Source organism: Amborella trichopoda, chromosome 5 (assembly GCF_054954075.1).
Source record: "Amborella trichopoda isolate Santa Cruz 75 chromosome 5, AtrichopodaSantaCruz75HAP2 v2.0, whole genome shotgun sequence".
NCBI classification, from domain to species: domain Eukaryota; kingdom Viridiplantae; phylum Streptophyta; class Magnoliopsida; order Amborellales; family Amborellaceae; genus Amborella; species Amborella trichopoda.
Window position 1 is genome coordinate 42,066,570 of NC_142340.1, and position 65,378 is coordinate 42,131,947.

The following is a 65,378-nucleotide window of genomic DNA, read 5'->3' on the forward strand; positions in this document are numbered from 1 at the left end:
AAATCTTCCCAACACCTATAGGTAAAAATGAACAGTGATTTCACCTACCCTCGTTACCGTTCAAATTCATCACACAGTCACGATTGTCCGGTAGTGATTTATTTTTTATTTTTTTCTATAAATAGGAATGATCTGAAATTTGGAGCATGTGTACATCTTTGTGAGGCGCACCTAATAAAAATATAAAAAAAATAATTCACAAAAATGACCAAAATACCCCTAAAATGTTTTGGGGGTATTTTTGTCAATTTATTATATATATATATATATATATATATATATATATATATATATATATATATATATATATATATATATATATATATATATATATATATCAAGAGACCACTTACCTTTGGTAGTGGTCACAATTAATCTTGATCATTGGATGTGAAATTGGATGGCTGCATTTATTTCATTGACTAAGCTCAAAGTTAAAAAAACCTTTTTTATATAAATCCAAATCACTTGATATTTTGAACATATATTTTATACGATAGTAGAATCCAATAAAAATATAAAAAAAATATTTCATAAAAAATAAATTGGCCAAAATACCCCCTAAATGTTTTAGGGGTATTTTGGTCATTTTATATTTTTTGAATTGTTTTTCTAATATTTTTATTAGGTGCGTCTTGATGAGAGGAATAGACACCTAAAATTTCACAAGATTTGGATTTGTAGAAAAAATTAAAAGTTAAAATACAAAATAAATTGTATCCGTCAGATCGGCCCAGATTGAACTTGGGTCGTTGGGCTCGTATATTAGTGATTTCATGCAACGGTCATATTATAGTATAATGCAACTACACTTCTAATAACCCATGTTTGTGGTATTTATATGACCCAAAATTTTACATACACATTCCCTTCATCTCAATAAATAAATAAAATAAAATGAAAAAAAAAAAACTAATTTGTACCCTAAATATGGTCAAAATGAGTCTCCTCTAACAATGAATCTAGACTGTCCATTTAATGAATTTCAAGATCTAGGCCTTTATGAATTCAAAATCATTTTTTTTCTTTTTTAATATTATTAATCTAATGACAATAAAATTATCTAATGAAATTAGAAAGAAAAAAAATCATTCTAAGGCCTAAATCTAAGCATCTCACCAAAATGGATGGCCTATATTAATTGGGCTAAAAAATTCCTTTCTAGGCTGCAGTTTCAAATTTTTCTTTTTTATGATTGTTCATTAGAATGAAAAAAATGTATATTTAAAATTTGAATCGAACAAATGGCCCTAACATGGTTTTTGAAGGTGGTTGCAGTATATTACCATACAACCGTTGCATGAAATCATAGCCCATTTAAGGTTGCATCCTTATATGATAAGGAGGTATGGAGGCGAGGGTGAGCTATGGAGGCGAGTTGTGGAGGTGAGTTAGTGGAGAGTGCAAAGGAGTCAATGCCTCATGTTATTTTTGAGAGCTCCTTTGAGATACCAGCTTTAGGACTAATTTGGTGGTTGTGGGCTCTTTCTCCCCTCCATCAAATGATGTTTTTGGTCTGGTTGATTGGGCTAGAAGGTGTTGGGGCCTAGCTTATCTACCGGAAGTTCGTGTGCTAGAATCTAATAACGTTTTTTTTCTTTCTTAGATCAGTGGAGGATGTGCATTTTGCGCTTTCTCTTTCTTGTCATTAGATCCATGGAGTTCTGTTGTTCATGGTTCGTTGACGAAAAGGCAAAAGGTAAGGGTTTTTTCAGAGGCATTCCCTTACATGTTTGGAAGCTGATAGTTTTCCAAAAGCTAGCAAATGTTTGTGGCTCTTTTTGCAAGATTGATTGGAAGCACCTGAAAGAGGACCCTATTGATGAGGTTCGAATCCTGTTGTGGAGTCTGCCAACTGAACCTATTCCATCCAAGATTCATCTACTTGTAGGCCAATAAAGTTTTTTAATTGATGCTTTGTTGGAGCAAAATGGTGCCCCTGGTGCAGGGGTCCAAATTGGGCTAGGTAAGGTTCATCACAATACTCGTACTGAGTATTGGGAAGTCCCTCAGGGGCCACGTCTTATAGATCGGGAAGTAGAGGATGCGCGGACGATCGTTTGATGAAAGCACAAAAGTAGTTCTGTCCATGGTGGAGTGGGGCCCAAGCTCCAGTCAGAGAATTTCATCCAATCCCACGTCCCTGGGTTGAAGAAGATACGTGGAAGACACCTGGGCCCCCAGCATTTTAAATTCAAATCTTGATGGATTGAGGTAGGCCGTTTTCCCACTAACTCTTTTGACTATCTTCTTCCTTCATCTCATTTAAATGGTCAGGATTTGCGGTCTTCTATTATTGTTGATAGTCCGTTTGGACCATCGAATTTCAAATCTTCTCAATTTGCTAGAGAGGCGGTGGAAGTCATTAGAAAGGTGTCCATGACCTCTCTACGTGCCATTGAAAAGGATATGGGGAAGGTCGCTTTGCCTTCCCCGAGAAGTGATAGGCACGTTGGCTGGGTTCATATTAATTTGGCAATTTTTCCCCCTTTGAAAACTACCTCTTCTTATTCTTACTTTCTCTTACCTCCCCTTCAAAAATATTCTCCCAACCAGAATTACCAGCTTCTGCTTGGTAACTGGCTCCTTTTGGTCCTTTTGTTGTGGTGGAGTGCGATGGCTAAATTGTTGTCTCTTCTGTTACGAAAGGAGGCCAAGTAGAAGACAACAGCGGTGGTTGTTGAAAGGGGTCCTGTTGATCCCCTAGCCATAGTGTTATCGACAATGTGGAAGATGAGGTTCTAGGTGATTCTGTGGGGAATGAGGAAGTGGGTGGTGTGCTTGACGAAGAGGAACCACATTCTAGGTATGACCTAGCCTTGGTGCCAGTTGAGTCGGGCGGAGAGCAGCCTTTGAATGTACTTCCAGCACAATCATCCCTGATTCAGGCTAGTGGTGTTGATTGTCTCGAGGGAGAGGATTCTCAGTCTGGAGGTGGAGACAAGGGCTTTGGTCAGGATGATGGTACCACTTTTCCCTTTCTTGGAGATAGGGGTGACGTCTCGGGCCTAGCAAGAGTGCTCAGTGCTGATGAAGATGATGGTGCAGATAACCTGTTTACAGGGACTCAATATTTTGGAGAGGAGATCATGGCTGGTCAGTTCTTGGTTCAAGACGTTGGTGGCGATGGTGGAAGTTCGTTGGTAGCATCAGATACAGTTGATGGAGCTTTGGTGGATGATGCGGCTATTGCCGCTATAGTGGACGATATTGTTTTTTCTTATAACGTCCCCCTTTACCTTGTGGTCAAAGTCATTAAGGAGCTGCTAAAGGCTTTAAAAGTGGGAGTTTCTGAGCCTGTCCAATTGGACCGTAAGAAGAGTCTGAATAAGGCTAAGAAGGTGGCGTCCCCTTATGAAACTCCCTCTATTAGAAGGTTCGAAAGAATTGATGCTTTGGGTCCTAGGCCGCAGGCAGGGCGAGGAATATGTAGTCAAGGAGTAGGGGTGGTGAATGCTAGTAGTGATTCTTCCTGTTCCAGTGATGAAGGCAATTAGGATGAAGTTTTTGAAGATGGTGGCGATGTGGGGCTCTTCAAGGAGGAGCCTGATTCTTCTTCTCATCCTCAACGATAGTTTTTTTGTGGAATGTCCGTGGTCTGAGTAACACCAGATGTAAGAATGATCTCAAGTTTCTAATTCAGAAGTTCAGGCCATATGTTGTTATATTGCAAGAAACTAAGATGGCTGCCTCAGGTTTGGCATTAGTTAGGGAAATTTGGGATCATAGGGCATTGGCCTTTGAGGGTATTGATTCTAATGATTCTTCTGGGGGCCTATGGGTATTATTGGATCCATTGCTTCTCTCTTGTGTGGAAGTGGTGAAAGGTGATAGGTCCATAGCTGTTTCTTTCCAGAATGGTGTTTCTAGGTTGGGTGTAGTGAATGTCTGCTGTCCAGTTGTAATGATTCTCAAACAAGCTTTTTTGGCGGAGTTAGAAAATGTTTTAACTGCACATAGTGTGCCTTTATGTTTTGGTGGTGATTTTAATTTCGTTTGCTGGCTTGATGAGACTTCTTCTACCTGTTCCATTAACTCTATGATGTGGTTATTTAATTCTTTTATCGAAGAGTTTCAATTGTTTGATCTGCAAATTGCAGGTGCTAAATTCACATGGTCCAACAATAGTTTATCGAATCTGTGTATGTTTAAAAACAGTCTTCTGTAATTCCTCCATAGTGATATCCACTTCCAATCTATCCGCCATGTCTTTTCTTTCAATTCTTTTGGTCCCTGGTGAATAAGGACTTGTTAGAGACGGTTAGGGAGTTCATGGTCACAGGGGAGCTCTTTAAGGCGGTTAACACAAGCTTTATTACGTTGATTCCTAAGAGATCGGTGATCACCTCCCTTTCAAACATTAGACCTATTAGTCTCCTTACTTGTCTCTACAAGATTATTGCTAAAATCCTGACTGAGAGATTGAAAACAATCCTGCCCCTTCTTGTCTCTAAAACTCAATCGGCTTTCATCCAAGACCGTATGATACAGGATAGTGTGCTCACAACATATGAGTGTATTCATTCTAGATCTCTTAGTAGGGAGCCAGAATTAGTTATTAAATTGACATGAAAAAGCCTATGATATAGTGAAATGGAGTGTTCTTATGGAGATCTTAAAGCATATGAGTTTTGGTCTTAAGTGGAGAAGATGGATATTTGGGTGTCTTTCCCTTCTCATTTTTCTGTACTTCATTTTTCTGTACTTATAAATGGGAGTCCAAAAGGTTTCTTTAGGGCTTCCAAGGGTTTTGTCCCTTTCTTTTCACCTTATATGCGGAGTGTTTCAACAAGATGATTGGAAATATTGTTAAAAAATATTATTTCTCAGGATTTGCGATGGCTCAAGATGGCTTGTGGATTTCGCACCTTCAATATGCTGACGACACCTTGTTTTTTTGTGATGCAAATGTTGCACAAGTGAATCACATTAAGCTGTTTCTGGTATGTTGTGAGGTGATCATGGGATTGAAAGTTAATTTTGGCAAAACTGCTATGATAGAATTTAACTACGATAATGATGTTATTGAGGGGCTTGCCGCCAATTTTAGGTGTAGGGTTGAGCCATTTGCTTTTAAATATTTAGGGATGCCAGTTTCAAGTGGGAATATGCCTATAGTTGTTTGGGATAACGTCATCCATAGGGTACAATTTAAGCTCGATCTTTGGAAGCCGAAGTATTGTCTCTTGAGGGTAGGGTTACGTTATTATTGTCGAGTTTAGCTAACCTTCCAACTTATATGATGTCCCTGATGTGTATGCCAAGGAGTGTAGCAAGCATAATAGAATTCCTGATGCAGAGCTTCCTGTGGGGTTCCTTTGGGGATGAGAAGAAATATCATCTCATTAGATGGGATAAAGTATGCACTCCTAAGTGCGAAGGGGGTCTTGGGGTGAGATGGCTACCTTTAATTAATGATGCTCTGATGTTCAAATGGTGGTGGCGAAGTGTTGGTTCCAAAACTCATATGTGGTGCAAGGTGTTGATGTCTAAATATGGTCTGGATTCTTTTGGGATGTGGATTAATAAAGGTAATGGGCAGAGTAGTACTTCATTTCTTTGGAGAGATATCTATGCTCTGAAGCAAGTTGCGGATAGAAATGTGAGGTGGTTGCTTGGTTCAGGAATGTCGATTTCCTTTTGGAATTATAAGTGGTTAGATTCTATTCCTCTTAAGTATGTTCACCCATTGCATTTTGAAAAGGTATGTTTGCCTCAAGCTTTTGTTGCTGATTTGGTGGGAGTAAGGGGTGATAAGGTGGCTTGGAATATTACTTTACCTTATGATCACATTCATAGCTATCTTTTACATTCCTTACTCACGTTATTGAAGGATCTCAGCAATGTGATTATCTGGCCAAATCTTCAAAAGAAGTTAATCTGGGAATTAGATAATGATGGTTTATTTTCAGTCAAATCTGTTTATAACCTACTTTTCTTTGATATAGTTCGTTGGAGATCTCCAGCGTTACGACAGATTTGGAAGTAGCCAGTTCCTCATAAAGTGCAGGTCTTTTTGTGGTTAGCTGCACATAATAAGATACTCACAGTGGATAATTTGATCAAACGGGGAAAAAATATCACTACTATTTGTTTGATATGCAAGGAGGATGGTGAAACGGGGCCTCATCTCTTTATACGCACAGAATTTGGAAGTGGAGTTTCCAGATGTTGGGATTACATTTGATTTTGCAGGAAAATGTTTTGGATCTCATCGTTCAATGGGATGTGTCTCTTCCTAAAGTGGAGGGTAAGTTGTGGAAGATTTTATGGGGTGCGATAATTTGGGAAATTAGGCTTGAGAGGAATAGAAAACCTTTTGATGGGGTGGTTAGTTCTTTTGGTAAGATTATCAATAATATCAAACTCACTGTGTGGTTGTGGATGTCTACCACGAGAGAAGGGAGCAGCATAACCCAGACGGATGTTATGCTCAATTTGGCTAATCTTTTTAAATTGGATGTGCCTAGAGTTCGTCCTTGCGGTAGGTTAAAGCTGCCGGAATCGAGGAGTTGTAAGTTGAATTTTGATGGGAGTTCTTTGGGGAATCCAGGTCTGGTAGGTTTCGGTGGAGTTATCCGCGACTCGCAAGGGTTTGTGCTACTTCTCTATGCTGGTCCTTGTGGTTCTACCTCGGTGAATCATGCGGAATTAGCAGGGGTCTTGGAAGGTTTGAAAATGATTTTGATAAAATTTCCCTCTATTCCTTTTGTGATAGAGGGGGATTCGCTTAATGTAATCAAGTGGTGCAGTAAAGATCAACGTATCCCTTGGCAGTTGAAACTGTTGGGCCTTCAAATCTTGGATATTCTGTCGTGGTTAACTCTTTCTTTCCAACATGTCTACAGAGAGGCAAATATGATGGCGGACTCATTAGCTAAAAAAAAGAGTTTCTCTCTCTGAATTGGTTGCTGATGATATTTCGGCTCTGTTGTAATCTTCGTTGATTATTAATAAAGTCATATCTTTTTTTTAAAAAAAAAAGAAGTCATAGCCCATATATATATATATATATATATATATATATATATATATATATATATATATATATATATATATATATATATGTGTGTGTGTGTGTGTGTGTGTGTGTGTGTGTGTGTGTGTATGTGTATGTGTGTGTGTGTGTGTGTGTGTGTGTGTATGTGTATGTGTGTGTGTGTGTGTGTGTGTGTGTGTGTGGAAAAAGTTTATAGAAGTATGCTACCTTATAATGTAGAACTACAGATGCCCCTCAAATATCCATCAAAAAAGGTAGTTTTAAAGTTGAAAAACTCTTTGATTGATCATCTCGACATCAAGATGTATGACTACGAAAAATAAAAAGTTTTTAAGCCTCAGAAATAGTGCATTTTACAACATATTATCTTCACCGTCCATTTTCAAAATTTTCATATGTTTATAGATCTACTTGATTTTAACCATTTTTAAAATTTAAAATTTTATAATTAGATATAAAAATAGAATTTTAGATAATCTTAAGAACATTTTACATCAAAATTATATACCATGATAAAATTTGAAGGTGCACCTTACTTCTATAGCTACTGGTGCATCGTATGCAAACTTTTATATATATATATATATATATATATATATATATATATATAACAAAACAACATTGATAATCATGCTAAGAATTTCAATATCATTGATAATCGTAGGCAATAACACTATAATCTTATCAGCATTACGATCATAGGCCCATAAAAACAAATTGAAAATGGCCCTAACACTATATTACTATGCCTATATTCAAATTTCAAACCACTCTTATCCCATATACCTATGCAAAAAGACAAAATTTTAACTATTGTCTATGTGCATGATAAATAACAAAATGCAAGGTAAATATATCAGCCAAATCTAGAAATATGATCAAGAAAAATCTACAAATTGAAACTAATGGTCCAATGTTTTCTTAATAGAATTATTATTTTAAATTTTTTAATTTTAATTTTTTATGTAAATATTCATGATCTCCATCTTAGAGATTACATGTCCTTAAAAATTAGGTCAAAAAATCCATTTCAAAAACATATTTTTCAGAGGTTACAAACCGTGTCCATATTATATTCTTCTTTTTTTTTTAGTATGGTAAGATGGGCAAGAAAGACATAAAGATTGTCAGATGGTAACTGGGTAGCTTATACGATATGAATGACAAGATTAGGAAATATGAAATTGTTGAAGGAAGGATATGCTTATTCTAATAACTAACACTTTAGCAGTGAAATCCCCATTTCTATCAGCCCGACCTCAAAAAAGAAGTGGGTGAAAGATGAAAATGTAAGGCCTAACAAATCCACACCTCTTGAATGGGTTTCACACAGAAATATGTGTTACAATACGCAAATTTATCTTATATTATGGTCACAAATCTTCACATAGATTCACAAAAACACCAAGCAAAACTCTAATGCCATCATGAACCATGTAAGAAAATTAACAGGCATGCTTGACCAAAGAGGCAAATAAATGACAGGTAAAGCTTAATGAAACCCATAAATTGAATTAATCAGATCCATCCCAGTGTTCATAAAATCGAACAGGAATGGTTAACCGGACATGAGCCTAGAAGCGATTTAATCGGCCTAACCAGTAAATCGGCTGATTCAACCACTCTAATCGGGCAAGTCCCGAACAGTAAAAAAATTATTAAAAAAATAAAAAAAGATACAAATTTTTTTACTAAAATATGAAAAGCATATAAATAATGATTAAAACAAAACACACTCAAATGAAGTTACAAATTAAGGAAAAAAAAGACTTTTACGTATCGATTTGTACCTAGGGGTATTTTTAAACTTTTTGAAAAAGATGGAAAACTATAAAAGTGAGTCTTAATGACCAAAACAATTTTTAATCTTTACCATAATGTAAAGAATATTAAATCAGTGTTAAAAAAATCAACTTGACTAACTCTTTTTTCTAAAAAGTAAATGAAGAAAAAATTAAGTTATAAATAATATAGGTTTTTCTTTTTGTCAACCAAGTAGTAAATGGTATATTGGTTAGTGCGTCTAATATTAAAGGACCTCTTTATAAGAGGTTTCTTGTTCTGCAGGATTCGAACCGTGATTGAGGTAAAACTTAATCATCAAAGCTAATTAGTAAACCACGAGATTTGAGCCGTGATCGAGGTAAAACTTAATCATCAAAGCTAACCAATAAACCATTCGAATATATCTAATATAAATTTGAAGTAGTATTGTTCTTAAAGTTTAAAATACCGGTTGATCAACAAAACTGCCCATAATCGAAACTAGTGGCCGGTTCCAATCGGCCGGTTTTGTGAACACTGATCCCTCCACAAAATTCAAAGTATCAGCATAAGCTAAATCCTCTTGCTTATAACACCTATCCAATAGAATGGTCCACTAATCCACAAGAAGCAATTGACTCTGAGAATTTAGTCACTCATAAATAATTATTTTTGCTGTCAAAAAGGAAAAAAAAAAAAGTAAAAAATTCATAAAAAATAACTTATTGTTTTTGTTGCATTGGAGTAAAAAAATTATGCTTTTTGTAATCTAGTCTCATTTATGTTAAAGAAAAAGGGAAAGAAAGCAATTACAAATGAATGTAACCAACTGGTTCATTTAACATGTATTAACCATGAGAAATCAATAACCTATAAGAGGAAAATTATCCAATTAGGCCATGAATATAGTAGAAATCTACAACAAAAATAGTGATGCAATTAATGAAAAACGCAATAAAAAACAAACTGAAGAGACCCATGAGGGAGAGAGTGAGAGAGAGAACCAATCTCTATAAAATAATTTCACTAACCCTAAAATTTCAGTAATGCTTAAAAGAAATAAGACCAAACCCTAGTGTTAGTAAGCCCTAAACACCCTAGTTCACTAACAATATGTCCTGATAGATATGAGCATGCAAGGGAGGGGAAGAGAGAGGTCGCACTGGTGGTGGTTGTGCATTGCCATGAAAGAGCAAAGAGTTGTGGAGGCGAGAGAGGTAGCAGCCAGTGAAGGCGGAGAGAGAGGGGAGAGGAGAGAGGTAGAGAGAATGCTGCCAAATCACAGCCATTCATTTTCCCTCTTAAAGGTGCATGTATAAGGGTATGCAAATAGAGCCGAGGCTCAAAACAATCAAAGTAGAGCCGACCCTCGAACAGTGTTGAGAAATGTGGTTTAAATATTTGTGATAGTTTTAAAACATATTTTCATCTCTAATTATAAATTTTAAAGTTTAAAAAATAGCTTAGATCGAGTAGATCTATGAAAACTTGAAAATCTTAAAAATTGACAGTCCAAAAATGCGTTACAAGATGCACAATTTCCAAAACTTGAAATCCATTTTTTTCTCATGTCCATATATTTTACTGTCAAGATGACCAATTTAAGGATAGTTGGGCATCAAAACAACTTCTTTTAGTGAATTTTTTGAGGTGGGCTTTAATTTGATTGTTTAGAGCCTCGGCTCTATATAAACTTTCTCCATAATGAATAGTAATATAGGTGAAATCTCAGCCATCAAATTTTCATCTAGTGGTTCAAAATAATATCATTATTTTAATTTTAATTTTTTTCTATAAATCAGATAAAAATGGAATTTAGGACATTATTGCACACCATATAAAAACATTATTTTCAAGAATTTAAAATAACCAAATTTCCCCCGTCAGTTTTCAAGAGTATTTCAATCATTTTATATCTTAAAAAATATGCGTTTTATATTTTTTATTGTGCGTCATATTTTTTAGTACACGTCTAAAATTTCATTGCAATCCGATTTCTAGAAAAAAGGAATTCAAATATAATATATATTTTAAACCACCCGATGAAGATCTTACTATTGGGATTCCACCTATATTATTATTCATCATAGCTGTCAAGTATTTGTTGGCTTTTTTTATATGGATAATCTACTGTTAATTTTATATGGAAATTCATCAAGTGGTAGTAAACCACTAAAAAATTTGTTTGTTCTTGTGATATGTATTTTAATTCATTATATCTCACCCTTCTATCATGTTTTGTACTTGTCTATTGCTTCTAGCCGGTTAAATGCATGATTTTAGTGGGATTTTGATATTAGCTCTCAATCTCTCTCTCTCTCTTTCTCTCGTATATGCCAGCCCATTTGTCTATCAGTCTATGTAACACAAACTAAAGGCAATGATTACAAAAATGAAAAGCAAATATGCCAAAAACGGTATAACATAAAACTTTAGCCAACTTGCAAAAAAGTAAATAACATACAATCTCATCACACATTACATAATAAACACAAGTATATATAAAGTGTATATTGCAAATGAGAAACAAATTTCACTATGAGAGAGAGAGAGTATTGTTTATCACCGAGTTTAGGTTTTGTTTACAATTAATAAAACTTAAGGGGTGTGGTTTCTATAAGGTTACAACCTTAAACAATTCAATTAAGGTGTACCTCCAAATTTTATCATAACATGTAATTTTGATGTAAAATATTATTAGGATTATCTAAAAATATATTTTTATATCTAATTATAAAATTTTAAACTCCAAAAATGGTTAAAATCAAGTAGATCTATAAACATATGAAAATCTTGAAAATTGACAGTCTAGATAATGTGTTGCAAGATGTACTATTTTCGGGACTCGAAATCTTTTTTTTTGTCATACTCATACATCTCTATGTCGAAATGATCAACTAGATGAATTTTCAACATTAAAACAACATTCTCCGAGAAGTGCATCCGTATTTCTACATTTTAAAGTTGCAACCTTATGTGAACTTTTTCCAAACCTTAAGTGCTAGTTTAGTTTTATTGGTTTTAGTTCTGGTTATAGTTTTCTTTTGGATAGCGAGTATTGTGAAGTGGTTATTGGGATATTGTTCTTTATACTTTTTATCAATTTTCTTCTTTGGGGTGTTCCTTTCGCAATAATGTGCAGATTCTGAGCATAATGTGTTGGGAAAAAGGGAGGAAATGAATTAACATATTGTGTTGGGAAAAAGATAGGAGAAGCACCCTCCAAGAATCCCAAGTATTGATAGGGAGCATCTTTGGACCGTAAATTGTAAAGAGCCAGGGCTTTTTCTAAACGATTGAGAATAACTATTGTTTATCTGTATTTTTCCATTGCCATGAAACGCTAATCTATAAAAGAATAGGAAGAGGTCATTCTACAATATTAGATTTTCTTTACTGGGATCTCTGAGAAGTGGTCTTCGAAACTTGGGATATAGGGAGTTATTCACTGTGTGTTGGACAAATGATTTTTTCTCTCTAAAAAACCTTTTAAAGATAGATGCTAATTAATTTCATAATATTTTTAAGAAAAATATTAATTAGACTAAAAATATATATGCGTCACATATGAGGCCCTATGGCTACACACATGTACGAACATAATGTGGGGAAACCCAACCCTTTGAACAAGTGATATAAAGAAGTTTTATGCTTGTGGGTTGTGTTTTTCTTTTTCTTCTTTTTTTCACTAATGATTATCTAGTGCAGGTTATAGGCATTAGGTCTAGATCCAAATAATGCATTGTATATTCTAAAAGTTCTTGGGAAAGGGGTTTGGGTCGTGATGGTAGCACACCACCCTCATTACTAATACCACCCCATTAATACCTTTAAAAAAGGTAACTCCTAATCTACTTGAAAAAACTTGGAGGGACCTGTCTTTTCCACTAAATTACCCAAAAAAAAATATATTCTAAAAGTTCTTTTTTTAATAGTGAAAGGGCGCAGTATTTGATGTTCACAGATGCCTGAAAATTTATTATTATGAAATTTAATAGCAAATTTGATACTTTATTTATCATCCAACAATTAAAGAGTCATAAAAATTTGTTATTTAAATAATATAAGATGGCAAGAAACTCCATGGTGTGCGATGATGCATACCATGACCGTTGAATAAAAAGTTTGGGAAGATTATATTAAGGTTTTATATGTATAGTTTTTCTTTGATCTTAGTTGTCTTTTTCTTAATCGTCTAAGAAATTTTAGAAGAACAACTAATGCTGTCATGATAAAATTTATCACGTCCCAATGCAATGTACTCCATTATAAGATGGACTAGCTGTGACATTCAAATGCATATTGTAATATATATTTCTTTTCAACTTATTGTAACTTCTATATCATTTTCAGTGCTTATACTTTGACCCTAACTTTTAATAGATACTGCACCAGAAGAAATAGTCGAGATGTTCACAAACGTTTGTATGACCATAAAAAATAAAAAGATTTTAAGTCTTAGAAATAGTGTATTTTACAACATATTATCTACACCATTCATTTTCATGATTTTCATATGTTTATAGATCTACTTGATTTTAACCATTTTTAAAATTTAAAATTTTATAATTAGATATAAAAATAGATTTTGAGATAATCCTAAAAGCATTTTACATCAAAATTATATGCCATGAAAAAATTTGAAAGTGCACCTTACCTCTACAGCTACAGATGTATCTGTTTGCCAACTGCACCCTATATATTTATTTTATTGTTACTTCTATATTATTTTTAGTGCTTATACTTTGACCCTAACTTTTAATAGATACTGCACCAGAAGGAATCTAAAGCCTCGAATTTTATTGTTACTTCTACATTATTTTCACAAATGTTCTCTTTGTGGCAATTGTCCCAGTATAGGGGTGGTAATGTGTTCAACCGGGATCTAGACCCGAATTCACTGGACCTGGACCTAGACTCGAAAATATAATGTGGAACTCAGACTCAGACTCAGACCTGACCGGGTCTGATCGGACCCGACCCAAAAATTAAAACATCTATGTATTTAACTATGTTTAAATATGTTTCATTTATTGGAACTCGAAAAATATTATCGGACCCCGACCCAAATAGTATTCGAGTCCAAATTTGAACCAGGACCCGACCCGTAGGGTCTAATTTTTGTACCCATAGCCAGATCTAGATCGGATCTACCCCTCAGGGTTCCAGATAGGGTTCGGGTCAAATGCCACCCCTATCCCAGTGTAGATATACAATAACAAGAGTGGCCTTGAAGTTTTGCAATAGGGTTAAATGTCTCATCGCAATAGAGTACATGTGCTTGGTTAAAGCATCTAACAAGAAGGCAAACTTTGTGATCATCACAAAGTCATTCAGTTTGGACTTGATTCTATCCATGTAGGACAAGCCAACAGAACTCTCACTATTTTGTCATGGAGAATTAGTGGAGGCAAAGCTACCTGGGGGAGCCACCAAAAAGTGTGATGGAACATTAAATTTTGCAATTATATATTGATTAACCTTTTCATCAAATTTAGAAAAACAAAACTTCTTGGGGCTCTTAAATTAGTAGATCTTGTTATTTGTTGGATGGATGGTCTAGATTCGTTGTTAGAACAAGAACCAACATTCAATAATTGGATTATCACGGCCGCTGCAGAAATTGGTGGACCCATCTATAGAAAAGATATAAACCCTCTATTATTTTCTAGATTTTCCATGTGATATATCAGTTGATGCCATTATATATGGGATCAGCCCCTCTCTACATGGCTTCTTACACTGTTTCTACGAACCTTGGTGCCCATATAAATATGGGTGCGTTTTGTATAGAGCGTCGGCTTTAAACAATCAAAATAAAGCGCACTTTCAAATAGTGTCGAGAAATATAGTTTCATTACTGTAAATCTTTGTGATAGCCTAAGATGAAAATGATAAAATTTAAAGCTTCAAAAATAGTGTAGCTCTATGAAAACTTTTGAAAATTTTGAAAATTGACGGTCTAAAAATATGTTACAAGATGCACTATTTTTCAAATTTGAAATCCATTTTTTTCTCATGTCCATGCATCTTGACGTTGAGATGATCAATTTGATAATATTTGTGCATCAAAACATCCTCTTCTAATGAAATTTTTGAGGTGGATTCTAATTTGATTGTTTAGAACCTCGGCTCTATATAAACTTTTTCTAATAAATATTTACCGAACCCCCAAATAGTTGGGAAAAAGCTATAATAATTATGATGACAATATGATCCATATAATCATAGGAACTCAGAATTCATCATTATTGTTGGAGAACGGAAGCCTTACCACACAATTTGGATTAGCACAATATAGGATGGGGTTTCTATGTGTCGACGACTGATATGTATAAATGCGGCCCAAAGGATTTTTTATTTAAAATTTTAAAGATTCATCATCTAAGCCAAACAAATTATAAAAATAAATAAATAAACTTTGAAATGTTTTTTTTTGGAGATGTTTTTTGACACCATCGATATTTGATTTGACCCCAAACATCTTACACAACATCCATCTTACACATCATCCATCTTACACATCATCCATGTATAAGATGGATGTTGAAGAATCAGCAAGGTCTTGCACCCGTTGCTCATGGAACAATTTCCTAAAATGTATGGCCCTACTTTCTTTTCATCCCGTCCAACCAATAATTTGGATTTTGACAAGGCCTTAGATAAGGATTGCAACTAGGAACGCAAGCACCTGTTAGAAAAGATATATATTCTCCTACAATTGCAAAATGTACATTTACCCCCCTTGAGCAATACGAAAGTATTTTTGAGACCCCAAAACCTAGCATTGTAACATATTCAACCTACCGACCTATCCAAAAAGAGAAATATTTTTAATACACACAATGGAACTACGAGAAAAAATCACATCCGGAAAGCCCATGAACTAGGAAATTTTGGGCAGTCATATCTAGGCGTTTATAATCAAATTCCTCTTTTGTAATGAGTTGAACATTTAGCAGTTGGAATTGAACTTGAGATGTAGTGTTGTTAAATGTCGGTTATTAACCACTCAAGTCCGAGCCTTATTTCTAAAGCAAATAATGTATTCACTAAAACAAAAGAGGATGCATATTAAAGTCATAGAGAAAATGTAATGATCTATGTGAGTTTAAGGCGCATTTCTAAATTAAGTCAAGGGCAATATATCAAAGGGTGAGTTTAAGGCGCATTTCTAAATATCATATAAACCTTACGATGGCTTGAAAATTTGTATTCAACGCTAGTTATAAAATCAAAAATTCCAAAAATGATATAGATCGAGCAGATATGAAAATACTTGAAAATCTTGAAAAGAGATGGTCTAAATAACTTGATACAAGATGTACTATTTTTTGAACTTGAAATTATTATTTTTATTTGTATCTATATATCTCGAGGTCAACATGATCAACTAGAAAGTTTTTCAATTTTTTAACACTCTTTTTTACTGAATTTTGGACGTACACATTACTTCTACAATACAACGTTGCAACCTTATAGAAACTTTTTTCTTTATCAATATATACCTCACTTTTTAACTATTTAACATCTTACCTTTTTTTTACTAATCAAACTCAAAGTCATATTTTGATGGAAATCTTGAATCTAAAACAAAAGATATGAATAAAATGTTAAATAGTTAATATCATGCTTGTATCTTGACAAATTTGCCTTAATTCAATTATAAATCTCACTCTCCCCATCACATTCCAACCCATTGATCTGATATCCTTATAACCATGTTGAAATTATGGCCATATGGATCACCCTTAATTTAATAACAATGTCTTATAACCTCGCATGGGGTATGATAGTGTACCACACCAGGCAGATATGAGCTTAATCCATGAAGAATGTCCCTACCCATATTTCTCGTCATCAAATGCATGGGTGGGTCATGGAATGAACGGTCTAGATGTTGCCAAAGTGCATGGAAAGCCTCATGCACCTAGTCATCCTCCTCTAAGATGCACATAGTGATTCTCCCCTTAGATGCATCCAAATCTATCTCCCTCTCTCCCAAGATGATTAGGACCTTCTTGAGTGGGGAGGTATTGGTATCTTCAAATGCCATTACCTTATTCTAACACCCTATAATATGTTGGTACATGAAATATCAATATATTTCAGGAAACTTAGTGGGATATTGGTAATAAAAAAACACTAATATATCACACAATAACTCCCTTTGCTTGTGTTAAAAAGTACACATACACAGGGTATATAGAGTGAGAAATTAGTGTTTAGAAACACAAATGTCTAATAAAAATTTAGCATTGATGAGATAGTGATATATGATAAAAATCAAATATCTCACAAACTGACTTAGACATTTAACACCTCACATTGTAGTCCATTTAGTGAAACACTATTGTGAAAAAAGTGCCAATATCTTGTGGGGTATCTAGATTGAGATAATAGTAATCAAATATTAAGATTTAAGAGCTCTCTTAGATGTGAAAAATATGAATATGAAAAAGTTGAATCCCATTAGGATAGAATGAGATAATAGTAGTCAACTATTAGGATTTAAGAGCTCTCTTAGATGTGAAAAAATGAATATAAAAAAGTTGAATCCCACTAGGAATGTGTATTTACTCGGCTTGAAACAAAGTAGGGGGGAGTACGAACCATAATACGATAAATAAAATATAAAACATGCACGCCACAAACGCACAAAGATTTACGTGGTTCACCTCAAAAGGCTACATCCAAATACAAAGATTTACATAGTTTACCCCAAAAGGACTACATCCATGGGCATGGCAACTAGAAATCCACTAAGCCAATAAAAGTTACATCACATATTTGCGAATACAAAGTTAACTTTAAATAACGAAACCCAGTCGAGCAACCTACCGACCTCCTATCTCTGTTTCTATTCCATACTAAACTATTGTCCAGGAAGAGAACCTTGAGCAACTGTGACCTTCTCAAGGACAAACCATCTAAAATATTCGTGGGAATTTCTTTTCTATAAGAAACAAGACTTTCAATCTATAAGAGGTAACATTATAGTGTTTCTCTTTATATGAAGCTCTCTTCTCTCTAAAGGGATGCATTGCCTCTCATGCATAAGAGGCCCTTGCCTCCCTCTCTCTTTGTAGAAGGAGCTACTTTCCCATATGGTGACCGAAATAGGTCACACATATTCTTTTATCTCTTATTATATATATAGCAATGATCCAATGCAATAGCTGTATCATATCATAATGCAACAACACTTCTAGAAAACCATGTTTGTGATATTTGTATGATCCCAAATTCTACACACACACTCTCTTCATCTCAATAATCAATCCCCCAAAAAATAAAATTCAATTTGAGCCCTAGATATGGTCAAAATGAGTCCCCTCTAAAAACGAATCTAGACCATTCATTTTGTGAATTTCAAGATCTTAACATTTATAAACTCAAAATCATTTTTTTATTTTTTAACATTGTTCATCTAATGATAATAAAGTCATCCAAAAAAATTGGAAATGAGAAAATCATTTTAAATCCTAAATCTAAGCATCTCACCAAAATAAACGACGTATGTTAATTGGGCTAAAAAAATACTTTCTAGGTTGTTTTTTCAATATATGTTTTTTTGTGATTGTTCATTAGAATGAAAAGATTGTATATTTCAAATTTCGGATCAAACAAATGGCCATAAGATGGTTTTTTAAGGTTGTTGCATCATATTACTATACAATGGTTGCATGAAATCATTGCCTATATATATATATATATATATATATATATATATATATATATATATATATATATATATATATATATATATATATATATATATATATATATATATATAACTTCCCATAAATGTTACATATATTTTAAAAACCAATAGATATAATCAAGAGTCATGATATTTTTTTATTTCTATTTCCCTTTGAAAACTTGTCAATATCAATTTCAATATCAATCACAAGCCTACATAATATGAGATTTTCTTATTTTGGGTGATTTGAATATCACCTTATCCAACAATCTCCACTTTGATATTAAAATCACCGACTCACCATGCTAATGAATTGTTCATTTTTTGCCAAATAAATTCCTTCAGCATTCTTGGTAGAAAGATTGTGTTTGCTATCATTTTTCTCCACCTCAAATAAAATACTTGCATACTTTCTTCTTTTTTTTACCAGTGTTAAAAACTTTATTAATCAAAGGAACATTACAATTAGTTTACATCATCACTAACCAACAACTCTGATAAATTTACACCTCTCTTAGCCAAAGAGACGGCTCACAAATTAGCCTTCCTATAGACATGTTAAAAGGTAATCACTAATCCACCAGTTAGGTCCAGAATCTCACACCACAATGGCTTCAGAGCCCACGGCACACACTGCAATTTGGAGCACCAATTTATAACATTCATAGAGTTGTCCTCAACCACACATGACATCCCTACATTTTTTGCTTTAAAAATCCTGAGTTCTTGTAAAAGTACTGCCGTTTCTACATGGTTAGCAGTAGTTATTCCCAGGGGTCCTGAAAAACCAAAAACAACCTCCCCAAGAGAATTTCTCACTATACCTCCAATCCCCGTCTCTCCCAGATTGCCATAAGAGCTGCTATGTACTTTTCTTCAACCGAATGCACAAACACTACCCTTGTACTAAACCTGATACCACTTGTTAGGATTTAAGAGCTCTTTTAGATGCAGAACCAGAAATTCCAAAAATACATCTATAGACATGGCAACTAGAAATCCACTATGCCAATAAAAGTTACATTACATATTTGGAACACAGAGTTACCTCTTTAATCATCGACAAAACCCAGTCGAGCAACCAGTCGCTCTCTTGATCAGCATTACCTACCAATGTTTTATCTCTATTCCATAACCAAACAATTGTCCAAGAAGAGATCTATCTATATTCTAGAGCCAACCATTGTCCATGAAGAGAACCTTGAGAGCAATCAAGACGAAAAGGGGAAACCATCTGAAATCTCCAAGGGAACTGCTTTTCTACATAAAACCAGCATCTTGGTTTACAGGAGGCATAATCGCAGCGTTCTCACTATAGGAAGTTCTCTTCTTTCTAAGGGGAGGCTTTCTCTCTTCTTTCTAAGGGGAGGCTTTCCTGCCATGAAAGGGAGGTCCCGACCTCTCTCTCCCTAGAAGAAGACACTTTTACCAAATGGTGACCAAATAGAGTGCACATGTTCTTTCCTCTCTTATTTTATATGGGAAATGACCTTGTGTGACCCTCCCATACCTATGTGGGTAGGACCCCAAAGAATCACCATTAAATTTGATGCAAATCTCTAAAAAAGTCAAGTCCCACAGCCATGTGATAACTTTTCTAGAGATCTGTACCAAATTTAATGGTGATCCATTGAGGTCCTATACACATGGGTGGTAGAAGGTCTTATAAGATCATTACTTATTTTATATATATATAAGATCAAGAAAACTCATTAAATAGGAAACTTCCCGTTCATATATCAAAAACCAAAAGATATAACTAAGAGTCTTGATCTTTTTGGATTTTTATTTTCTTTAAGGAACTTATCAATATTGAATTCAGTACCAATCACAATCACAATCCCACATAATATGAGATTTCATTATTTTAAGTGATTTTGGATATCACCATATTCAACATTATAAATTACCGATATATCTTGCATAGGTGATTTCCTAGAAATTGTTTTCATTTTGATGGAGGAGAAAATTTGAATTTTTTTTAATATTAACAAGGATTTTTTTTTGGCATTTAAAAAAGTTGAAAAATCTAAAATAATGCATCTTTTTTAATAGTGTATCTCAGGGGTTTGGTTTGGTCAATTTCCCTAATTTTCTTTAAAATAGTGTATTTTTTGGGTTTGGTTTGGTCAATTTCCCTAATTTTCTAAATGATTAAGAAAGGTCCGTGGTTTCTTTCTTATGAAAAGATCAAACTTCATAACAATCGATTATTTTTTCTGATTATATTTGCCTCACGAAAGACATGAAAATACATAAGAATATTACATCATCATCTCATATATTTTTTGGAAAAGTATCCAGAAAACTACTAGGTCAAAGGCTTAAATGAGAGTGGTTTCTTTTGGTTTTACGAAATAATTGGGGATGGTGGTCGAAGTCTCATGTCTTAAGCATAGTTATCAAGACCTGACTAAATCGGTGTTCTGATTAGTTGGACTACCAACTGGAGCTTTGGCTGATTTGATCTAAGCAAAATATCGAATTTGGTTGAAAACTAGATAAAAGTAATGTTAGAGCAGTTTTAGCTGGTCGAACCCACTATATTTAACTAGTTCGACATCTAAATGAAATTGGGCAATCTTTTATTTTATTTTATATTTTTAGACTATTATATCTATTTTTTTCATTTTTTCTAAAATTCAATCCATCAACGGTTGGACAGGTTTTGACTGAACCAAATCTCTCATTAGTTATGTGACTGGCGCGATCATTATAACACAGGTCTCATCCCTTAAAATGATCGAATCCCATGTCTGATTAACCAAGAATTGAAAGCGGCAAGAGAAAAAAATATGTGTTCAAGAGGTGTTTATGGAGAATTCAATATTGTAAACAACAAGAAACAAAGAAAAAAATACATGGTATTTCATTACAATAATTCGTCATTGACGTATGCAGGTGATGAATGCAGCAATTTGCACTATGGCCAAGTAGAGAGGAAATAAATATTTTTTCTAAACAAGAGTGCTCTTCTACCTACCACCTCATGCGGGAGTTTGAGACACTTTCTTTTGGAATCGTTGGTAAGGGAGTTATACTTCGGAACCTCTTTTAAGCCAGGAGATTCCATGCTTTTGGGGGAGTATACTGTCTATTTACTCTACCATTCTATGAGTAATTTTAGGATCTTAAATTTTATGGAGGTAATATCTTCAATTTGTAACCTCAATAAAAGAAAATTCTTTAATTGCAGTCTTTATGCACTTGAAGAAAATAATGTCTGAAGATTGTGAAGACACCGTCAAATTTTTGGAGCGTTAAAAAACTCAAAATTCGATGTTTTTCTTTTGGAAATAATCATCTAGTAACTCTTAGTTATCCAAAATTTCACATTAAAATTCCTCTCAAATTCATCTTCTAATGGAGGGAGTAGGTTTACAGTATATGCTCCAGTTGAAACATAGTATATGTGTTTCTCATTTAATTTCACATTAAAATTCCTCTCAAGTACGTCTTCTGAACGAGAGAGTCGGTGTACATATATGCTCCTGCCAAACCATAGTATACACGCTTTTCTTGGAATTTGGGAGCATTAAATTGCCAATTTCTACCTAAATTCTACTACCCAATTCCAATTTTCCATGAGGAAATAAATAGCAAGCCCACTGAGCTCATTAATTAATTGAGTCACCTTCCACTATAAAAGGTCATGGAAATAACCAAGGAAACATTTTGGGGCCAGTGAGGAGAGCCATGCTCCCTCAATTGTTAGAGCTGTCCACCATGTTGGCCCACAAAACTTTGTGATCTCTGTCTTGCTTTTCACAAAGGAAACCCTCAAGTAAAGGAAAATGAAAAGCCAACATGGTGCTGCATTCTCGAGTGACCAATGGTTGAGATTGAGTATTTAACTATACCATAAATTTTTTTTTTTTTACACATGTCAATGCACTAACGATACGACACTAATATTTAATACATTATAAATTTAGACACTTTTTTGTAGTAGCTCTCAGTGAAATATAGTGTATGAACTACGTATGAAATATCAATTTTGATATTAGTAATTTTAACACGTATATGTATTTAACGATAACACACATTTTTGTAAAAGTTTCAAATTTTCAATATACTATTAGACTATTAGTGTTTTAAAACCCGGGTGTTTCCCATCTGGATCGTTGTACGAGATGGTAAGACATTTAGTGCTCAAATCACGTAATTCCTTTATATTTCTCATTTGAAATCCTAAATGAGTTAGTTCGTTATTTCTCTTCCGAATTGGAAAGGGTGTACTTTTATCATTCTATAAAGGACCTTTTATGGGGTGAGATTATCAAAATACTCTTAATTATTTAGGCTTTTGAATCCTAAACATGACAAATTTGATTTTTTTTTAAAGGTATACCTAACTGGAATAGAAATTTAAAAGCATGCCCTTGAATGTAACTTGTGATCACTTCACCCCTTTCATAATTGTGTGCGGTTTGTATAAGGTGTGCACCTTGTATTATACAAGTAAGGTGCACTTCTATATTATACTAGAAGATGCAGTTTCGGTGTCGTGAATCTTACTATAACTTGAAAATCTATGTTCAACTCTAATTAAGAAATTCAAAATTCCAAAAATCGCATAGATAAAAAAGATATTCAAATAATTGAAAATCTTCAAAATAGACAATTCAGATTGCTTATTGCAATATACACTATTTTTTAGGAATCCAATAAGAAATCTGGGTACTATATTATTAATTTTCATTTTTTTCATCAATATGTGAATATTGAGATATTTTTTCTCTGTATGAACTTATTTTAACCATTAAATTACATCACACAAAATAAAAATCATAGAACAATCATGGATGAAGTATATAATCATACATGGACTACAATAAAGAATGATTTTTTTACAAGAACAGTTTAGGTTTTTTAACAAAAACCTTTTATTTTTTTACAAGAAATGTTTGTCGTATTACATTTTTTTTTGTTTCTAGCAAGAACCTTTTTTTTGACAAAAAATACTTGTTGTATTATTACTTTTTTATAAGAACTTTTTTTTTTGACAAAAAAAAGAAATTTGGCAAGAAAAATAATTGATAAGAAGCTTTCATTTTTTTTTATAAGAAACTTTTTATTTTATTGATAAGAAAAAAATTTGACAAAAAACAAAATTGATAAAAAAACCTTTCATTTTTTTGATAAGAAAAAAATTGGACAAAAAGCAAAATTGATAAAAAAAACCTTTCATTTTTTTCTTATGACAAAAATACTTGTGGTATTATTATTTTTTTATAAGAACTTTTTTTTTTTTACAATAACTTTTTATTACTTTTTTTTTTTTTGACAAAAACTTTTTATTTTTTTGACAAAAAAAAAGAAATTTGACAAGAAAAATAATTGATAAGAACCTTTCATTTTTTTTTATAAGAAAATTTTTATTTTATTGATAAGAAAAAAATTTGACAAAATGCAAAATTGATAAAAAAAACCTTTCATTTTTTTGATAATAAAAAAATTTGACAAAAAGCGAACTTGATAAAAAAAACCTTTCATTTTTTTATAAAAAAGAATTTGACCTCAAAAAAATAAAATTGACAAGAAAAATATTTATGAGAAAAAAAATTGACCTCAAAAAAATAGAATTGACAAGAAAAATAGTTGATAAAAGAACCCCCTTTCGTCTCAAGGAGAATGGAACCCACGCCCTCCACATGCAGAAAGAAAGTTTTTTAAAAGTGCAAACAAAATATATAATATATTAATGTTTCAAGTTAATACCTTCACATTATCCCACATCAAAGAGGTAGAAGTTGTAGTAAATAAATATCTCTTTGTAGTTAATGAAGATAATGCGTGTGAAGTGAGGAGAGTCACGTGACGAGGTGTGCGGATCTTAAAGTACATGTACTTTTAAAAATTTATAAAAATACCCATTGCAGAAAATTTACAAAAATGCCCATCGAAATTTTTTTACAAAAATGCCCATAGAAATTTTTTTACAAAAATGCCCATTGAAGAATCGGCCGGCCATGGCGTCATGAATCGAATAATCGGGATAATCATAACGTCACATGGCGATTTACAGCATGGAATGGCCCAGAACCGGGCGATTTCCGGTATTTCACTGGAACCGGATCGGGTCTGCCGGTTCCCAAGTCGAATCGAACGAGTCCGGTTCGACTCGCCGACTTTTGAATCACTGGTTCTTCTTTTTCTACTTACCCAAAAAAAAAAATATGTAATGAAATCATTTACTTTTGGTACAAGATGGTCACAATTAATCTTGGCCATTGGATATGAAATTGGGTGGCTGCATTTATTTTATTGACCAAGCTCAAAGTTCAAAAGAAATTTTCCCGAACTTTGTGACAAACTCAAGCCATCAAATTTCACATAGGACGGTTATAAGTAATTGTGAGCTCCTTATACCAAAAATCAAGGTTTCAAAATTTGATGATTCGGATCAGAATCGTCTGATCCGGATTTGAGAATTGTTGACAGCGATCCAGATCCTTAATATATCAGGATCCTAATTTTTCAGACGACTCCCCCCGAGTTGGACCGGTTTGTCAAGGAAAACGATACATGTCACTTGTTCGTCAGATAAAACCGAACACGTCACTAGTTATGTGTTGTAATAAAAGTGTGTGTCAACTGCGTAAGCACAAATTTCAATTTTTTCTTGAATTTTGTAATAAACTCAGGCTATCGAATTTCATATAGGATGGTTATAAGTAATTCTGACCTCCATATACAAAAAATAAACGGTCTCTTTGTATACACTCCCTGCTAATATGAATAGATACATGCCATGTGAATGTGAATGTATGCATGGCATGGCTCGTATGTGATCATGTACGTATGTCATCTCAAAGCATAACTTGCACGAGGTGGCCTTGAAGAGGAGGAGAAAAGGACTAGAATATCCATAATATCCTTTTTTTTTATTGCATAAATATCATCGACTATACTGCCATAGTAACATAAGGAAAATAAGGGTTTCACGTGACATGGACCTAAGCCAAAGGAAAGCTGAGCAGGATACTTTTCATATTAATTTTTCCTAAAATAAGCCGTACCCAAATAAATTGCATTCTAAAATTTAAGGACCTGGTTTATGCGGCCACCCGCATATGTAGAAATGCGGGCACCCGCATATGTAGAAATGCGGGCTTCTTAATAAATTTATTTTGGATATAGATTTTAAGACTTAATTTTTAAGGACATGTAATGGAGATTATGAATATGAAAAAATAAATAATTCTAATAAGAAAAAATTTGGACCGTTAGTTTCCATTGTTTTTAGATGGAACACCTACTTGCATCCATCTTTAAAATGGATGCTTTACACTTTCTAGACCGCATATGTAGAAATACGGTCCAGCTCGTATGAAACAAATTTCCATAATTTAGTAAGGGGTTTATATACAATGAGATTAGTTATCTTTGGTAAAAAGAGGTTACAATTACTTATAACCCTCTGATATGAAATTTGATGGCTTAGATGTATCACAAAGTTTGAGAAAATTTCTTTTGAAATTTGAGCTTGGTCAATAAAATAAATGCAGCAACCTAATTTCACATCTAGTAATCAAGATAAATTGTGACCACCTTGCGTCAAAGATAAATGATCTCATTGTATTTTTTTTTTTTACTAGGAAAAGTTTATGTGAGATTGACACTTTAAAATGTAGAATAAAGGTGCACCGCTAAAATCCTTCAAAAAAGGTTGTTTAGATGTTGGAAAAATATATCTAATTGATTATCTCGACGTCGAGATGTATAGATCTGGAAAAAAGAAAAAGAGAGATTTCAGAACCCAAAAATGGTATAATCTTTCAACATAGTATCAAGACCATCTATTTTTTAGATTTTCATGTGTTTATAGATCCACTTGATTTAAATCATTTTAAATTTTAATATAATGCATTTCATGACAAAAATTGCAGTGCACCATAATTTGATTGTTTAAAGTTGCAACCCTTTACAAATCGCACCCATTTAATAATCTTCCAAAAATAACTTTCTTGTCAAAATAATACATATTTCAAATAATGAATATTTCAACTAAGATTAATGACAAGAAGAATACTTAGTTGGAATCAGTCTTTGGCTTCAACAAAGGCGGTTTCATCATGTCCTTCTAGATAAAAAGAAAAAAAGAAAGAAAAGCTAAATTCTTGATATTCTATGTATCTTTTGGCGTTTAGTTCGTAGGAATTTGAGTCTATTTGTTAGGTAGTTTGGAATTTGAAATTATGTTTTTGGGTAGTTTGGTACCTTCATTTGAGGTAGAATGAAGCTTAAGATGACATGTCCAATGACCTAATAACTAGTTTGCCCCATTGACCACCTAGCTTGTGAGCCTATTCATGGAACACAAACTCTAGCGTGGAACTCTCTATGACCAAAAAAGGATCTTGTATCAATGTTTGAACAACCGTGGTTCCAAAACGAGAATTGCTCAATCTCGATCGGGATTGGTACAGGGCTTTTCCAATTTGAAGAACCTTGAAATTGCTCCAATGCCCCTTTTTTATTCTTTTTTTTTTTTCAGTTGTTTGGAACATGTAACTTGCGAACCAAGAGAACAAGAATAGGCTTGTGGGAATGGGGGTCAGGCACCAGGGGTATTTTTGAGATTTAAAAATTTTATTTTATTTTCATAATCATATATCTAGATGCCGAGATGATCAATTAGAGGGTTTTTCAACATTAAAACAACTATTTTCGATGGATTTTTGAGGTGTATCTTTAATTCTACATTTGAAGGTTGCAACCTTATATAAAAATTTTCCAATATATAATGAGACTATCTACCTTTGATAGAAAGGGTCACATTCAATATTGCCCATTAGATGTTAAATTGGATAGTTGCATTTATTGTTTTAACCGTGCTCAAACTTCAAAAGAAAGTTTCTCAAACTTTGTGAGACATTCAAGCTACCAAATTTCACATCGGATGATTACAAGTAATTGTGACCTCATTGTATCAAAAGTAAATAGTTTAGTTGTATATAATCCCTTATATTTTACTTTATATGATATTATTATGGAGTGAAAGATTGGGAGGTGATGGAGTGGAGTGGGTCCCAGCAACGAATCGAGTTTGGTGCATGCTCATCATCGTCCAACCCATTGTTTGGATAGTGATAAACTATTGTGATTATTGTGACCATATGGTTAAATTATTTTTTAAGAAATATGTCGAAATACACTTAATGTATTAACTATTTAATATTTTACCTATATATTTTGACTTGCAATAGTAGAAAAATGGAAAATGTTAAATAGTTGAAAAGTGATACGTATTTTGATAAATTTCCCTTATTTACCTTTTTCTAGTCTCTACAAGTTGTAGGGTTAATTTTGTTATAGGCTAGGGCTATTTTCTTTGTACTGTAGAAGTAAACCCCACCTGTAAAATTTATTTAGAGATCGTTTTTTATTCGGAAACCTTATGATAACTTGAAAATCTATTTTCATTCCTAGTTATAAAATTTTAAATTTTAAAAATAGTACTGATCGAGTAGATCAATAAATACTTGAAAGTCTTGAAAATATACGTTTTAGATATCCTGTTACGAGATGTACTATTTTTTTAAATTAAATTTTTTTTTTCTTTCACTTGATGTCCATACATCCTTGAGGTTGAGAAGATTAACTGGAGGGATCTCGAATGGAAAAGTTTATATAAGGATACAACCAGCGTTTTAAAAAACGCCGAGTCGAACCGGACTCGCCCGGTTGGACTCGGAAATCGTGAAAAGGGACCGGATCGCCCAAAAAATCGGAAATCGTCCGGTTCTCTCTAGAACCGGACGATTCTGTACAGTGAATCGCCGATTCACTGTACGGAATCGGCGAGTCCGAACAGTGAATCGGCGATTCCGTACGGTTTTTTTTTTTTTTTTTTTTTTTTTTTTTTTTTTTTTTTTTTTTTTTTGTAATCCATGATAGATTTTTTTGTAATACTTGATCGATTTTTTTGTAATCCATGATCGAATTGTTTTTGTTTTTTTGTAATCCGTGATCGAATTTTTTGGTTTTTTGTAACCCATAATAGAATTTTTTGTAATCCATGATCGAAATGTTTGTTTTCTTTTCTTGTAATCCATGATCGATTTTTTTGTTTTTTTTTTTTTTTTTGTAACCCATGATAGAATTTTTTGTAATCCATGATCGAATGTTTTGTAATACATGATCGAAATGTTTGTTTTTTTTTTGTAATTCATGATCGAAATGTTTGTTTTTTTTTTTTGTAATCCATGATTGAATTTTTTGTTTTTTGCTTTTTTTGTAACCCATGATAGAGTTTTTAGTAATTCATGATTGAACTTTTTGTAATCCATGATCGAACTATTTTTATCTTTTTTTGTAATCCACGATTGAATTTTTTGTTTTTTTTTGTTTGTTATTTTTTGTAATCCATGATCGAATTTTATGTAATCCATGATCGAATTTTATGTAATCCATGATCGAATTTTATGTAATCCATGATTGAATTTTTTGAAAATTTGTGATTTTTTTTGTTTAATCCATGATCGAATTTTTTTTTGTAATCCATGATAGAATTTTTTGAAAATTTGTGATTTGTTTTTTAATCCATGATCGATTTTTTTGAAAATTTGTTTTTTTTTTTTTTTTTAATCCATATTATTCAAAGAGAAAACGAGAGAGATGATGATTCTGAGGCCACCATATCCCAGCCATATTATTCACATATCGAGTCCCAACAGCAACAGTGTAGGGATGAGCACGAAATACTGTAAATTAAATACTGAATGGCAGTTCATGCAGGGAAAGAACATATCAATATTCACATATTCATTCAAAAACATGAAAATTCTTAATGGAGTACCCTTATTTTTTATTGAATTCCTAAAAAACAATATTTATAATGAATTTTAATAATTTTTTCGAATTTTTTTTAAGCTTTATTCTGACCGATTCACCTGATTCCCGATCCGGATCGCCGATTCGCCGATCCGAATCGGTTTTTTACAAGCCCGATCCGGGTCACCGATCCGTTTTTTAAACCATTGGATACAACCTTATAATGTAGAACTACGGATGCACTTCAAAAATCCATCGAAAAAAGTAGTTTTAATGTTGAAAAGACCTTTTGATTGATTATCTCGACATCAAGATGTACGACCATAAAAAACAAAAAGATTTTAAGTCTCAGAACTAGTGCATTTTACAACATATTATCTACATCGTCCATTTTCAAGGTTTTCATATGTTTATAGATCTACTTGATTTTAACCATTTTTGAAATTTTAAATTTTATAATTAGCTATAAAAATAGATTTTGAGATAATCCTAAGGACATTTTACATCCAAATTATATACCATGATAAAATTTGAAGGTGCGCCTTACCTTTACAGCTATTGATGCATCTGTATGCCAACTGCACCAGCTCTCGGACATCGAAACACGAGCCTCAATGGGATATTTGAGGTGCACTTTACTTCTATAAGGCCTTTATATAAATTCTTTCCTTATGTATTATATAGGAAAAAGTTTATATAAGGTTGCAACCTTAAAATGTGGAAATAAAGATGCACCTCAAAAATCCATTGAAAAATGTTGTTTTAATGTTGAAAAACCCTCTAATTGATCATCTCGACATCGAGATGTATAAGTATGAAAAAAAAAAAGATTTTGACTCCTAGAAATGATCCTATAGGAGTCTCCTCGACCCATATGTGAAAGACCTCAAAAGATCACTATTAAATTTAACACGGACCTATAGAAAAATCAAGTCTCATATCCATTATGATAACTTTTCTAGAGATCTGTACCAACTTTAATAGTGATCATTTGGGTCCTACACACATGGGTGAAGAGGAGTCCTATAAGACCATTAAAGTTGGCACGGATCTCTTAAAAATTTATCACATGAGCGTGATATTTGACTTTTCTATAGATCCGTGCTAAATTTAATAGTGATCCTTTGGGGTTCTACGTACATGATTGGGAGAGGGTCTTATGGGATTATTTCTTATTTTATAATTAGATATGAAAATAAATTTTTAGATAATCTTAACAACTTTTTCCACCAAAACTATGAGTGAAGATAAAATTTGGAAGTACGCCTTGACTGGATTGTTTAAGGTTCCAATCTTTAATTGGATTGTTTAACGTTCCAACCTTATAGAAACCGCCCACATATATATATATATATATATATAAAATATTGCTTTATCTCTGCCGCTCTCTAATTTGATTCATATTCCAAACGACTGTTCTAAGCAATGAAAACGGCATCCAAAAAACCAAAAGCTGACTCTCTCTCTCGCTCGATGAACCCTAATTTTTCATCTCAACGGCTACAGAGCAGCTAAAGAAGGTAATTTCCTCAGTTTTTCCTGTGTAAAATGATGAAAGAAACCCTTATGTATCCTTTTTTTAATGTGCCCTAGGTTTGACTATCAGAATTTTTTGGCGTTTTAATTGCCATTTTGATTAGTTAAGCATCGTGTTTAGTACGATTCAGTTCAACTCTGGTTTGAAGCTGTGTGTTTGATAATGGAATTGTTCCTAATTTGTGATAGATTGTGCCGGTTTGCATGGTTTATGTTATTTTATTGATGTTATGGAGGGTCAGGGTTACGGTACTTGGGTTTCTTCTCTTGTGTGGAATTGAGGATGGAATTATTGATTTTTAGGTTTTCATTGATGGGTTTTGTTTATGGGCCTTAATTTGGTCGTGCATTGTGGAGTTTCTCCTTTTATTTTTTGGTTTTCTTTGGTTCCTTGTTTTATTGTATCACCTCTCGGGTAATATGTTTTATTCCCTTTTTTTTTGGGGGGGATTTAAGGTTTGATTCGGCTCTATTTCAGCATCTGTTTCAGAAACTTTGGATATTTTACCTCGTGATATATAAGGTTTAGCTTCTATAGGATACGTTTTTTTTCTTCTGGGAATTTTTTCTTCTGGGAAACAATAATGGGTGTCATAATTGATAACATTATTTGCTAAATCTCCTAATTATGCATAATTGCAACCTCTCAGAGTTGATTGGGATGTGATCTACTGCTGTTTGATTCAATTTATGAAGCAAACATTTGATAAAAAAAAGGTGAGATTTTGTTTGCATTGTTCCTTTTAGTTTATTGATTGTTATTATTAACAATTTGTTGAATGCATATTATGCCACATGTGTGATAGTATCCAAAATGTTAGAACTTGTATATCATTTGAAAAGGTATAGGATTATTAATGTTAATACTAACATGAAAATTATGGTGCCTGGTCATTCAAGTAGAAGGAGCATTGCATTTTATTTGCGTAGACCTTGTATGTTTAATCCCTCCCTTTCCCTCCCTGTTTTGTTTCTAGCTCAAAACAGCATGCGTTTTCATGATATTTAAATTTTGGAACAACCATGCCAGTATTTCATCTCATACAGAAAACTGATATGGTAATTTTGTTTGTTAAATATATTGCAGATTGTTTCCTTCATTTAGAACTTGGTGGCCTTGTGCTCAAATAGACTTTGAATTGTGTGAGAACAATTCTTAATACGACAATTGTTAAGGAAATTTGTGCAAAGAAGATCCAAGAAGCTGATACCATATGCTATTTCTCTATGCTTTCTTCTCTTTTAAAAACGCGGGGGGACTTACATGGCTTTTGCCCCTCCGCAATTTCACCCTGAATGCCATAACGATTACCAACCTTTGCTGATGGAACAATCCACTAACTTATCTAACCAAGAACATGTCATAAGCCTTTCATGGGTCCCTGCGACCTCTTCAGGCTCTAGTGCTGGCCCTCTTGAATCAGATACATCTCAAGGAAGACCAGATACACGAAATACAAGGCAACCAAATGGTTCAGCCTCTTCCTCCTCATCCTCTTCATCTTCAAGAAATGGCTCTCTGGTTAGGAGAAGTGGCGATGGGTATGGTCGTCGCCGTAGGAGTCCTTTGAATTCGGGGTTATGGATTTCCATTGAGTTCACAATCGTTTTGAGCCAGATTATTGCATCGATTGTTGTGTTGGCATTGTCTAGGAATGAGAAGCCACAAGCCCCTTTGTTTATTTGGGTTGTGGGTTATGCATTGGGGTGTGTTGCTACGCTCCCCCATCTTTACTGGCGATTTATCCATCGAAACAATCGTGGGTCTGAGCAAGAGGCGACACGCATGCCTCTCAGTTCCAGTCAAAGCAATGCTTCTCAAGAAAATGCTTCTTACACTGCCATAACTGTCTCTTCTTCTCATGAAGACCAAGAAAGCCATACTACAACTGCAACCTCGTGGATTGGCCAAGATCGGGTCCCTTCTAATCCAAGGTGCACCTAAATTCTTTCTCATCTCTTTGAATTTGTGAATATTTGTTCTTGTTTATACTATTGATTGCTATTTTTTGAAGTTTGGAAAGGGTTTGCATTGACTATAATGCTTCGGTGCATCAAAGATTCGTTGCCATGTTATTCTGTTATATGAATGAAGTTTATGTTTTGTGCACCAGTCTCCTTAATGTCCAGTTTCTGCTTGAAGGCCTATGTAGGCAACTAAATGACAATTGAGCATGATAAATATCTTTTTGGAGAAAAATTTTGGGGCTACTTCTTGGAAAAAAATTGGTTTCTTGCTGCACCATCTGTGAAAAAAAAAGAAGGAAATATTACAATGGAAATATCATGATGATATTTACTTGAGTTGACATTTAGATTGTTGATAGGACTTATAGGCTTTTATTAATTGTATTGTTGTACCACAAGGAAGGAAACTTTTTTAAAATGCTAGTGGTTTGAAATGTTTTAAAACATATATTCTATGTGATTATCTCTCAGTGTTGGTTAGTGCATCTTAGTGTCCTTACAAAGGCACATGTTTAATCCTGTTTCTGATATGTTGGTTTGTGCATACTAGAGCCCATTGCATAGGCACATTTTTTTATTTTTTATTTGAATCTGGTTAACTTTGTTGCATAAAAAACAATAGATTACAATAGATCATGTTGGAGAAAAGAAAGGCATCCCACACGTTGGGTGCTCAGACAACAGGGGGGAGAGAATATATAGAGAACTACTTCTATAAGCGAGACAATTTGAACATAAAAAAAACTTCCTCTGTGAAACCTGCCAAAGAAAGAGGGAGGGGGCCAAAAAGAGGTAGGTAAATAGGGTCCAAGGGGGAGGGGAGAGCCGTTAACTCAGAGGTTGTTGGTAAACTCCTTGAGGCTGAGGTGGCCCATTCTGCAAGTTGGGTGACTCTGAGCTTTGAGAGTTTGTGGAGTTGGTAAGGGCAAGCTTTCTTGGTTGAGGCAGAGGGGATAGGCTGTTGAGAGCCTGTTCCGGCTCAGTCTTGTAAAAATTCACTGCTGGAAGAGGGGAGTAGAGCTGGGGGGGTAGGGTTGAAAGGGTCAGGGAAATGCTAGATCTTTTAGAGAGAGAGAAGAGGGTGGGTCGCCCGGGAGGTCCAGAGAGAGAGAGAGAGGAGGGGTGGAGTGGCTAGAGCTTTTAGAGAGAGAAAGGGGGGTGGTTAGCATGGGTTCTCCAGACAGAAAGAGAGAGAGAGGAGGGGTGGAGTCAAAATAAGGATTGGGATGAAAGGGGACAAGAGACCAAGGATCCTTTCTATATATTTTTGTCCACTTTTTTTTTCACTCTTTTTTTTTTTTCTTTTTCATTTCCCCCATTTTTTTTTCTTTTTGGTAAAATATTTTCTTTTCCTTTTTTTTTCGACCTTTTTTTTTCTCTCTCTGAGCTTTAGAAAGGTAGAGAGAAGGGTGTGGGAGGTACAGAGAGATAGAAGGGGTGCGGTGTTTACAGAGAAAGGAGAAAGAGAAGGTGAGGAGAAGGGGATCAGAGAGGTGACGAGTTAATAGGTAGACGAAAAAGAGAGAGTGAAAGGGAGAGAGGGTGGATGGAACCAGAATAGAGAATAAGATGAGGGGGGAAAGTTGTTTTTTTTTCTCTTCCTTTTTTTTTTCTTTCTTTTTTCCTTTCTTCCCCCTTTTTATTTTATGTTTTGGTGGGGGTTGGAGCTACATAAAACAGAGGGGGTGGGAAAAGGAGAAGAGGTAGAGTTAACAGATAGGGAGAGAGATAGAGAAATAGAGCGAAAGGGAGGAGGAGGGAGACCGGCACATGTTTGTATTAAATATATTTTATATGCTTAACATTGGTGGTAATATATTGTTTCAAACATTGGAGAGAGTATATATGTAAGAAATATTCGGTAGAACTTAAAATGTCCTTGACATTTTCTTTTCTTGCAATGACCATCTCTTAGAATGGTATCTACTTGACCTATCCCCTAGAATTCTGTACTTCATCATGCAATTATCCTTCAATGTAATGAATTTTGGGGATTTAATGTCATTGTCAGCTATGTGTTCCGACAGCATAATTGCATATTTCTACATACCCAAATGATGCAGTTTAGCTCTGGCCGAGGTTCAACTTGTTTTCAAATTGTGCACCTTAAAACTGTGTGAATGCATTTTTTATTTATCGAAGCAGTAGGGAAACACTTTTACTGATGAGCCGTGGAGTGGCATTATGGGCTGTGGGCAAGGGTTCCTTTTTACTAGTTGAAGGGATATCATGGGGTGATATGCGTTTGGTGATTATTAGGTGTTAGGGTTTTATTTTGTGTAAGAGACAGATTTTGGATCCCACATTCTGAGCGGTTATTGAAGTCGAACTTAGATGGTTGTAGAAGAGGAGACCTTGGCCATGCAGATATCATCAGACTCACTTGGTATTAACATGGGACTGTGCTTCTATGTTGCAGGGGTACTGGGTTTGTATTGATTCCACTAGGGATGAGAGCATTGCTCTGATACGATCCTTGTATTACTTTCTTCAATGTCTTCCTGTATGTGATTGGCTCTACTTGGATGCTGCTAGGTAGTTTTGACATGCGAGTTCCCATAATGTGATGTTTAACTCTTTTTGTTTTTCTTCAGTAGTTTTCTTTGGTTAAATTGTTTCTTTTAAAGAAAACCAAAAATAGAAAAGGTTCAACCAAGTGGGTAATGTGTCTCCCTTTTTGCATTCCCAGCACAATTTCTCTTATTTTGGGATTTGTATCGTTCTCCACTGTGATTGTCAAAGACTACAGGAGGGAGGAGGTTTACTTCGAAGTGTGCCTAGTCAGGAGGTGAAGCCTCATACCTCTTGAATTGTCTTCTTGACAACCTTACATAAACGTTTATTTGATGGCTTTGCTCCTTTCTGGTATGAGATGTTTGCCTGATACTTGAGGCTTGTGTCTCAGATGCTTACATCTGTTTATTGCAGCAGTTCTTATGGCCTCAGACTTTTTTTTGTCCGTTTGGTTTATGTCCACTAACTACAAAGCCAATTTCATAGATGATCTATTAGTGATTAGTGGGAACAGCAACACCCAATGGGTGCCCCACATCTTGTAATTTAAAAGAATTGACTTGGAACTCTGAGCCCTCTTCCCCCCCCACCCCTGTAACTTTTCTCTGGTAATTGCCCACTCATTTTGAAAGACTTATTCAATCATATCGTTTTGGGGCCATGCATCAGCCCTCAAAACCTGTTTGATATTTAAACAAGTGATTTTTCTTCTGTTTATTGTTAAGTAGCTGTTAACAAAGGGGTCTTTAGTTTAATATGAAAGTTTGGCTTGTTCATGACTACTAGCAACAACGAGGATTATGATTGAATAGGATAATATGGTTTTGTGAAATTGGACAATTACCAAAAGGACCTTTCTTTGACGCTTTAGATGTGTGATTCTTAGTGACAAAGACCTTGTATTCAGTTGGAGTTCTAATCACCAAAAATGATTTCCATTGGCATTTACTAAGGCATTGCCAGAGGAGTCTCATAATCATGGATTACTGGACCATCAAAACAGAAGATCATGAATTAGCTATGAAGGAGTCTCATAATCATGGATTACTGGATTATCAAAACAGAAGATCACGGATTATCATAAAAAGAAAAAACACACATTATTGAGATTGCCTCTCATACTCTTTCGCATTCTTTCTGAATCAACCAAGGTTTCAGAAGTCTGCTTGGACTGGGGCTCAGCGCTGCTTTTACTGAGTGACTCAGGCGAGTCTAAGTGGAATCACCCGATTCTGCCCTAGTCCACCAAGGGCTCAGGAAAAAAATCCGGAAAAATTGAAAAATAGAAATGCAATTAAATGCAAAAAAAATCAAGATCACAAAAATGAATTTGGATTAATAATGAGGGAGAAATCTGAGCATTGGCGAATGGGATAGGGTTCAGCAAGAAAACTGCATTTTTTCCCAAAAATCCAAGAATTTCGTGCCGAACCTCTCAATCTAGGCTTTGATCCATTAAATTAGTATGTGGATCTTCAATTAGAGCCAAATTTTGACATATTTGGATAATGATGGAGAAATCAAAGCATTGGTGGATTGGGGGAGGGTTGAACAAAAAACTGCATTTCCCCCCAAACTGATAATTTTTGGGCCAAATCTCTTAACATCTAGGCTTTGGGCAAACAAATTAGTGTGGCGATCATGTAGAGGGTTGAATCATTCAACTATTACCATATTTCTACACAGTTGGATAAAAAATGAGAGAGAAATCTAAGCATTAGCGGATTGGTATAGGGTTTAATAAAAATGTTTTTTTTTTTCTCAAGGAAAAAAAGATAAATTGTGAATGCATTGATCAAAATCAATCAACAGTAGGGCCACACAATAATTGTTTTGATCAATTATTGATCAAAACAGCTAAAACTTACAGCATAAAGCGGTAAAAGTGGGCTAGCAGAACAGGTTACCCACATAGCAAGTATGTACAGCTAAACTTATTACCCAAAAAAAAAACAGCAAAACTCGAGCACCCTGCTGAGGTAAAGTACCTCAGCTGAGTCAAATTTGGATAACAAATGATGAAGAAATCAAAGCATTGGTGGATTGAAGGAGCGTTTAACAAAAAACTGCATTTTCCTCCCTAATATCAGAATTTTCGGGCCAAATCTTTCAATATCTATGCTTTGGGCCAACAAATTACTATGGGGATCATGTAGAGGGTTGAATCATTCAACTATAACCATGTATCTACAAAGTTGGATAAAAAATGAGGGAGAAATCTATGCATTAGTGGATTAGTGTAGGGTATAACAAAATACTATTATTGATTAAAACAGCTAAATATTACAGCATAAAGCTGTAAAAGCAGCCTAGCAGAACAGGTTACCCACGTAACAAGTATGTGCAACTAAACTAGGCTTGGCACCCTGCCAAGATCAAGTAACTCAGCGAAGTCCGAGTTGACTCGGTCGAGTAGTTGAACAATAGGACCAACGAAAGAAATTGTTGTCTGCCATCTGTTACGTAAGTCTCTTGACAAATGGCTTTGGATGCTATGCTAGACACATTATCTTCCTTGCATATACTTCTCTTATAAGTGACTCTAGATGCGAATATTTCATCTTGCACGTGTACTTGACAAGGCATCTAAGCTCTCTTGAAGGCACATTCTTATTTATTTTCTGCTTTTTATCTTGATTCATGTGCTTTTGTACTTATGATTGCATGCTTTTCTTCTCCTCTTCCCCTTGTCACGACCATCTTCCTTGCGATACAATTCTACCCGCTTGCATGTCTCTTCTTTGGTCTTCTTCAGTATTAACTCATCTATAGCAGCTTGCAGAATGAGACAATTTGACATTTATGTCTTAGTCATTGGGCCCTTAAAATTATCCATAGCAGGCACACTCTCCACTTTGCATTGTTCATTGTTGATTAGCTTCAACTGTCTTACCCAGAGAGAGATGGCAACATGGTTTTTGTTTCCTCTGTTTTCATGCTTGTAATTGTGATTTATCGTTGTCATCTATTTTGGAACTTGGTAAACTTCTTTTTTCTCCTCACATTTGCTTGCAATAAGTAATGAGAGTGTGGCTTTATATTTTAAAATTTACTCATGTTTCTTGCCTTAATTTTTTGGGTGGGGGTTCGGGTTGGGACCCATTGGGTGCATGCAGTGCTATGAAGCAAACTCAGATTCATTACACCTACCAAGGGGTATAAAACTGCATTGACTGCTAAATGGATATTAATAGGTGTCCAATAACTAGGTGGCGGAATTTAAAGAATGAGAAAATAGACTTGTTTAGGGATAAATTAGTTAAAGAAGGAAAATTGAACTTTGAAGAAGAGGTCAATGGTATGTGGAATGAGATGGCTGATTGTATTAAGAAAGTGGCAAAAGAAGTTGTGACCTCCACATGATCTCTATTGATCTAGAGAAAGCTTCTGATAGAGTACCTAGAGATTTGATTTGATGGCTGTTGGAAAATAAATGAGTCTCCAGACACTACATCGACTTAGTGAGAGATATATACAAGGGAGCACAAACTAATGTATGAACAACTAGTGGAGAGATTGGTGAGTTTTCAGTGACAATAGGTCTGCATCAGGGGTCAGCATTGTGCCCATACCTCTTTTGTATTAGTTATGGACGACATAACCGGGCACTAACAAGATGAGGTATTGTAGTGCGTGTTGTTCGCAGATGACAAAGTTTTGATTGATGAGACTCGAAACGACGTCTACACAAAGTTAGAACTTTGGAGGAATGCTTTAGAATCTAAAGGTTTTAAAATTAGCCGGACAAAAGTAGAGCATATGGAATGCAAGTTTAATAATAATAGGAGTAGAGACGAGGAAGTAGTTAAAATTGACAGCCAAGAAATACCAAAAAGAGCGCACTTTTGATATCTTACGCCGATAATCTAGGAAAATGAAGAGATTGAGGAAGATGTCGCACATATAATTAGAGTTGATGGGCGAAGTAGAGATGTGCAATCAGATTTTTATGTGATCGCTGCATACCAATGAAGTTGAAGAGCAAGTTCTATATGATAGCTGTGAGACCAACTTTACTTTATGAGGCGGAATGTTCGGCGATCAAAAAACAACATACTTATAGAATACAATATAAAAAAAAAAAACTATAGATTGAGTGTAGCTAAGATGAGTGTACTTATAGAATTGACGACCAAGAAATTTCAACCATATTTTTTCTCACTACTTTTATTTATATCCTTTTGGGCCTTCCCCTTGCCTTTTTAGCGCCTTTCACTTGAACCAAATCACACCTCCTAACCAGTGTTGTGTTAGGTCTGTGTTGCATATGAGTATCTTAGGTGCCCATCCAAAATTGACCTTTAAGAAACAAAGCGTCCATACATGATTAGAGGAGGTTGGAGGTCAGTTTTATATCCCAAAACCACCTTCTTCCTATCCCTCTTGAGGGTGTGGAATTTATTTGGTCCAATCACTCCCCAAACTGCACCTTATCCAAGTTGGACAAGTTCCTCACCTCCCTTGAATTGGACAATCTCTTTTGTGGAACCCATTCCTATGTCCTCCCCAAGCCTACTTCAGACCACCATCCTATTTTACTCGACACTCAAACTGTCCAAATGGGACCTAAACCTTTTCAGTTTGAAATCACTTGGTTCGAGTAGGCCGACTTCTCAGCTATGGTTCACTCGAAATGGGATTCCTTTGCCACCCAAGCTCATGGATGTTGGCTTTAGGCTACAAAACTAACTCCAACTCCTTAAGCACTCCTTGAGGTCGTGGAGTGCCCAACTACCCGGCAACTTTCGAACCCAAAAAAGAATCGTTGCTTTAATCCATTCAATTATAAGACTCCAACTAAGAACATCGAACCCTCTCTTCCTCTAAACTGGAGCTCAGGTCCACAGCTAAACTTGACTACAGTCTTCTCCTCAAGGAGGAAATCTACAGGCCCCAAAGATCCAAGGTTAGGTGGCTCAAGTATGGGTATCTCAACACTGCTTACTTCCAGAAGGTTGCCAACTACCGGAGACGAGAAAATTCCATCACCCATCTCAAGGTTGGTGGTCGAATTCTTGACAATCCTCACCATTACTAGCAGGCGGCTATAAACGTTTTCTCCCAACTCTTCTCCACTCCCTTAGGTCCTAGACCCGATATGGATGACTTCTCCTTTCCTTCCCTTGCCCTTGAAATAGCGGCCTCTCGTGAATGATCTTTATTTGAGGAGGAAGTCCTAGGGGCTATCAAAGACCTGAGCTTTGACCGGGCCTCAAGACTTGATGGGTTCCCAATTGCCCTCTTTAAGGCATTATGGGAAACTTTGACGCCAGTCATCATGGCTTTCTTCAAGGAATTTCATTCTAGGGGAATCATCCACCAAGCTATGAATTCCACCTTCATAGCCTTGGTCCCGAAAATAGAAGGAGCTGAGGAACTAAAAGACTTCGGGCCCATACTTTTAGAATTTTTCCAAAGTCCTGGCCTCCCGTGTTAGCCTGGTTTTACACTGGGTCATGTCCCCATCTCAAGGGACCTTTGTCAAGGATCGCCAAATCCTTGGTGGGGCTGTTACTGCTCATGAAAATATTCATTTACGCCACCTACAAAAAATCCCAGGACTCATCATAACACTTTATTGGGAGAAGGCGTATGATCATGTTGATTGGAAGATTCTTGACGAAACCCTCTGTTGAATGGGCTTTGGGGTTACATGGAGAAATGGATCCAGGATTGCATCTCGAAACCTTTTTTCTTTGTGCTTTTCATTGGCTCCCCCAAGGGGTACTTTCAGGCTTCAAGAGGCCTGCGATAGGGTGATCCTTTGTCACCCTTCCACTTCGCCATAGTAGCTGAGGTATTCAATGCCTCTTTATTGTGGATGTATCAAGCAGCGCTTCTTTCGGGTTTCAATATAGGAAGGTCCAGCCCTCTTGTAACCCACCTTCAATACGCAGACGATACTCTTTATCTTTTGCAATGCCTCCCATTAGCAAGTCAATAACCCGCTTCTCTTCCCCAAATGTTTTGAACTTGCCACTGGTTTCAGAATCAACATGTATGAATAAAAAATGACAGCTGTTGCTGCGGGCTACCCCTTAGTCCACAGCCTCGCTGCCCGTTGGGGGTGCGCTGTTGATAATCTCCCTTCAGCCTACCTTGGGCTTCCCCTTTGCCTCGGCATACCTAGACTTGACCTTTGGAGCCCTATAATTGATAAATGCAATACGAGGCTTGCAGCTTGGAAAGGGAGATTCTTATCCTCAGCTGGAAGAGTGTTACTCATCAAGGCCACCCTCTCCAGTATTCCTCTCTTCCTGATGTCTCTCTTCCTCATCTCGGCCCCAGTTCTTACAAGATTGGAAAAACTCATGCGGGACTTTTTTTGGTCAGGCGAAGGTGGCCATAAATTCCACCTTATCTCCTCGGCCAAAGTGTGCCTTCCCAAGTCCCGTGGTGGTCTTGGCATTTGTAGCCTAAGAGCCACCAATCTGGCCATGTTAGGCAAATGGTGGTGGTGCTATGCCATGCAACCTAATCACCTGTGGAGAGAGGTAGTCTCCCGTAAATACTGCCAACAAGACCACAAGTGGCTATCCTCTATCAGAACTACATGCAACATTTCACGATTTTGGCAGTCTCTCCAACACTGTCGCAACCTTTTTTTTCCTACAAGGGATCCGGTACCGTCCAAGGTCGGGTAATACTATCTCTTTCTGGCATGATATTTGGATTGGGGATAGCCCTCATAAAGAATTCTTCCCTTCTCACTTTCGGCTTGCCCTTGATCCCAATTCAACTGTGGCCGACTGTTTTGCCAGCAATGGGAACAGTAGAACTTGGAATCCCAATTTCAAACAAGCCCTCAATGATGAAGAGATAGGGCATTTTCCGGATCTCTCAGCCCTTCTACACTCAATTTTCTTCCCTTGTATGGGGAAGATAAAATCATTCGGTCCCCTGCCTCTTTGGGAATTTTCTCAGTCGCTTCACTCTACTGAGCCATTACCACAACCTCGCCCACTCTCAATGCTGCCCTCCATAACTGCCAAAGCCTGGTTCCTCTCCTTTCCCCAAAGATCCAAGTATTCAGTTGGATCACTCTTGATCACAGGGCCTTAACCCTCGACCAACTATAGCAGAGGGGCCTATCCCTTCCTAATAGATGGGTTATGTGCTTCTCGGTCAAGGAGATTAACTCCCATCTTCTCATCCATTGTGAGGTAGCTGCTGCCCTTTGGACCGATGTACTTAACCTTTTCAAGTGGCATTGGGTCACCCCCCATTCCATCCCCCAGCTCTTTTCCGCCTACCTGTGTACTCCCTAGAACAATTCTGGTTATTTCCTTTGGAAGGCCTCCATTGCTGCCATTTTATGGACAATTTGGCTTGAAAGAAATAGCAGAATAATTAGGGCGGAGGTACCTTCTATCCCCTCCTAGTTGATAAGTACCACCCTTTCGCCTCTTTCTGGGCTAGAAACCACAAACTCCTAAAAAATTACTCCTTTGCTGGCCTATTTCACAACTGGCATGAGCTTCTATATCTGAATACCCCCAGGATCTCTGGCTCCTCCTTGTGCCCCTCTGGGATTGCGGGGATCTTCTGAAATTCTGAGGGCTCCACCCTCCTTTCTTTATCCCTGCCTATTGGAAATACGGATTCCATTGTAGCGGAGGCCAAGGTCTTATTTGAAGGGCTCCAAAGATTTGACCCCACCTGGAACACAGTATTGGTAGTTGAAGGCGACTACAACATCATTACATTGGCCTCTAGGGCTGCTTCTTGGCCCTGGAGGCTAGATCTCATCTTCGATGAAATTTCTCAGATTTCAAGCATGTTTATGGTCACCTGGAACGGCGTTTTCAGAGAAGCCAATGAGACAGCGGATTCTCTAGCTAGGGAAGGAGCAAGCCTTAATGCTACAATGGGATCTGTGGGCTTTTTTTAAGCCTGTGCTCCCCTCCTTTTATCCTCTTGTGAATCTGATGTAAAGCATTTTTGGACCCTTAGTGGTTTTTTGTATAGGGCACCCAACTCCAGGGTTGCCTATTTCTTTTATACACTCTTAAGTGTAACCTTCTGTTGATATCAATACAATTGTCAACTTATTAAATAAAAACATTTACTTCCATGGAGACATTTCTACAAAAAAAGGTCAATCAGTGTGTCTAATTCCTAAAGTGTTAGACAAAGTGTATCAGATCCATGATGTGTTGACACATTTAAAAAACTGTGTTCACACTTGTCTAAGTTACATAGGTGATGCCTTAATAGGCTGCCTGTGCTTATGGGCAAGATGGATGTCCAAAGTACAGAAAGAGAAAGTCGATCACCATATACATTGGAACTTTATTGATCATATCTTGGGTATGACGAGTATTGATGACTGATGGAGAAAATGGATATCAGCTTTCTTATTGTCTGCATCTTCTTTTTTCCCTGGTGTGGTCAGTGTGGCTCCTAGAGGAAAAGGTAGCTAGATTCCTCGCGTTCTCATCTTTTGTGATCTTAGAGGCGCTTAGCTGAAATCGCAGGCTAGATAATAAATTTGTGGAAAAGCATGAAGGGGATTGATTGTGGTGGACAATTGGCATATGACAAAGTTTGCGAGTAGGTTAATTTTCAATGTCAGCATCCTTCTGTTCAAAGAACGGCACTTATTTCTGCATCCTTGAGGTTGCATGGTTGAACCCAACTTATCTTAAGTACTGGTACAAGGTTCTAGTTCTTGAACGGTGCAATGTGCTCGTCTGTGTACATGAATGTGTATATGTATTAGAGAGGGAAATTCCAATTGGGATTCCTAGGCATTCAAGTAGGAAAATAGAGTTCTAGTTAAATTCATAGACTTCGGGAAAATTGATTCCTACCAAAGCCCTAATTTCTTGAGGTTACATCGATTTATATAAACCGTAGATTTTAGAAAATTTGATTTTTATAAAATTACTAAGTTTTTGAGGTTGTCAAGGTTTTTGTAATATTTAAATGAACTCCAAATATAATTTTTTTTAAATCTTTTAGGGAAACCTTATCTGTGTGTGTGCATGCACTAGAGTACAAACTCGCCATGTTGGATACTATAATACAGATGTTAATTGAAAGCAGAAAAGTTGTAAAAAGGAAAAGGGGAGCATAATGATTTTCTTGAGGTCGCAGAAGAGCATATCCTTTTATCATGTGTTTATGAGAAGCTATCATATGTTGACACTCAAGCAAGAGGGGGATATTTCATGTTGACAATCAGAATACAGTTGTGCTTCGCTACAAGTTGTACCTATTGCATTCATTCTGTATTTCTACATCTGTAACATTTGCTGAAAAACATTTTGTATAGCAATGGCCTGATGTCTTATGCCTTCTTTCCCTGTTCATCGTGTTATAATGTGGTGTTTGGTGTCTTGTAATTTTAGGAAAGTTTAGTCGGACAATGTCATTGTGCTTTATATACATATATCTCCAAAATTCCAGCTGCTTTGCTGCCTCTACTAATTTCTTACTGAGGAAAGTGATGTTCTCTCCTCTTATGGTTCTCCTTGGCATCTTTTCATTCTCGTTTCTCATTTCATGTCAATTCATAAATGTTAATACGAATTGATTGTAAAAGAAGCTTGTCCTCTTTTTATACATTGGGGCATTTAGTTGATTGCTTGTAATTGCTTATTTTTTTTCCTAAAATGATTTGCAAGTGCTGATCTTTTCTTTAAGAAAAACTGGTGACTGCACATAATCTAAAAAACTGGATGTGAATTTGCTTGTGCTGCTTAATATTTATGATCTGGATTAGTAATCTTTCTTTTGTTAATGTACAACTATTCTATTTAATGATCTAATGTATGTTATATTGATGTATTTATGAATTTAAATCTTTACTGAGGTGAGCAACCAACTGGTGCTTTTGCTATTGTTCCACAAGCAATGTGAATGGTTTTAAGGTTTTTCCAAGAATCCTCATTTTCATTGGAGAAGATAAAGGGGATTATTTTGGTTTTGACTTTTAAGACAAAAAAATGAAATGAATTTGAGAAACATCCCCTTTTTTTTATCTTAAAGGTTTTAAAAAAAAAAAATCAGAAAAAATGGCATTCTAATCTTAACTTTGACAATTTAAAATGGGCCTGCTTGTCTTTCTCTTTACTTTCTAGCCGTTTAATTACCTGAAGAAGTGGGTTTCTCATGTTACAGGCTTGGCATGATTATGGACCACTTCAAAATGGCATTGGATTGTTTCTTTGCAGTGTGGTTTGTGGTAGGCAATGTGTGGATCTTTGGAGGTCACTCTTCTTCCTCTGATGCTCCCAATCTGTATAGGTACGATACTCTGTGTCTCTCTTGCCTCCAATCCTCCCCCCTCCAAAAAAAAAAAAAGACAAAATGAGAAGAAGAGAACTTCTCCTGTTTGAATCTGATCTCTGCCTACATAATTTCTTTTCAGGTTGTGTATAGTGTTCCTTACTTTCAGCTGTATTGGCTACGCTATGCCATTCATTCTGTGTGCCACTATTTGTTGCTGCTTGCCTTGCATTATATCCATCCTTGGTTTCCGAGACGATCAGTCTAGAACTCGGGGAGCTACCACTGAAGCCATTAACTCTTTGCCAACTTGCAAGTTCAAGGCAAAGGGTGTATGTGAAAGAAATAGAGAAAGAGAAAATGGAGAGATAGATTCAGAGGTAGGAGAAGGTGGTGTAATAGCAGCTGGCACTGACAAGGAGAGGATTGTTTCAGCAGAAGATGCTGTAAGTTCTCTTCATTACCGTAATCAATAACGGATGGTATGACCATACAGTAGTGTATGTTGTATGTACAATATGGGATATCCACCATTCGTTTCTGACAACATGCAATGGATATTAACCAGACTTTCTAATATCCACCATTAGTTTCTGGGAGATTACCATGCACTAGAGGTGTATGTGTACTTTCCTTTCAATATACTACAACAAAAAGGCGGACTTGCAATTCTTTTCAAAGATTACTTCATGATGGTAATTTTTAGGAGCTTTCATATTTGTGTTTTTCTTTGGAATAATCTTGGAAAAATGTTTGGGTAAGCAATAAAATTACCAAAAAACAAATAAACTGTAATTAGAAGTGGTAAAATATAATGAAAATCTGCGTCATTGTGTTTTTTAAAAGTGATTTTCTTGTGAGTTTACTTTTTTCTTGTAATTTGTAACTTCTTATGGGTTTTATAACCTTGTTTCAGTTTTAGTTTGTAACTTTTTGTCGTTTTTTTTTTTCTTGGGAAGTAACTTGTTCTAGTTTTGTTGGTCTTCTTATAAGTTTGTAGTTTTTTAGTTAGATTGTATTTCTTTTACAAGCATATGATTTGCGTTTTTCTTTTATAACTTATGTTTCTTTTCAAGTTTTAATCTATATATTGAACAAAAAAACGAGGAGGGAAAGAGAAATAAGTTGTGAGTCCACATAGAGGAAAATATGATGAAATATGTTTTAGGGAATTATCAAAATACCCATAAGCGATGAATTCTTCAGCATTTTATCCCTTTGCAGCTATTCCAACTCATGATCATGTGTCTTTGGATAGGTGTTTGAAATTCAATCAAAAGATGTGGGTCATCATCATCAAAGCTTTTCCCCAATTATTTGGGGTCGGCTATACAAATTCTGATCCGCCATTCTACTCTATCAAGGACCATACCCTCAATGACGTCAAATACCTCATATTTTTTCTCACTACTTCCAAACATATCCTTTTGGGCCTACCTCTTGCCCTTTTGAGCCTTCCACTAGAACTAACTTGCACCTCCTAGCAGGTGTTGTATTAGGTTTTTGCTGCACATGGCCAGCCCACCTAAGTCTACTTTCTCTCATCTTATGTCTTATTAGAGCCACACCTAAGTTCTCTATAATGTATTTAATATCGAATTCTATCATTTCTTGTTTTTTCACTTATCCATCTCAACATCCTCATCTCAGTTATATTCATCCTATAGGTATGTTGTTTCTTGTCCACCCAATATTCCGCCCCATAAAGCAAAGCTAGTCTCACAAGTCTCTAATATAACTTCCCTGTTAGCTTCATTGGTATGCCGTGTTCACACAAAATTCCAGATGCACATCTGCACTCGCCCACCCAACTCTAATTATATGTACAACATCTTCATCAATCTCTCTATTTTTTTGGATTATCGATGCAAAATATCGAAAATACGCTCTTTTTGGTATTTCTTGGTTGTCAATCTTAGCTACTTCCTCGTCTTAGCTCCTATTATTACTAAACTTGTATTTTATATACTTTGTCTTAGTCTGGGTACTTTTAAAACTTTAGATGCTAGAACATCACTCCAAAGTTTTAATTTTGTGTTAATGCCGCTTTGGGCGGTCTCATTGATCAAAACTATGTCGTCTGCGAACAATGTACACCACAGTACTTCATTTTGTAGGTGATTAGTTAAGTTGTCCCTAACTCAGACAGAGGTAGAACTATTGTCACTGAAAACGCACTTGTCTTTCTACTAGTTGCCTCGTATACTAGTTAGCACTCTTTCATACATATCTCTCACTAAGTCGATATAGTATCTGGAGATTCATTTCTTTTCCAACACCCACCAAATTAAATCTCGAGGTATTCTATAATGAGATTTCTCTATATCAATGGTCTTTTACATTCGTCCTAAATTTCTCAATAAGTTACGTAAGTAGGAAACAGTGTTTCAAAAAGCGCTAGGCGGCACCGAGGCGGTCGGGGGGGTCCCGGCCACCCAGCACCTAGGCAGGCACTCAGAACTTGGGTGGCCCAGTAGGATGTTTTTTTTTTGTGGGTTTTCTCTGTCTAAAATAGCCTCTAATAGGTTTTAGGATTCAAATGAACCTAAAACCCATAATTTTACCCCTTTAGTATTAAAAAAATGACCTAAAAATACCTTAAAGGAGCCGCATTTCTGCCCCTGGGAGGGGCGTAGATCAGGTGGGCACCCAGGGATATCCGCCTAAGCGGCCGCCCAAGTGATGGGCGGTCCGCTTTTTGAAACTATGGTAGGAAAATAGCATCAATTGTTGACCTCCCTAGCATAAAATTGAATTGGTTTTCTGATAGACTCTTTTCATGCCTTAGTTGTTGCTCAGTCACTCTCTCCCATAGCTTCATATTGTGGCTCATAAGTTTGATCTCTCGATAGTTCACACAATTTTGTATGTCTTCATTGTTCTTATAAATAGGTATCACAATGTTTTTCCTCCATTTGTTTGGCATTTACTTTGTTCTCTAGACCTTGTTGAACAATTTGGTCAGCCAATCAATGCGGATCTTCCCCATGCACTTCCAAACTTCTATTGAGATACCATCTGGTCCTAAAGCCTTTCCTTTTTTCATCTTCTTCAAGGTTTTTTCGCTTCTGATATCCTAATCTTACGAATGTATCAATGACCTCCGCCCTCATTTATGCCAATGGTTCCTTCTATGTTGTGTTCCCACTGTATTCGTTATTTGATAATTTTTTAAAATAAACTCTTTACCTTCCATTCACCTCTTCATCCTTCCCCAAGACGCTTTGATCCTCACTATTAAGGTATTCAATATGGTCTAGGTCCCTACACTTTTTTTCTCTCTTTTTTGTTAATTTGAAGACATCTTTTTCACCTTTTCTTGTTATGGATTATTATATGCCTTACGTTTAACTTTACTTACTATTTGTTTAACGTTTTTCTTAGCATTTTTATATCCTTTTAAGTTTGGGTGCGGTTTGTATTGAGCCTAGGCTATAACAATCAAATTAGGGCCTACCTTCAAAGAGTGTCGATAAATGTGGTTTCACTACTGGAAATCTTAGTGATAGCCTTAAAATATATTTTCATAGTTATTTATAAAGTTCAAAGCTTAAAAAATAGTGTAGATCGACAAATCTATAAAAAGTTGAAAATCTTGAAAATTGACAGTCTAAAAATGCGTTACAAAATGCACTATTTTCAAAACTTGAAATCCATTTTTTTCTCATGTCCATGCATCTTGATGTCAAGATGATCAATTTGAAGATATTTGGGCATCAAAACAACCTCTTCTAGTGAACTTTTTGAGGTAGGCTGAGCTTTGGCTCGATATAAACTTTTCCCTTTAAGTTTTGATCATTTCTATTACATTGTCAAGTTTTATTATATGATCGTTTTTCACTAATGGCCTTTTAAACCTCATCACTCTACTACAAAGTTTCTTTATCGGAATATATTTTACCTCTCTCCTAAAACTTCTTTTGCCACCTTTTTAATACAGTCAGCCATCTCATTCGACATGATATTGACCTCATGTTCAGAGTTCTATTTTTTTCCTTTAACTAGTTTATGCCTAAATAAGATTATTTTCTCATTTTTAAAATTCCACCAACTAGTTCTTGGACACCTTTTAATTTCACGCCTTCTCTTCCATCTCTTATGCAGACGTCCATAATCATGAGCCTTTGTTGCATAATCAAACTCTCTTGGGATAAACTTACAGTCTTTACATGGTGGTCGATTTTCCTTCTTAACTAGAAAGAAGTCTATCTAGCTTTTATTTGATCCACTTTTGTAGGTTATTAAATGTTTTTTGTTTTTTAAAGTAAGCGTTTGCTATTGCTAGGTCTTAGGCCATAGCAAAATATCTAGAATAGCCTCACCCATCCCATTGTTTTTACCGAACCCATATCCCCTATGTACCGCTTCATATCTTCTACTTTTCATCCCTACATGACCATTTAAGTCCCCTCTTAAAAAGGTCCTCTCTCCATTTGGTATGTCTTGGATTAGTTTCTCCCAGAATTGTCTCTTAGTTCTATCCTCTAGACCTACTTGTGGTGCATAAGTAGTAATTGCATTAATTATCTCTTCTTCTAATACAAGTTTAATTAATATGAGCCTATTACCTATTCTCTTGATATTAACTTCTTTATCTTGTAAATCTTTGTCTACTATTATGGCTACACCATTTCTATTGTTATTCTTTTCTATATACTAAAGTTTATACCCATCTATTTCTTTAGCTTTTTCCCTTTCCACTTAGACAAGCTATGTTTACTCTCCTTCGTCGCATTGTATCCACTAACTTCATATTACTTATAAGCATTCCTATATTCCATGCGGCTAGATGAATCTTATTCTCTTGGACTAGCGTTTTACTGCGCTCGTCCAGAATGTTGCAGGAGCTCTTGCTGTTTTTCACCACAATCGGGTATTGTTGCAGCGTGTTGCTTATGGGAAATTTCCTAGTTAACCGTTGCTCATTTCTCATTTTACCTAGGTTTCGTGAACGCATCGCTTACAGGGAATGCCCTAGCATAAGAAGATAGCTTAGATTCAAGATCTGTGGAATGTTTTGGCAAAGTTTTATATTGGCTGTCTAAACCCACCTCCTTTATCTGCGCTTGGTATGGGTTAAAAGAAAGTTTAAGGTCCTCATCCTTCTTAGACCAAATTAAAAGATATGGGTACAATGTTAAATAGTTCATCTCTCATGGGTATTTGGCTAAATTTCCCTTTTCGATATAAAGATATTCCTCTGATAAACAAAATCATCATGAATCAACCAAACTGACTTTATTGGATTTACTTGTATGTTTTTATGATCTACAAGCTTATGTTTAATTTACAGATTTGTTGGAGCTGTGAATAACCGAACCACCCGATTTCTTTTGTTGGTGTTCATGTTTCTTTTATTTCTTTTGTCCTTTTTATTTCTGATTTTTTTTTCTTGATATTGTAGTTTGGTATGTTATAGTAGATGCTTTCCTCCAATCCCAAGTTCAAGAAAAGACGTGGGTGTATGGCTTTAATCCTTCATAATTAGGAGCTTCAGCTTCAATCTCCTCTCCTCTCCTTTCCCCAGGGTTATGCATGTCTGCCCCGAGTGCATCTTGAATTATAGTTCTTTGTCAGATACAATTTATTATGTAAAAGACAACCTTAATCAGGAAAGAAAATCCTAAAAAAGAATATAAAGTTGGCCTTAAAATACCAACCTTTTGGCCCTAATATGCAGGTCTGCTGTATCTGCTTGGCCAAGTACGAAGATGAGGAGGAGCTTAGGGAGCTTCCATGCTCCCATTGCTTTCATGTTGAATGTGTCGATACGTGGCTCAAAATCAATGGTTCATGCCCCCTTTGCAAGCATGTTGTTGGTGATCCAGGTGGTTCGGGCCATGCCCCTGACCAGGCCCCCAGCAGGCCACGCATTGAGAGGAGAAGTGGGTCTGGTGTGGCTGCATCTGATGTGTATGGGGCCACATTGTTCTGATCGCGAAGCCTGTTTCTCTCTCTGGTTTACTGTCTTTCTCTCTCTGAATATTTGTGAGTGTTTAATTTGGATACGATGCTCAGAGACTAGAGATTGACGGGACACGCTCTCTCTCTCTCTCTCCCTCTCTCTTTCTCTCTCCTCTCTTCTCCCCCCCAAAAATCTGAGCATTGGTAACTATTTTGTCCGGAAGTGAACAAGTTCAGAGAGTTTGGATCTCTCTCTGGTGAATATTGGTGCTTGCTCAGTTTGGGGGTCAAGCTCAGCGAGCCGGATCATTTCTTTTTGTGAAAGTGTTGGTGAAAATATGTTTTGGTGATCAACATCCAAGAGATGGCTGGAGTTGCAGATTAGATGGAAAGTATTTGAAAATACTCCAATTCATGCTGCTAGTACCACTAGAGGGCCCTTTCGATTTTCGACGGTCCATGCATAGTTGGGAACTTAATTTACTTTCTGCTGGGGATGGTGGTGTTATATATGATAATGAAGCGTTCCAAGTATTCTCAGAAGCCTCTTTTCATGTGACTTTGATCAATGACCCCAAAAGTTTAGTCATGTATCATAAGCAAACATAGTAAAGATGAAGCATTTGAGATCTTTGGATTTTGAATTTGATGATGAATTTATGTACATAAGCAATTATCCCGCAGTTATTTGGTGCTCAAAATGGTTGGAAGATAGATTTCCATTTTTATGGGTTACTGTGAGCCGACTTTGCAGATCTCTTGGGTCCTTGCTGATGTCCCTGTCTTGTCTCGTGCTGCCCTGCTGTGCAGGAACCTCTTTCTCACACACTTACACATGCTGCTGGCACACAAAATTATTTTGGTTTTTTGAACTAGATTTTTATATAATTAGATGAAGGGTGTGGTTTATATAAGGTATCAACATTAAACAATCGGAGTAAAGTGTATATCTAAATTTTCTTGTTATGGTGCTGGAAATCTTTATGAGGGTGCGGTTTGTATAGAGCCGAGGCCCTAAACAATCAAATTAGAGCCCACCATCAAATAGTGTTGAGAAATATGTTTTCAATACTGAAATTTTTTTTAATGGGTGCAGTTTGTATAGAGCTTAGGCTCTAAACAATCAAATTAGAGCCTACTTTCAAATAGTATTGAAAATGTGGTTTTAATATTGGAAATTTTTGTGATAGCCTTAAAATATATTTTTATACTTATTTATGCAGTTTAAGCTTCAAAGATGGTATAGATCGACAGATCTATGAAAACTTGAAAACCTTGAAAATTGACGGCTCAAAAATTTGTTAAAAAATATACTATTTTCAAAACTTGAATCTATTTTTTTCTTGTGTCCATGCTTCTTGATGTCAAGATGATCAATTTGAAGATATTTGAACATCAAAACAACCTAGTGAAATTCTTGAGATAGGCTCAAATTTGATTGTTTAGAGCTTCGGCTCTATATAAACTTTTCCCTTTTGTAATAGCTTTAAATATACTTTCATCTTTAATTATAAAATTTAAAGCTTAAAAAATAGTGTAGATCAAGCATATCTATGAAAATATGAAAATCTTGAAAATTGATGGTCAAAATGTGTGTTACAAGATGCACTATTTCGGAAATTTGAAATCCATTTTTATCTCATGTTCGTGCATCTTAATGTCGATATGATCAATTTTTGTGGTAGGCTATAATTTGATAGTTTAGAGCTCAGGCTCTATATAAACTTTTTCCTTTTTATAATGACCTGAAATCTGTTTCAAACCTATAATTATAAAATTTAAAGCTCCAAAAAAATAGATCGAACAAATTTGAAAATACTGAAAATTTTTGAAATTGGATAGTCGAAATATGTCACTAATTTTAGGACTTAAAAATTCTTTTCTTGTTTCTTTCTTTTCTTTTCATTATTATTATTATTATTATTATTTTGTTTGCTATATCCATATATCTCGAGGAGGTTAAGGTAATTGATTAGAATGTTTTCGGCTCCAAAACAACATTTTCTAGTGGGATTTGTACATGCACCTTCTATCGTATAAATTGACACTTTACATGAGCTTTTTTCCGAAGTGAAATTTGGTTTCAGTTTATCGCTACCAGTTCGTGTGGTACAGAAATTTGAACGGTCATTCTCTCCACCCAAGCCCCAATCCCATTGTGGGATGCCCTACAAAATGTCATTCCTTGTTTTTGGAAAAATTGTGAAATGCCTTGGTTAACCTCCAAGGAATTAAAAGCCTACAACTAATTAAGACACTATAACTTGTTATTGTTTTAATGTTAAAAAAATATATTGTTGTATCTATTTACAAGAACAAAGGAGACACAGAATTATACGAATTATCGAGAGATCAAACTTATGAGCAATATTATGAAGTTGTGGAAGAGAGTGATTGAGTAACGACTATGACATGAAACGAGTGTATTAGAAAATCAGTTCGGCTTTATGCCATGAAGGTCAATAATTAAAACTATTTTTTTATTTAGACAACTGATTGAAAGGGAGATGAAAAGAGACCTCCACATGGCCTTTATTGATTTAAAGAAAACACACGATAAGGTAGCTAGAGAGCTAATTTGATGGGTGTTGGAAAAGATATTAGATATGAAGGATATATTGAGGTGGTGAGAGATATGTATAAGAGATTGCTAACTAGTGTGATGATAGCTAGTAGAGAGACAAGTGAAATTTCAATGACAGTAAGCCTGCATCAAGGGTTTAGCGATGAGCTCGTATATCTTTGTTTTGGTCATAGACGCTTAACTAAGCATCTACATGATGAGGTACAGTGGTGTATGATATTCGTAGATGATATATTTTTGATGGATGAGACGAGGCATCGTCAACGTAAAGTTAGAATTTTGGAGGGATGCTATAGAATCTAAAGATTTTAAAATTAGCCGGACAAAGACAAAATATATGTCATGCAAATTTAATAATAATATGAGTATAAATGATAAAGTAATTAAAATTGATAACCATGAAATTCCCAAAAGAGATTATTTTCAATATTTTGGGTTGATAATCTAGGAGAATAGAGAGATTGAGGATGATGTCAAGTATAGCATTAGAGTTGAGTGGGCAAAGTGAAGATGTGTACATGGAGTTTTATGTGATCACTACATACCAATGAAACTAATTAGGAGGTTTTATAGGATGATGGTAAGACCTGTCATGTTTTATGGGACAAAATGTTGGATGGTCAAGAAACAACCTATCCATAGGATGTATAGTTGAGATGAAGATGTTGAGATAGATGAGTGACAAGGTAATAAAGGATAAAATTAATAATGAATACATAAGAGGAAACTTAGGGGTGGTTCCAATAGATGATAGGATGAAAAAAAGTAGACTCAGTCAGGCTGGTCATATGTAGCGCAGACCAAATACAACACCGGTTAAGGGAAGTGAATTGGTTCAAATGGGAGGCTCTAAAAGGGTAAGAGGAATGCCCAAAAGGACATGGATGGAAGTAATGAGAAGAGATATTGTGAGTTATGTTTGACTGAGAATATGACCCTTGATAGAGGAGAATGATAGAACAAGATTTGTGTAACCGACGTCAAATAATTGGGATACGGCTCATATAATGATGATGATTTCAAATTAATAACTTTCTTAAAATCTTAGTACCCGAAGAGTGTAACTTGGTATTTGAAGTGTATAACTACTCATCTCTCAATGTCAATACTCTTCAAATACTTCCAATAAATTCATCCACACCCAAATTTTTTTAACAAGGCATACAATTATATCCCATTAGAGTAAGGGTTTTTTTATCCGATTTGATACATAGCAACCATGTGGAAAGTGCTATACGCTATCCGTTAAAGCTTTTTAAGATCCACTTAAAATGGTATTTGCCATTATACTCATTTTTATGCTCTCTGCACGTTCGTTTTGGAATCAGGATTTGACTTTGCTTTCAATACTTGTAAATAATGGGTTCTTAGGGTAAATAGAAAATAATTTCCAAAACAATGTTACAAATGAGTATTTTCAAAACAGTTTTACAAATGAATCACCCTTTGACAAGGTGCATTTAGATATATCAAAATCAATGGAAAAATAGAGCCAAAATTTATGTAAAGAAAATCCCTTTATTCCTCCAACTAAAATTTAGAGTGCACTATTTCCACATTATTGAAGGTTTGTTCACCATAAATTTATTTATTTGTCTAGTTACCATTAAGAATATATGCAAAAATGTTAATTTAATAATCAAAGCACCTTGCATAATCATTAAGCGGCAAATCCAACCTTTCAAGATGATAGAGCTGCAACTTTTGAAGTGCAAACACTACGGCAAGAGACATCTTCTGGATTCTACAATTGTTGCATTCAACACTATATAGTGTCAAGAAATTTGGTTTCAATATTGAAAATCTTTGTGATAGATTTAAAATATATTTTCGTTTTTATTTATAAAGTTTAAATCTTCAAAAATAGTGTAGATAGACGCATCTATAAAAACTTGAAAATCTTGAAAATTGACGGTCCAAAAATGCATTACAAAATACACTATTTTCAAAACTTGAAATCCATTTTTTTCTCATGTCTATGCATCTTGATGTCGAGATGATCAATTTGAAGATATTTGGGCATCAAAACAATCTCTTCTAGTGAAATTTTTGAGGTAGGCTCTTATTTGATTGTTTAGAACCTCGGCCCTATGTAAACTTTTCTCATCTAATATTTGACCTAAAGAGTTTTTGACCTCCTGGTAATTGCACATATTCATGTAGCTATGCATGTATCCTATTAATTAGGGTTGGCAATGGGCTGGGTGGGCTTGCCCGACCCTGTCATTTTTTTTATATGTGATTTTGTTTGGCCTGCCAGGCCCAGCCCGCATAGGGCCATGGTGGGGTTGGGCCAGCCCCACGGGCACAAGGGCCAGGGCCTGGCCGGTTGCAAGCCCTAATTCCAATGAAATAAGTTTGAGAATATGTCAAATTTACCCACATTCATCACCATTATGCATCCATTACACCCCACAAACCACTAAAGGCTTTCCTTTATTATTCCCTTCCCCCCCCCTCCCCACAAAAAAAAAAAAAGAGAAGAGAAAAACTCTTAAGGACCTTGACAAAGAGTCCTCAACCATGAACCCTCAACATGCATGCTTTTGAAACTAACACCAGAAGAAAATTGCAGCAAAAGCAAATTACCCCAACATGAAAATGACAAAACCCATGAAAACCCCAAGAAAACCCACTTCCACCCCACAATCCAAAATCATTCCCTTGCTGCTTTCACTCTTTGGACTTGGCCTCGAAGAAGATGAAGAAGAAGGAGTAGTTGATGTAGTAGTTGCAGTAGAAGAAGATGAAGAGGGTGATGAGTCTCCTGAATCTGCATCTTTGAATATCTTTGCATCTGGTGAGTCTGGGGATAGTTTTAGTAACGCTGCATATCAATGGTAAAAGAAAAAAAAAGTGAGGCCCATTTTTGTATACACATGAATAAAGATGAGGCCCATTTTTGTAGGACATTCACTAGTAGTAGTAACCAAAAGATAAATTTATGTAGACATGAATAAAGATGCGGTCTTGTATACAGTCTATATTTTGGGTCATATTATATTGAGATCTTGTTTTTTTATGTTTTTTATGTTTTCATTTTACCTTGCTATCAAACATCTAACTTTCGAACCACCCAAAATGGAACAAATTTGATACATTTGAACGGCTAAAAAGGCCGACTTTTAAATCACCCGAATATAGGTTTGGGCAGTTTAAAAGTCCAACTATTGAACTTTCCACCAAACAAAAGAACTGTGGTGCTTAAGCCGTTCGAAAGTTTGACTTTGAAATTAACACTTTGTTTTTTTTGGTGTGTTTTATGAAATTGTTTTGTGTATCCTTGACAGTTTGAAATTTTGACTTTCGAACTACCAAAAAATGCATCTGCTTTTTTAATATTTATATAGTTCACAAATTAGCTTTCAAAAAATTTTGAGCCGGGAACAAATGGAGTTTAGAAAGAAACCAAAACAAAGAGGATCTCAACATAATATAACCCAAAGTGCCGATCATGAGGTAGTAATGCATCCTATTTTTTTCCGTGGTCCATACGTTAATTTCTCTAGTAAAAACGATGATTATGGAACTCCAACAATAACATAATATGCTGCTGTAGTATTTTTTTATTTAAGTTTTCCCAATTGATGGTCTGAAGGATTGGTTATTTTCTTTTTGGAGAATTTGTTTGCACCCTATTTAAAATGAAATTATGTAGAGGTCCAAAATATACAAGGTCCACTAGTCATGTTCCAAACATCAGACCACTGCGTTTTGCTCTGTTATTTTTTCAACTTTGCCCTTTGGTCTAATGTTCCAAACGTCGAATTGCTTTTTTATTTATTTTAAATCTTTTTGAAAGACTGGTCTGAGGTTTCATGCCAATGTTGGCAAATTTACTTCGCTTCAGCTGAAGAGGCCGAAGTCTTCGGATTTTAGGCCTAGACCGAAGCGAAGCGAAGCCTAATTGTTGCCACTTCGATCAGATTTGGTCTGCTTTGGGCCACTTCGGTCAGATTCGAGTTTGCTTTGGGTGGTGGATTCAGCCGAAGCTTCGGCCTCTTCGGCCCAAGCATAGAAATACTATGTAAAAGTATTTTTAATATTTTTTGTAATTTTATTTTTAATGTTTTCATTATTTTTATAGATAAATATATAATTTATTTATATTAAATTAAAAAATAAATCTGAAGTCTTCCCCCAAATCGATCTAAGCACCGAATTGTTTCATTTTTCTTACCAAACCGAAAAAGACCCCGAAGTGAATCTGACAACATTGTTCCATTCATCTGATCATTTGGCTCGTATAAACATTGTGAACGCCAAGTGGTTAATGGTCTAGAACTTGGGATCAATCCCAAGACTATGAAATTCGAAGTCTTAGTTTCGGTCCGAGGTTTGGAACCTCAGACTGCTTTGCTTGCACAAATTGTCATGCAAAAAGTTCGACCTCTACGTAATTTCTTATTTTATTTCTGGTACGGACATAATTTCCCCTTTCTTTTTGCCTCCTTATCAGGATTGCGTACCATAAAACATAAGGCCATTTACATTTAATACAAAATCTCAATAACTTCTAGCTCTCATATGTTATAATTGAAAGGCAGTCACAAAGTTTGTGTGGTTAAAACTTGAAAGCTATTACAAAGTTTGCATTTGTTAGTCGAATACCCTCAATGCCCAATATCACCTTTAACGTCTCAATATAAATGTGTCCTCCATGTATCAAATGTGTCCTCCATGTATCAAAGGTAAAAAGGATAAACGGAAATGGGGTTGAAGTCATGGTGGTAGTATCACCGGAACCTCAACTATCGATAAAAAGGATAAACGGAAATGGGGTTGAAGTCATAGTGGTAGTATCACTAGAACCTCAACTATCGGTATGGGTTTTCATTCCCACCTACACATTCAAAAACCACTAACTATATTTAAAAAATAAAAAATAAACTAGTAACTATATTTTAAAAATAAAAAATAAATAAAAAATAAACATAAAAATAAAAATAAAAATAAAAATAAAAAGAAAAAAAAGAAGATAGAGCAGTAAGTGATACCCTCTCCCCCCTCTCCCCACGACTTAATGCTGAGACTAGGAAGTTAGGAACTACTTTGGTCTCTCTCTCATGGTCAAAAACAGCTTTCAAAAAATCGAACCGGGCATGGAAACTAGACAATGGCTGGTTTCAAGTAATCGGTAAACTGATCGGTTCAACAGGTTTAACTGAACCGGTCTCGGCCTATCTAAAAAGTGCTAAAAAATAAAATAAATATATAAAAATATTTAAAGTATGATTAAACAAACAACATCCAAATAAAATAGAAAATTAGTGAAAAAATAGATTTAAAAAAATCGATTCGTGCCTAAGAGTATTTTTGAATTTTTTTTAAAATATAAAAATAAGTATGGATGGCCAAAACACTTTTCTGTCAAAATGATAAAAAAACACATTACAAACTAGCTGCACTAGGTGAAACTAGAACCAGAGCTCTCTATGTCTTCTTCTTTTTCTCTATTTCATTTTTTCCTTTTTTTTTTTTTGCAAGAACCACTATGTCTTACTGCTATATATTTACCAGAGTCCTAGAGGAACCTATGAGTGCACAGAGAGAGTAATGTCACCTGGGCAGTTGGAGACCTTTGCGTCGATGTTACAGAGGGCTGGCATGTGTATCGCCAAGGTGGTGTTGATGGGTAGCCCAGCCGAAGGATCAGCACTCTCCTGTATCAGAACACAGAGACACTTCTCTTTCTCTCTCTTCACCTTCTTCGTCTCCTCACAACACTCTTGTGTCGGTGTCTTTGCACCACCGGTGGCGAATGGCAGGCATGCTGTCAAGCTCTGCATCTCATCTGCACACTCCGTCACATCTTCTGGGTTGGTGCCCATGACCGTGGAAACTGCCATGAAAACCAGCACCACCACCATCGTAACACGCCTGCTCAGCCTTGCCATGGTGGTTGCTTGTTTAGAGAGAGAGAGAAAGGGGGGAAGCAAGCTCAGTGGCTTGCAGAGGTGATGAGAATAGCTGAAGTGAAGCTATAAGGTTTGAAGTTTTCTTTACCGAGGAAGACTCATGTATATATACAGAGAGGGGAGAGAGAGACTTGGTTCTTTTGCTTCATTGGAAAAAGGAAAATGATTTGATATGGCTGCAACCCTATCAAAATAAGTAACTTTACAGCTCATCCAAAATTGTAAAATTGTAATTTTACAAAAAGCCTTACATCTTGGCTTGAAAATTATAAAAAAAATTTAAAAAACAGATTTTCAAGCTTTAAAAATATGATTATTGTAACAAATTATCTAAACGGATTTCGCCCTAAAAATAAGTGCTCATATATTCACGAGATCTGTATTATTTTTTTAGTTTCAAATTTCATTGTTGGTGTTGAAAAATAATTTTAGAGCCATAATGAAGATTTCTGTTGTCGAAAGTGCCTTTTGATCAATAATTTAAAGTAAGATTTTATTTTATTTTCTAAAAAGATATCTAGTTCCATAAAAAAAAGTGCACGTATACTATGCTCCTCTCAAGAGCATAATTTACTTCTACTCCATCGGTTAGGTGACCTACTTTCAAGGATCTTTTCAATATGAAATTTTGGTAACTACCGTATAGCCACTAAATGACTATTCTTTAAAAAAAAATATATAAATTTAAATTTTGAGGTTTCTAATAGATCTCTTCCTCTAAAAGTTGGACGGTTTCTTTTAATCTTGAGACATTCAATTTTTTTTTTTTTTCAAATGTTTAGAGGGTGTAATTAAGATTGTTTTTTTTTAATCCATCTGTTAGAGAAGTTATATTCTCAAAATTTTGTGCTCTAAAAGTAATCTTAAGTGGGATTTTAACCGAGGGAATAAATAGACATATAATTCCGAAGGAGTAGAATATCTTTTGAAGAGAAAGGAGCAAAATATTAGGGTGGGAATAAGAATGCCAAATATGAAGAATTTGTCCTCGACTTATAGTGGGAAATGAACAAAATAATATTTATATTTCCAAGTTGAGAGTGAGTTGTTAAATATTGAAGGGCATTGGCTACAACTTTTGCTTCTTTGGGAGCCTCAATATGGTATATTGAGAATTTTGCCAATATAAGAAAATCACATGGTTTTTGTGAAAAAAAGAAAAAAAAAATCACTAGTGCAGACAACTCCCTTTATGGAAAAATTATGTCTGAATTGGAAAATATTTTTAGTATTACAAAAAGCTTCAATTTTTTCCAAAATTTACGAGGTCTTACTTTTTTACCTTTTTATTTTTTTTCAGTTTTGCCCATTCAATGTTTACCATATCAGCATTTTTTTTCTTTCTTTTTTCTTTTTTTTTATCTTTTTGAACTATATGGCTGTATGGCAACTTAGAGGTCAATTAGGACTTCTATGTTAATTTTGGAAAAATCAGAGAATTTCATATTACTAAAAATGTTTACCAATAAGGCCGTAGGTTTCTTTTAATTTTATCTAGAAAAATCATGCAATGAGACATTTTACTTTGATACACAAAAGTCATAATCATTTTTGGCCCTTAGATGTTAAGTCAATTGGCTAGTCCAAAAAGAAAATTTCAAACTTTAGGGCATACCCCTAGTTACCAATAACACATCTGAAATATGATAGCCATGAATAATTGTGACACCTTGTATCAATGATAAATAATCATATAGTATTTTCTCCTTCTATAGAATAACAAATATCCAAAAGATTAAAGGGCATATTTAGTTGAAAATTATAGGTTTTGGGGGTTGAAATAGCCTATCACTTAAGGGACATAATGGTCTTCTTACATTTAAATTGGAGGCATTGAATGTTTTAATATACTGTTAAAGGTTGATTTATCTTTATTTGTTTTGATCAAGATTTACAGTGGGGTGCTTTGAGAAATGGTATGTTACACTTTCCAAGGCAACAGTATTTATGATTGGTATAAGATAACATGGTAGTCCTAAGATAGATAGAATTAAATGTATTTGCCTCACATAGTTCAAGAAAAAATGTTTTAATGTTCATCTTATCTACATGCTTGTATCATGTTTCTTTGGCTGCCACGTGTTCCTGTAAGATTTTTTTTTTCCTTCATTTCGATAGGCACCTGACCATGATTTATATTGCTTACCATTTTATTTAATTTGTTTGATGAAAAAAATACTACAAAAATAAATGAGGCCAAAATGTAGAGACACACTCCATTTAGCCAAATAGGCTAGCTTTTGTTCTTCTACAAAAGAGGCACAAATTGCAGTCAGTGAAGAAACTCCGGCGAGTCTATTCGAACTCGGATGAAGTACTCGGACTTGTGAACCAAGTGAGTTTGAGTTGGGTGTTCCAACTTGGAAATTTAAATAAAAATAATAATTAAATAATAATTTTATTTTCAATATGTTTTTTATATCTTTCATTATTTTTTGGCAAAGATTGGAAAGTTCTTTTTGGCCATGAATACTTCTTTTTTTTTTCCTTTGTCTCTCATTTTTGAATTATTTCTAAAATATCCCCCTTAAAATTTGATTTATTCAAAATCCATTTTTCAATACTTTTTAAATCTCATTTATGTGTTTTGTTTAAGTTTACTTTAAACATGTTTTTATTGTTTTTTCTATATATTTTTTGTATTTTTTAAAGCCCAAAAAGACATGATTGAAAGTAATAAGAAAATATATAGAGGCTTATAGTTTCACTTAGGGTGTGATCTTTAATAGTGCAGAATGATAGACCAAGATTCATATAGCCAACCCGAATTAGTTGGGAAAATACTTAGATGATGATGATGAGACTTTTTATTTCTTTAACGCTTTTTGTCTTGGCCGGGCCCGGGCCGAGTCTGAGTTACTCGGCTTGGCCAAGGTTGAACCCCACGGCCGAGTTGAGCATTCTAAACTTACTGTAGTTTTGAACATTAGAGGTATTGATTATGAGAAAAGGCTTGTCCATATTATCATTTTCTGTAAGCAAATCTTATGAAAAGATACCACCTTAAGTTTTTTTTTCTCCCTCCTTTTTTTTTTTTTTTCTACTGAGATTTAAATTGGTAATTCTTCATTATATTTGCAATTCTTTGCATCTTTACAAACTTTTAAGGACATTCTTTCTAAGAACGCAAATTTAATTTTTTTTCAAATTATTAACCATTTTCTTTTCATTGTGGATCAATGTTTACAGTAGGCTTAATGTACATTACAATCGCTATAATATACAATCATTAAAAGTAAATTGAATTTTATGCTATGAGACCATTTATCTTTAATATAAGGAAGTCACAATTATATATAATCATCCGATGTGAAATCTGACAACGGGGTGTATCACAATGTTTGAAAAAAACTTCTTTTAAACCTTGAGTCTAGTCAATAAAACAAATACAATCGCCCATTTTTACATCCAATGGTCAAGATATATTGTGATTTCAGCCCTTTGGAAGATGATGATCAACATTCAAACAAATTTGTCACTTCTTGAAAGCCCGGTTTTCTCGCTTGAATCTCTAACTCCTCTTTCTCTCTCTCTGTGCCTGACTGCCTTCTCTCACACCTAATCTGTTTATTCCCTGCAAAACCCCTTCCACTCTCTTAGGACAATGGGTGGAGTGCTCATCTAAATTCCCATTTTCCCGGCCTAAAAATAACCGCATTATATCGGAAATGGAACACAAAGTAATTTAAGATTTCATTTTATATAGAATCATTTTACTTTAGTGCAAGGAGGTCATAATTACTCTAAACAATCAGATATCAGATACTAAAGCTTAGAATATATTGCAAAAGTGAGAATTTTTCTTTTGAATTTTTAGTTTGGTCAGTGGTATATCCTTAGCCACCCAATTTTAAATCTAAAAACCACCGCTAATTATAACCTCCATGTATCAAAGATAAATAGTTTTATTCTATGTGATTCCAAGTAATTCAAGCTCATTTGGTTGAGCTTTTTTAATTTTTATAATTTTTTTTTAAGATCCCAAGCTTGACCACCAAACTTGGGATATATTTATAATTTTTTGTCAATAAGAAATTATATAAATTTTAATGCAGCTCACCTTTTGTGTGAACATTTGAATTTTCAAAACTATATTTGATAAAAAAAAAACTTTTAAAAAATTATGTACACCTATTGTTTAAATTAAAATTTGAGGGGTCTACTTTATAGTTTCTTGTTTGATAGGTGTTTCATCAACCAACTCGCATCCAAACTAGAAGGCTTATAGAAGACATTGGATAAGTAGTAATTTAAATAGAATCATTGTAGCATGAGGGCTGAGGGCCAAGCCACCCTGGACCCAAGGGCAGGGCTAGGCCAGAGGCAAGACAAGGCTGGTACTAGGCATGAAGGGAACAAGGCTAGGCTAAGGCGATGGCCTGGCCTACGCCCAGCCCTTCGCTAGCCTAAATGCCATTAGAGATGAGACGTGTACAAGGTTTGGCATAAACAACCGAGCATTTATGACAATCATAAATAATGCTCGGGATAGGAGGTACAACGGAAGTGAGACAGAAGAGGATTTTGAGGCTGACAATTATTAAAATCTTTGATTCATTTGTAGTAGGAGGGAGAGCGGGCAACTGACCAGGCCAGCCCTAGCCCTAGCCCTAGCCCTAGCTTGTCCCTGATACCCACAAAGATGCCCTTGGCCCTATCCCTATCAGGGTCAAGCTAGGCCTGGACCCGGCCGGGGTGGGGTTGTGGAATGGGCTGGTGGTGATGGGGGTATGACAAGGTAAAAGGTAGTTTGGAAGAGGAGGTGGGTGATGGTGATGGGGGTATGAATGGAAGATGATGCTGGTGGGGTGTGGAGAAGTAATGGTTAACATGATGGTGGTGGTGGGTAATAGGTAATAGGGCAGTAATAAGGACCCCTGATATCGCCTTTTTTTTCTTGGGCTTGTTTGTTGCATTGTGCAAGCCCCACATAAACTGCACTTGAAGACAACAAATTGAATCTTGGAAGATGTGCTCTTTACTCTTGATATGAGCCTTATTTTCAAGGAGGAAGATGTATTTGAATTAAATGGATTTTCTGATGCTGATTTGGGTGATGATATAGATGATCTCAAGTCTACTTCCAGTTATATTTTATCATGTGGTCGCCATGTGTTTCATAGTGTTGAAAAAGGCAATATTCTGCAACTCTCACTACAATGGAGGTAGAATATAAGCCTATTTATCTTGTTGCACAAGAATATGTGGGGGAAAAAGGGGCTGATTGTGGATGTTTATAAACTAATTAAAAAACCAACTACCTAAATCAAGTTGTCATACACGGATCAAACATATTGAACTTGAACATCATTTCATTCATAGAAAAGTGCTAAATGGAATAGTTGAAGTTTTAGATATGTGAAGCGATGACAATATTGCCAACATTTTCACTAAATCACTCTCCAAAAGTCCATTTAAATTTCTAAGGGCTAAGTTTGATCTCTTTTTTGGAAAATCACTTGGGGAGTGCTA

General features: G+C 35.2%; 2 protein-coding genes across 5 annotated transcripts; one reads left to right on the forward strand and one right to left on the reverse strand.

Annotated features, from left to right (window-relative positions):
- The first annotated feature begins 30,511 nt into the window (after positions 1–30,511).
- LOC18434268 (E3 ubiquitin-protein ligase At1g63170) lies at positions 30,512–52,105 on the forward strand. Of its 4 annotated transcripts, XM_020667217.2 has the most exons (7): positions 30,624–30,769; positions 31,436–31,502; positions 31,873–32,720; positions 35,443–35,541; positions 45,393–45,518; positions 45,643–45,946; positions 51,181–52,105. In XM_020667217.2, the coding sequence occupies exons 3-7, from the start codon at positions 32,050–32,052 to the stop codon at positions 51,433–51,435; spliced, it is 1,455 nt and encodes a 484-aa protein (XP_020522876.1). In that variant the 5' UTR covers positions 30,624–30,769; positions 31,436–31,502; positions 31,873–32,049; the 3' UTR covers positions 51,436–52,105. The 4 variants fall into 4 exon arrangements, with proteins under 4 accessions (XP_088724104.1, XP_020522878.1, XP_020522876.1 ...); XM_020667219.2 differs by lacking the exon at positions 31,436–31,502 and having other exon boundaries at positions 30,619–30,769; XM_020667220.2 differs by lacking the exon at positions 35,443–35,541.
- Positions 52,106–56,474: 4,369 nt separating this feature from the next.
- On the reverse strand, positions 56,475–59,970 carry LOC18434267 (non-specific lipid transfer protein GPI-anchored 14). The gene is made up of 2 exons (XM_006844341.4): positions 59,552–59,970; positions 56,475–56,815 (listed from the first exon to the last, which is right to left on the reverse strand). Exons 1-2 carry the CDS (start codon positions 59,883–59,885, stop codon positions 56,574–56,576), a joined length of 576 nt encoding a protein of 191 aa, XP_006844404.3. The 5' UTR covers positions 59,886–59,970; the 3' UTR covers positions 56,475–56,573.
- Between the last annotated feature and the right edge of the window lie 5,408 nt (positions 59,971–65,378).

Coding starts and splice junctions, on each gene's coding strand:
- LOC18434268 (XM_020667219.2), top strand. CDS start 32,050: ATGGCTTTTGCCCCTCCGCAATTTCACCCTGAATGCCATAACGATTAC. Junction 35,542..45,392: donor GAAGTGTGCCTAGTCAGGAG/GTGAAGCCTCAT, acceptor CTCATGTTACAG/GCTTGGCATGATTATGGACC. Junction 45,947..51,180: donor TTGTTTCAGCAGAAGATGCT/GTAAGTTCTCTT, acceptor CCTAATATGCAG/GTCTGCTGTATCTGCTTGGC.
- LOC18434267 (XM_006844341.4), bottom strand. CDS start 59,885: ATGGCAAGGCTGAGCAGGCGTGTTACGATGGTGGTGGTGCTGGTTTTC. Junction 56,816..59,551: donor AAAGGTCTCCAACTGCCCAG/GTGACATTACTC, acceptor ATTGATATGCAG/CGTTACTAAAACTATCCCCA.